This window comes from Gossypium hirsutum, chromosome D02, assembly GCF_007990345.1.
Source record: "Gossypium hirsutum isolate 1008001.06 chromosome D02, Gossypium_hirsutum_v2.1, whole genome shotgun sequence".
Taxonomy (NCBI): domain Eukaryota; kingdom Viridiplantae; phylum Streptophyta; class Magnoliopsida; order Malvales; family Malvaceae; genus Gossypium; species Gossypium hirsutum.
The window spans coordinates 8110608-8182696 of NC_053438.1; the positions used below are offsets into that span (position 1 = coordinate 8110608).

The 72089-nt window shown below is 32.9% G+C and overlaps 6 protein-coding genes and 1 long non-coding RNA gene across 9 annotated transcripts in view; 5 read left to right on the forward strand and 2 right to left on the reverse strand.

The window, feature by feature from the left end:
- The first annotated feature begins 18440 nt into the window (after positions 1–18440).
- On the forward strand, positions 18441–20502 carry LOC107910576 (probable N-acetyltransferase HLS1-like). Its single transcript, XM_016838453.2, has 3 exons — positions 18441–18758; positions 19023–19156; positions 19472–20502. Exons 1-3 carry the CDS (start codon positions 18573–18575, stop codon positions 20349–20351), a joined length of 1200 nt encoding a protein of 399 aa, XP_016693942.1. The 5' UTR covers positions 18441–18572; the 3' UTR covers positions 20352–20502.
- Positions 20503–22379: 1877 nt separating this feature from the next.
- LOC107910574 (sucrose transport protein SUC8) lies at positions 22380–24854 on the reverse strand. Its single transcript, XM_016838452.2, has 4 exons — positions 23462–24854; positions 22944–23007; positions 22802–22845; positions 22380–22692 (listed from the first exon to the last, which is right to left on the reverse strand). The coding sequence occupies exons 1-4, from the start codon at positions 24668–24670 to the stop codon at positions 22513–22515; spliced, it is 1497 nt and encodes a 498-aa protein (XP_016693941.2). The 5' UTR covers positions 24671–24854; the 3' UTR covers positions 22380–22512.
- A 4936-nt stretch (positions 24855–29790) lies between these two features.
- LOC107908376 (receptor-like protein kinase ANXUR2) lies at positions 29791–32919 on the reverse strand. Its single transcript, XM_016835554.2, has one exon. The coding sequence runs from the start codon at positions 32720–32722 to the stop codon at positions 30173–30175; it is 2550 nt and encodes an 849-aa protein (XP_016691043.2). The 5' UTR covers positions 32723–32919; the 3' UTR covers positions 29791–30172.
- Positions 32920–40600: 7681 nt separating this feature from the next.
- Positions 40601–41477, forward strand: LOC107910573 (E3 ubiquitin-protein ligase AIP2). The gene has a single exon (XM_016838451.2). It carries the CDS (start codon positions 40661–40663, stop codon positions 41333–41335), a length of 675 nt encoding a protein of 224 aa, XP_016693940.1. The 5' UTR covers positions 40601–40660; the 3' UTR covers positions 41336–41477.
- A 7432-nt stretch (positions 41478–48909) lies between these two features.
- LOC107910572 (dual specificity protein kinase shkD) lies at positions 48910–54061 on the forward strand. 3 transcript variants are annotated; one of them, XM_016838450.2, is made up of 14 exons: positions 48910–49040; positions 49125–49529; positions 49637–50054; positions 50140–50734; positions 50921–50961; positions 51364–51432; positions 51568–51668; positions 51811–51889; positions 52063–52161; positions 52524–52592; positions 52692–52741; positions 52874–52955; positions 53147–53241; positions 53572–54061. In XM_016838450.2, exons 2-14 carry the CDS (start codon positions 49141–49143, stop codon positions 53696–53698), a joined length of 2214 nt encoding a protein of 737 aa, XP_016693939.2. In that variant the 5' UTR covers positions 48910–49040; positions 49125–49140; the 3' UTR covers positions 53699–54061. The 3 variants fall into 3 exon arrangements, 1 of the variants encoding a protein (XP_016693939.2); XR_001687675.2 differs by having other exon boundaries at positions 48919–49529; positions 53136–53241; positions 53572–53719; XR_005910103.1 differs by having other exon boundaries at positions 48919–49529; positions 53106–53241; positions 53572–53614.
- A 1936-nt stretch (positions 54062–55997) lies between these two features.
- On the forward strand, positions 55998–56872 carry LOC107908375 (uncharacterized). The gene is made up of 2 exons (XR_001687000.1): positions 55998–56134; positions 56499–56872. It is a non-coding gene; the product is annotated as an uncharacterized lncRNA (long non-coding RNA).
- Positions 56873–69480: 12608 nt separating this feature from the next.
- The window catches only part of LOC107908051 (serine/threonine-protein kinase STY46), a 5238-nt gene continuing 2629 nt past the window's right edge, over positions 69481–72089 (forward strand). Inside the window, exons 1-5 of the mRNA XM_041088219.1 lie at positions 69481–70060; positions 70253–70670; positions 70756–71348; positions 71533–71575; positions 71977–72045. Of these exons, the coding sequence (XP_040944153.1) occupies positions 69663–70060; positions 70253–70670; positions 70756–71348; positions 71533–71575; positions 71977–72045 (1521 nt within the window). The 5' untranslated portion in view covers positions 69481–69662. The remainder of the gene's footprint in view (positions 70061–70252; positions 70671–70755; positions 71349–71532; positions 71576–71976; positions 72046–72089) is intronic.

Sequence of the window (72089 nt, forward strand, 5' to 3'; positions counted from 1 at the left end):
TTTATTCTGAGTATGATCCTGCTAATTTGAGCTATTAATGATCTTTTATCTCATAGGGACTAAATTTGAGGCAAAAGCAAAATTAAGGGCCAAAAGTGTGAATTTAGAGATAAAATGGGCCAATGTGCGACACAAAGAAAAGTTGGTGCCAAAAGTGCAAGCATAGAGGACACAAGGGTTGAAATGTAAAAAGAAGAGATTTTATTCTATCAAACTCTATTTTAATTATATTAGGATAATTAATATTAAGATAATTATTAAGGATTATCTAATTTTAGGATTTTATTTTATTTATCTTTATTTATCTTCAATTAAATGTATTTATCTTTTGAGAGTTTAAGTAGGATTAGACTATCTCCCCTAGCACTATAAATAGGGGGTGAAGTAACTCAAAAGGGATCCCATCTTTTTTTTCTGTAAACATTCTCTCCCCAAAAGTCTAGGCTTTTGTTCTTCTCATATTTTCTTTCAATAAAATCTCTATTTTTATTTTATTTATTTTCTTTTCTACCCCAACCATGAGCCACTAAACTCATCTAGCCAAAGGTTATCGAAAATCCCCAAAAGGGTTCATGAGGTTTAGAATTCGTACTTAGCCTTCTCAACTAGTATTCATCGTTTCTCTGCACTACGAGGCTGACGCTTCCGTCCATGTCCCTTAAGAAGTAAGCTTTTCAACGTATGCAAAGGCGGCCACTTTGTATGTTTTGGGAAGGTTGCACAATCGGTTCGTTAGCTTACTGCGTCAGAGGCTGGCGAGCCCAATAGACAAAATGGCGTGGGATTCGCCATTGAGAAGCGTTGATCTAGCATAAGACGATCCCACAGAAGCGATTGTTGGCTAGAGTCAGGTTCCACCAAATCATAAGTCTAAATCCTTGGAGCTGGTGGTCGTAGGCGTCCTCTTCCACTATAACTGGCTTATTCGGTTTGGGAAGGATTATCTAAAAGCCGAGGATTGAACCCAAGGCAGAATGAGATAACTGGAGGCTGGAATCTCCCATAAGAATTTTTTTTCTCTCAACTCTATTTTTAATTTATCAAATTTTCGATTCAATATTCTTAATTCTGTTTTTATTTTATTTTTCGTTTCTAGATCCAAACCTTTAATTCTGTTATTTTCTTATTTTTTTCAGGAACGCAGGTTTTCTTGGGCAAGATTTTTCCTAGGATTTCACAGAACAAGATATTGTGCAAATCCAGTCCCTGAGGATTTGACCCTACTTCCCTTTTACTATTCTTTTTCATTATTTATTAGGGATAGGATATTTTTGGTGCTTTCAACGACCGCATCATTATGTTTGATTTTTAAGTGAAATATTGTTTATTAGTTCATTGTGCATGTTTCATGTCATTTTTATGTTTAATTATCTTTTTAGTTAATTATACTTTATTTTTTAAATATTTTGATAATTGAGATTTAATTAGGTGTTTTGGACTTAAACCAGGTTTATGGAAGCTTGAGGCTCAGTTTTGAAGTCTATTGAAAGTTAAAATAAGGAACCAAGATGAATGGGATGAGATGTAGCTAAAATCAAGTGACTTGGGTGAGCTTGCCACCCTTGCCCCAAGCATCATGCCCCAGCACGCTAGAACTAACCTCCCAGCACCACACACTAATGCCCTAGTACATGACTAGCGTAGCTTTGTCGATGCCCCTGCCCCATATCCCATGCGCCCCAACGTTGACTCTATCACTTTGATGAAATCCTCTGCGTTTTGACTAAGCTTTGGGGAGTTTTGGTCTTTTAAGAGTTTTATGACCTCAAGCAAGATTCTGTAACCTAGTTTAAGTTAATTAGACAGTATAAATATTATACTTTTAGAGGGAGTTAGGGCTTTTGCCAGTTCTTCTGACTCTATAGCTATCTTCTTGGTTATTGCGTTTTACTAAATCTATGTCTTTCTAAACTCCCTTTTCTAGTCGAAGGTTTATCAAAGTTTTATTCAATAAATTTTTTAGACTTATTTGTGCTTTAATCCTTATTTGTTCTTTAGTATTCACGCATCATTTGTTATAATTACAATTGTTTAGGTTTGACAAATATTTAGCCAATATTTGATAGCTTAGAACGATTACCCTGTCAATTAGAATAATTAAATTTGTAATTGTTTGATTCATCCTAGTTCTTAATGTTGTCAATAAGTTAAATCTTGAGCGTTAAGTTACGAGGTTATTTATTGGTAAGGGAAGTAATTTCAAACGAATTGCCTCTTGGTTACTGAACAGGTAAGGAAAGATTGATTGCCTAGCGTTGAGTCAACAACTAAAACTAGTTTACTAAATGCATTGAAAGATATCATTGTGTTGATGATCAAATCTATGAATCAAATAGAGATTTTACCTTTGACTAGAGTTTCTCATAATTGATTTTCCTAAAACATTTATTTATTGCTTTCTTTGTTTTAGTTTTTATTTTGAATTTAGTTTTTGTTTTTATAAAAAAAACCCTCAATTTACTTTTATTGTTTTTACTAAAAAAATAAAATTATTATCAATCTCTGTGAATACAGTCATATTTGTCGCTTTCTATTAACTTATATATTCAAGTAGGTCTCAATAGCCTAACAATTTTGGCACCATTGTCGAGGATCAAAGTTGATAATTTTATTTCTTTTGTTATTTATTATTTATTATTTTTATTTTTATTTTTATTTCTCTTTATACCATGATATTCTTGTATAGGTGAGTTCGTGTACAATCCAGAGATTGAAAAAATTGCAAGAAAATTGAGAAGGGAAACCCGAATAAATTGAAACCCCTTGTTCATTGAAATTGAATCAGATACCAAAAATGATTCGTTTTTGTCATCTAGCGAAACCAAAATTAGTGAAATCGAAGAAGTTATGGCGAATACCAAAACTTTGAGAGACTTGGTTGCACCAGAACTAAATCATCAACCACTTTGCATTCAATATCCTAAACTTAAGGTACCTTTTGAACTGAAATCTGGATCAACTCACTTACGTCCTACTTTTCATAGTTTTCAGATTGAATATCCTTACAGGCACTTGAACGAGTTCCATGTGGTATGTTCCACTATGAAATCCTAAGGCGAAATCGAAGAACATATCAAATTGAAAGCTTTTCTATTTTCATTAGCAGAGAAAGCAAAAGATTGACTCTTCTATCCACTTCCATGATATGTTAATACGTAGATCGAATTGGTAAGGTTAGTTTTAGATATTCTATCCCACTTAACGTGCTACTTCTATCAAGAAAGAGATCTGTAAGAATGAACAAAATGACATGGAAAGCCTTCATGAATATTGAGAGTGATCTAAACAATTGTGTCCAAGTTGCCCACAACATGAAATTTCAAAACAGTTGCTCATCTAATATTTTTATAAATGACCCTTCCAATGGAGTAAAAGATGATGGATGTTGCAAGTGTTGATAAGTCAAATTAAAAAGGGGTTGAAAAGTCAAAAAAAGGGAGGTGCAAGTGGCACCGAAAGAAAGAAAAAAAAAGGTGATAGGCAAGTTGTTTAAAGTTGAATGGGATAATTGCAATTTTGGTCCCTAATTTTTTAGGCCATTTGCAAGTTAGTCCCTGAACCTCAACTATAAATAGGCCTAACCATTTCTCATTTCAACCATCCCAACCAATCTTTCTCTCTTAGTTTTCTCTCTTCTCCCATTTGATAATTCTTAAGGAATTCTATTTGTTTGTAATACTTTGGAGATAGTAAAGTTATCATCTGGTGTTAGTGCCCGAGGACGTAGGTATAATTTACCGAACCTCGTTAAATCTCTTGTGTTCTTTCTTGTCCTATTTTTCTTTCAATATTTGAGGGTATAATAGTAGTATTTAATTGTGCTATTAAATTACTATAGAAGGGATATTCTGTCTAAGGAAAGACTTGGTATTTAAGAGATCCATGTGATCCACCTCTCTTCCCTGTGAATTGAACTTTGTGTGATTTTTTAGTACAATAATTTACACGCTTCCGACCCTATTGGAACAACAAGTGGTATCAAGAGCCGAAGGTTAATCGTAGTATGCTCTGTGGTTGCAGTTTGAACTGATCTTCCACATCAGAAAAGATTTCCTTAGGTATATTGAAAGATTATGGAGAAAACGGTCGGTGTAGGAGCTTCAACATCGTCCATGTGGACAAGACCGACAATTGCAAATGCAAGATTGGCCGTGGAGATCTTTGATGGCACGGGCCATTTTGGTATGTGGCAAAGTGAGGTTCTAGATGCCCTTTTTCAGCAGGGTCTAGACATTGCCATTGATGAAGAGAAACCAGATGATGTACAGGAGAAAGATTGGAAGGCGATCAATCGGTTGGCATGTGGCACAATTCGATCATGCCTTTCTCGAGAGCAGAGGTATGCTTTTTCAAATGAGACTTCTGCAAATAAGTTGTGGGTGGCACTTGAAGAAAATTTTTTGAAGAAAAACAGTCAAAATAAGCTCCACTTGAAGAAAAGACTGTTTCGCTTCACATACGTCCCAAGTACCACAATGAATGATCACATCACCAAATTTAATCAGTTAGTCACTGATTTGCTGAATATGGATGAGACATTCAAAGATGAAGATTTGGCTTTGATGCTGTTGGGGTCACTTCCTGAGGAGTTTGAGTTCCTAGAAACTACTCTACTTCATGGCAGGAGTGATATATCTCTGAGCGAAGTCTGTGCGGCCTTATACAGTTATGAACAGAGAAAGAAGGACAAACAGAAAAACTCAATCAGAGATACAGAAGCTTTAGTAGTCCGAGGTCGTTCATACACTCGGAAGAAAACTCAAAAGGGGAGATCAAAGTCAAAGTCCAGACTCGGGAAAGATGAATGTGCTTTTTGTCATGAGAAAGGCCACTGGAAGAAAAATTGTCCAAAGCTGAAGAATAAGGGAAAAGCTGCTGTAGATGCTTGTGTTGCTAAGCATGATACTAGTGACTCTGAACTATCACTGGTTGCATCATCATCGTCGTTCCATTCAGATGAGTGGATATTGGATTCGGGTTGTACCTATCATATGTCCCCTAACCGGGAGTGGTTCTCTGATTTAGTAGAACTAAATGGAGGAGTTGTTTATATGGGCAATGACAATGCCTGTAAAACTGTTGGGATAGGTTCAATCCAATTAAAGAATCAAGATGGATCAACCAGAGTTCTGACTGATGTTCGGTACGTGCCCAGTTTGAAGAAAAATCTCATCTCATTGGGAGCCTTGGAATCCAATGGTTCAGTTGTTACTATGAGAGATGGGATTTTGAAAGTGACATCTGGTGCACTTGTGATATTGAAGGGCATCAGGAAAAATAACTTGTATTACTACCAAGGTAGTACAGTTATTGGAGCAGTCGCTGCAGCTTCCGGTAACAAAGACTTGGACTCAATGCAGTTGTGGCATATGAAGTTGGGACATGCCAGCGAAAAATCCTTGAAAATTCTGGCAAAGCAAGGATTGTTGAAAGGTGCAAAGGCTTGCAAATTAAAATTTTGTGAGCACTATGTTCTGGGAAAGCAAAAGAGAGTGAAATTCGGCACTACTATCCATAATACAAAAGGTATTTTGGAATATATTCACTCAGATGTGTGGGGGCCTTCCAAAACACCTTCGTTGGGAGGAAAACACTACTTTGTTACTTTTGTTGATGACTTTTCCAGAAGAGTTTGGGTGTATACCATGAAAACTAAAGATGAAGTGCTTGGAGTTTTTCTTAAATGGAAAACTATGATCGAAAACCAGACTGGCAAGAAAATCAAGCGGCTTAGGACGGACAATGGAGGGGAATATAAAAGTGATCCGTTCTTCGATGTGTGCCAAGAGTATGGTATTGTTCGACACTTCACAGTTAGGGATACACCACAGCAGAATGGATTGGCAGAGCGTATGAATCGAACATTGCTGGAGAAAGTTCGATGTATGTTGTCCAATGCTGGGTTGGGCAAGCAATTTTGGGCTGAGGCTGTGACATACGCTGGCCATCTTGTTAATTGTTTGCCATCATCTGCATTAGAAAGAAAAACTCCTATGGAGGTATGGTCTGGAAAACCGGCTACAGATTATGATTCCTTACATGTGTTTGGATCCACTGCATATTACCATGTGAAGGAGTCAAAGTTAGATCCGAGGGCAAAGAAAGCTCTCTTTATGGGAATCACTTCTGGAGTGAAGGGATTTCGTCTTTGGTGCTTAAGCACAAAGAAAATGATCTGTAGCAGAGATGTTATCTTTGATGAATCTACCACATTGAAAAATTTAGCAGATAAAGATATTCAGACGAGCAATACTCCACAGCAGGTGGAGTGTACTCTAAAACAGGTGGAGTTTGAGCAGATGAGGATTTGCCCAGTTAATAAGTCTAATTCTCCAGCCACAATGGAGGAATTAGAGGTTGAAGAGGTTCTGACCCAAGAACCACTAAGTACACCAGAACCAGTTGCAGTTGCAAGGCCACGGAGAGAAATTTGTAAACCTGCTCGATTTACTGATATGGTGGCCTACGCCCTTCCCGTTGTTGATGATATTCCTATCACTTATCAAGAAGCAATGCAAAGCTTAGAAAGTGATAAATGGAAAAGCGCCATGGATGAAGAAATGTAGTCTCTCCGGAAGAACAATACTTGGGAGTTGGCGCAATTACCGAAAGGTAAAAGGGCAATCGGATGCAAGTGGGTATTCGCAAAGAAAGATGGATCTCCTAGCAAGAAGGATATTCGCTACAAGGCAAGATTGGTAGCTAAAGGCTACGCTCAGAAGGAGGGAATTGACTACAATGATGTATTTTCCCCTGTTGTGAAGCATTCCTCCATTAGAATTTTGTTGGCCTTGGTAGCACAGTTGAATTTGGAGCTAGCTCAACTTGATGTTAAGACGGCTTTCTTGTATGGTGAGTTAGAAGATGAGATCTATATGACTCAGCCCGAAGGATACACAGATGCTGGTGGTAGAAATTGGGTTTGTAAGCTGAACAAATCGCTATATGGATTGAAGCAATCCCCGAGGTAGTGGTACAAGTGATTTGATAGCTTTATGAGAAGGCAGAAGTACACAAGAAGCAAATATGACAATTGTGTATATTTGTAGAAGCTGCATGACGGATCTTTCATTTATCTACTCTTGTATGTTAATGATATGTTAATCGCTTCAAAGAGCCAAAATGAGATAGATAAGCTGAAGGCTCAGTTGAATCAAGAGTTCGAGATGAAAGATCTAGGTGAGGCCAAGAAGATTCTCGGCATGGAGATAAGTAGAGATAGACCGAGAGGCAAGCTCTGTTTAAATCAGAAGCAATATCTGGAAAAGGTATTACAATGTTTTGGTGTAAATGAAAACACAAAACTTGTAAGTACCCCACTTGCTTCTCATTTGAAACTTAGTGCTCAATTATCTCCGAAGACTGAAGATGAAAAAGAATATATGGCGAAAGTCCCATATGCTAATGCAGTTGGGAGTTTGATGTATGCGATGGTGTGTACGAGGCCTGACATTTCACAAGCTGTTGGAGTTGTGAGCAGGTATATGCATGATCCTGGAAAAGGACATTGGCAAGCTGTGAAATGGATTCTACGGTATCTTCGAAAAACTGTAGATGTTGGTTTAATTTTTGAACAGGATGAAGCACTTGGTCAGTTTGTAGTTGGATATGTTGATTCCGACTTTGCTGGTGATTTAGATAAACGTCGTTCAACTACGGGGTATCTGTTTACTCTTGCGAAAGCCCCAGTGAGTTGGAAGTCTACCTTACAGTCTACAGTAGCTGTGTCTACTACAGAGGCAGAATATATGGCAGTTACAGAAGCTGTTAAGGAGGCTATTTGGCTTAATGGATTATTGAAAGACTTGGGAGTTGTTCAAAGTCACATTAGTCTATATTGTGATAGTCAGAGTGCTATTCATTTAGCGAAAAATCAAGTCTATCATTCAAGAACCAAGCATATCGACGTAAGATATCACTTTGTGCGGGAAGTCTTTGAAAAAGGAAAAATTCTACTTCAGAAGATTCCGACAGCAGATAATCCCGCAGATATGATGACCAAGGTGGTAACAACAATCAAGTTTAATCATTGTTTGAACTTGATTAACATCCTGAGAATTTGAGCACCTTTAGGTGTATGGCGCTCGAGAGCGCATTTGGAGGCACTACAAAAGATAGCTTTATCGAATTTGGGGAGTTGAAGGAAGTGTGTGAAGATGTGATTATCCTAATCAAATCTTCAAGGTGGAGATTGTTGATAAGTCAAATTAAAAAGAGGTTGAAAAGTCAAAAAAAGGGAGGTGCAAGTGGCACCGAAAGAAAGAAAAAAAAAGGTGATAGGCAAGTTGTTTAAAGTTGAATGGGATAATTGCAATTTTGGTCCCTAATTTTTTAGGCCATTTGCAAGTTAGTCCCTGAACCTCAACTATAAATAGGCCTAACCATTTCTCATTTCAACCATCCCAACCAATCTTTCTCTCTTAGTTTTCTCTCTTCTCCCATTTGATAATTCTTAAGGAATTCTATTTGTTTGTAATACTTTGGAGATAGTAAAGTTATCATCTGGTGTTAGTGCCCGAGGACGTAGGTATAATTTACCGAACCTCGTTAAATCTCTTGTGTTCTTTCTTGTCCTATTTTTCTTTCAATATTTGAGGGTATAATAGTAGTATTTAATTGTGCTATTAAATTACTATAGAAGGGATATTCTGTCTAAGGAAAGACTTGGTATTTAAGAGATCCATGTGATCCACCTCTCTTCCCTGGGAATTGAACTTTGTGTGATTTTTTAGTACAATAATTTACACGCTTCCGACCCTATTGGAACAACAGCAAGTAGTGGTGCTTTAGTGAACAAAACCCACCACAAGGTTGGGGAGTTAATTTCGATCGTGGTTGTCAATTTACAACAATTCGGGTTCCAACAAGAAATATCATAAATTCATCTTCTATTGAAAATCGTTTGGATGAACTAACTTCTCTTATCTATTAGATGGTTGTAGGAAATATCCAACAAGCTAAGGCGCGCGACATATGCGTTAATTATTACCACTAAACTGATTCATGCCCTACACTTTTTGAAGATACAAATGAACATGCTAATGTAGGTGGAGGATTTCTTGGACCCCCTCAAAAGTGATATGACCCTTACTCGAATACTTACAATTTTGGATGGCAGGATCACTCGAATTTGGGTTATGGACAAAGGCAACAAATTTTCCAATATAAACTACCCATACTAACGTAACCGTCGTCTTCAAAACAAGGTATGTCTCTTGAGGATATAGTCACATCTCTTGCTAATACAGTTGAAAATACGATTAAGCATTGAGAACCTAGAAAAAAAGCTGTAGAACATAGAGAATCAACTCAAAACCATATTGAGTAGGTTGGAATTTCATGGTAAGTTGCCTTCTCAAACTATTGTCAATCTAAAACAAAATATTAGTGCTATTACTTTGAGAAGTCACAAGGAACTTGAGGAACCTAAACTAGTTGAAAAGATTTGAGCTTTGAAGAAGAAGTTGAAAAAGAAGTGGCTACCTAAAAATAACTACATGTCCAACCAAGTAAAGTAGAACTCAAACCATTGACGATACCACTGCTTTTTCTAGAAAGACTTGCAAGTATTAAAAAGGTGAAAGAGGACGAAGTATCCTAGAGACTTTTTGCAAGGTTGAGGTAAATATTCCTTTATTAGATGTTATACAAATACCTCACTATCTAAATTTCTTAAGACACTGTGCATCAATAAGAGGAAGCTTAAAGGTAATGAGAAAATAAGCATGGGGGATAATGTCTCCATCGTGCTACAAAAGAATTTACGTCTTAAATGTAAGGACCCAAGTACTTATCTATTCCATGCAAGATAGGTAATGTCAAAATTGAGAAAGCTATGTGTGACTTAAGAGCGTCTATGTCATTGTCTATTAACTCATCTTTAAAAGTATGTCCTTTGCATGAAACTGATGTAATTATCCAACTTACTGATAGGTCTGTGGTCTAACTAGAAAGATTGTTAAGAGGATTTCTTATACAAGTTGAAAGTAGGTCTTTTTTGAAATTCTAAGGCTTTCTAAGAATTTTTAACCCTGGCTCTTGAATTTTTTTGAAATATTAATCTAAAAATGGATGGAGGAAGACATGAGTGTAGGAAATCATATGTTTCAAGCTAAAAGTCTTTTTCAAGAAGTCAGTCAAAGGACATAAAGTGTTATTGTGGTTAGGGGTGAGTATTCGATCGAGTTGAATCGAGTTAAAAATTTTCGAGTTAGCCGAGTTAACGAATCCTATTTTAACAACCGAACTCAATTTGAATTTTTTTTCGAATTGAATCGAATCGAGTAAAAAAAATTCGAGTCAAGTCGAGTCGAGTTAACAAATCTTATTATTTATACTCAATGTTGCATTTACATGGACCGATTATTTCACTAGTAGACAAAGTATAAAATTATTTAACTACATAAACAATATAATGGTTTTGCCTTTTAACTTAATGGGTAAACATTTATCAAAACAACGCAGTTTTACCTTTTAACTTACTGATTTTGACTTTTAACTTTAAAAAAGGTAAACATTATCAAAACGACGTAGTTTTGCCTTTTCTTATTCGGATTTTCAGATTAACTCGAATTGTGTAATTCATATTCAAGTTAAATAAAAAAACTTAATTTTTTATTCGAGTTGATCCGAATAACTTGATTAACTCAAATAACTCGAACTATTTAATTCAAAATTTAATTTTTTATCAAATTTTTCGAATCAAATCGGACTTTGCTCACCCCTAATTATAGTGTTGAATGAGAGAGGGCTTTCAAAATATGGTTCAAGAGAAAGGGGAAAGATTTTTATTTATTTATTTTGATAATACACAAAATATGAGTGTGACATAAGAAAGATATTACACAAATTAATATATCAAAATTAAGAATAACAATAGCTAATGTGAATTCGAAATTTGAGGAATTTCGTATGCTTTTACAAATTCAAATATTATAAGCACAATGTATAGTGAATTTTTGAGGTATTTATTATCAAATTTGTTTTAATATTTAGATTGTAAAATCACATATATAAATCCAAATATGTTATCGACTTTATTTCTTTTTACAGATTCAAATATTATAATTATAATCTATAGTGAATTTTCGAGGATATTAAACTTCGTATATTTATTATCAAATTCATCTTAGTTTTTAACTTATACAATCATATAAAAATCTTAATATATCGTCGACTTTATTTTTAAAATTTTATTTTGATTTACTAAATATAAATATTTAACATATTCCTCCATATTCGTTTTGGAGTATAGAGGCTAAATATTTTTGGGTTCATGATAGCCCCTCCAACAATGTTGAGTTCAAACTTGAATCCCTTTGTAAGTAATATTTTTTAAGTCAGATCGGTGGTCAAATTATCTAGGTCACTGATTCACCAGTCCAACCAGTTCAATTGATCCAATTAAAAATTTATTAAAAATTTTAAAAGTTCCAATTCAATCGGCTCAACTTTTAGTTTAATTAATTTTTAGTTGGTTCAACCATTGGTTCAATCAAATTTTAGTTGATTCATATCGATTTTCGATCTAACCGATTCAAAAATATCTTCCAGGCCGATACTTCGACCAACGAACACAATTTAATCCAATTCAAATAACATTGCTTATAAGTGTAATACACCAAGTGTGTTTAGATGGATTTAATATAGTTATACATGAAGAGTTTAAAAGTGTCTACTCCTCTACTTCTTCCCATTACTTGTCGCCGTCGGTATGAAAAAAATATTGTAAGGGTTTAATTAATATTAAAAATTGTGTGTGAATTCTCATAAGAATCACGGACTGATATTCAATAGTTTTCCATATATTATGGTGAAAAGCTGCAAGGAAATGTTTGGATTTTGTAACGGAGGTTAAAGGACAAAAGAAAGGGCAATGATAAACTGCAAGACTACTTTTCAAAGAACTGCTCTGGGGATGTGATTTATCATTGATGATGGATTCATAACATATATATATCCTAGCTAGCTAGCTAGTTAGTAGTTAGGGCGCCTGCAGGCTAAGGCTTTCACATGGGATTCTCATATAGAATTCAGAGGAGTTCAGGTTCTGTTAAAATAGGGCAACAGCGGCGAATCAGAGAATATATAGCAACTGCATAAACAACAAACTGAATAACAACAACGTTTTAGTGACTCGGATTTTAGCATTGTGGTTCCAATCTTTAACCCACAATCTAGTTTGGAACCTTCAACCACAAAGCAATCATTTTCAGTTCAAGAAAAAGCTGTTGTTGGCTTCATGCCTTGCAGGATACAGTAATTTTAGCCTACCCTTTCCTTATACTTTACACTAATGTAGTATTCGAAGATATATATAATATATGTCTTTGACCAAAAAATCATTATATATGTTGGAAACTTATAGCATTTTTGTATCAGATTGTGGATAACTATTTTATATTCTTCTTTTATGTCAGCTTCAAGTATGTAAAGACCGCTATTTCTGAACCCAAAACTAAAAGGAAAATTGCAGTCAACTGATTGGATCTTTCTGCAGGGCATTAACCATTAGACATATACACCGCTGGATGAAAATTAAATTATAATTAATTTTAAGAGCTAAAATATAATTTTATTATATATTAATTTATAATTAATCATTTCTTAAAGGAGTTCCCATTGGTCTAAATTCCCCCACATAATGTGTGAGAGGGAGAGCAATCGATACACAAGGGCGGCACCAATAAAAGTCGAGTGCAACAATATGGTTAAAAAGAGAAATTATAAATTCTACAAGATTTATTACCGTTATAAACTAATACAGTTACAATGCATTCTACTATAGTACTATAGTACTAAGATTTTGCAGCCACTATAGTTGCAATAGTGATTCCAATATAATACCCAATATAGTTACCATAGTGATTCCAATACGGTATTAAAATTTTACAAATGATTACTGATTCCAATATAGTGCACTTGACAACTCACCGTTATAGTGATTCCAATATAATGCAAATTAAGATTTTGCAAATATAATACAGGGCATTTAGCCACCAAAATATTATGTGTTTTGTAATCTTTCTGAAGTTATAACCTTTTTGAAGTAACACTTATCTGTTTGATTGTCAGTAAAATATTTTCCGTAAAATGATTTTTGGAAAATGTTTTACTTTTTTGTAAAATGATTTACTGGAAAATATTTTCTGGTGTTTGATTGAATCTGTGTAAAATATTTTCTGCTGTTTGACAGATTCCCTGAAAATATTTTCTGAAAAAGTTGTTTTTACATATATTAATATATATTAATAAATTTTTATATTTTAAATTATTTTTACATATATTGCAATGATTTATTTATAATAATACTCAATTATTAAGCTACAATATTAATCGTTATAAATTGAAAAAAACTAATACCAAATAAATTATTTGTAATTGTGTTAAAAAAACAAGTATTGAATAATTAAAAAAATAAGTTACTGGAAAATCGATAAACAGAAGAAGTTTTCTACCGGAAATGAAGGAAGGAATGAAGGAGGCGATAGAGAGGAGAGCACGGAAAATGTCTTACGGAAATTGAAAGGGTAAGACATTTTCCCTAAATTGTAACCCATTTTCCCTTGTTTTGGAGTTCATTTTCTAAATGGAAAATGTTTTCCGCCAATCAAACGCTGGAAAAGCTGGAAATGATTTTCCGGAAAATCAATATTTTTGAAACGGCACTCTATGACTTTTCTAAAATAACACTTAGTGTTATGACTATTTTGAAGTTATGACTTTTCTGAAATGACTTAATCATCTTTTCACGGTGTTTATATATGCCTTTGATTCAAAGTGTAAAAATATACAATACAAATTTTATTTTATATTTCTCGAGTGATTTTTGGGATTATTCTATTTTAAAGGTGCAATTATTTAATTCAAAATCTGAGTGTAAAAATATACCTACAAACTTATGATTTTTGATATTATTTAATTTATATGTGCAATTATTTTATCAAAAAAAGTTGTATTGTATATTGAAAATATTATTTCTTAATCGTAATGTATGTCGAAAATATTATATTTTCTTGTTCAATACATGACGAGGAAATAACTATTTTTAAGAAAATGGTATAGAAACGTCTCCCTTTCAATATTTTTGGATTCAAATTCTTTTATACATAATAATAATTTGAAGTGACTTATTTATATATGTGAGGCTATTATTAATAAACATGTTAATATTTTATATATGCACTAAATTATATTATATTCTATGTAAATATTTTATATATAAAATATATAAATTAATTAAATATATTTTTATTTTAAATATATATTTATAAATATTATTTTATATTATTATCAATTAAAGACACATGCATTATTTTATAATCATAATTAATATTAACATATGCCCACATTAAATTATTTAAAATTACTTATTAACTAATTGATTATTAGATTTAAAATTTGAACAGATCTCTATAATTTTTAAGATTAAATTTATATTTAAATAAATTCGTGCATTACGTATATACATATATTTATATCGAGATATCATGATAAAGGAAATATAATGATAAAAAACTCGTGCATCAATATTCTTTTACTATTTTGTTAGTCTTTTGTTTTAAAAATTTTAGTTGATGTTTTGCTTTAAAAGAAATACAGTGATAAATTTAATTTTTAATGTTTATATTTTTTAATTTAATTTTTTATTTTTTAAATAATTAAATTTGATTATTGGCATTTTAAAATAAATAAAATTGTTCTTTTTAATAGAAATATTAATTAAAACATTAATTTTTTAACAATGTTGATGTGATAACTTATGTGACACTTCATATGTACTTCATGTTGATATGATACTATTTTTATATGCCAAGTCAATAAATAATTTAAAATTTACAGAAATATTTAAAATTAAAAAAAAAGCATGAATACATATGAATTTTTATGTGAGTTGTCATGTTTAAAATTTTAATATTTTAATCAATATTTTTATTAAAAAATTAATTTAACTTTTTTTTCAAAATTAATTATCAAACTTAACTAAAAAAATAACAACCAAATTAAAGAAACTCAAACATTAAAAAAATATAATATTTTTAAAAATGGATGACGTTTCATTACATCATTCACTATAATATTAACTCTAAATTAAAACAGTTTATTTATATTTAATAATTAGAATGAAGTTAAAAGAATATATTTCTTAAATTGTAGATGACGATCATTATCTCATTTTTTTTGTTTAAAAAAAGAGAAGTACATACTATTACATAGTAATTAGTCTAGTAGTAGATAAACTATTAAAATCTTCATGCAGTACATTCAGAACAAAATTAGGAGTTGAAATCAACACTAAATGTTATTGCCCATTTTTTCTGCAGTTTGTGTATTGCATTCTCGGTCCACATGTTTTATGTTGGTATCCCAGTCACAGCTCAAAAAATCTCGAATCTCATTAACGACACGTGATTTCGACTGATGTCTCGTTGAGTTTCCCTTAATATGTATCAAATAATATTTCTTTTTTTAAGAAAGACTTTCACTAAAAATACTCCAATGAAAAATTAAGGAAACTTTATATCAAGCTATAAGTTTCCTCAAAGAGAGCGTTGTATGAAAATGTTAATGCGCTATTAAACTATTGACAATAGATACAAATAACGTGAAATTAATTATTAACCAAATCCGAATATATATATATACACAACAGCTGTAGTATATCAAGATATCAAATAATATCCTTAAAAGAATATATTTCTTAAACTAGAGTGTATATACATATATATATATATATATATGAAGATATTATATTATTATGCAATATATGATAAGTAATAGATTTAGGTGTCCTTGAAAATTTGAACGCAGGAAATTGGGGAAATGGCCAAATTTTGGTTGACGACATGTATACAAAAAACATGTGAATGATTACAAAGATTCAACGAATCACTTGATGACAATAATGTTCCTTTTTTGCGGTGCAGGCCATGTAGCTACTTCAACATTTATTGTCCTTGCTATATATCAAAACCTCTATCTCTCTCGCTCTCTCTGAAACACTGCCACCTGCACCCTTTCTTTCATTCATTCAGTAAATTATAAAGGGTAAACTACTTGATTAGTCATCTAAGTTTTAGGGTGTTTTCATTTTGGTCATAAAAAAATTTATAATTTTGTCACTCAATCTTTAAAATGTTTTCATTTTAGTCATTCAAAGGTTAAATTATTAACGACAGTTGATTGTACACTCTAAATCATATCCACATCATGTTTTAAATTTAATTAATCGATTTATAAATTTATAATGTTCCAAATTCATAGTAGAATTATTGGGACCTTAATTGTCCTGTTTCTGAAGTTTCATCTCATGTTCAAACATTCCCTTGAATTTGTTGTTGGTCACCATGTTTTTGTTATGTCTAGACAATAATTTGAACATGTCTTCAGGATATATAGCTCAAGATATATAAGTTCAAGTGTTGGCATTTTTTACTATGAATTTTTTTACTATGAATTAATGTTTAGCTATTCTAAACAGCAATGAAAGGGGAATTTTGTGCTACACCATGGAAAGAGTATTTTCTTTTATCTTTTCGATTGACTTGGAGAAAAAGAGAGGAGGGTTTGAGAAGATCGAGCATGCTTATCCTTTTACTTGGAGACCAAGCTAGATGTTTTACTTGGATGTAAAGACTTTTATGAGAGGAGATAATGAACGAGATACTTTCAGCTTTTAAATGAAAGTTCAAAATCTATCAAAACACCACTAAAAAGACTCTTGTATTATTAGCTTATGATCGACTTTTTCATTACCCAATTGAGAGTGCATTTAGACGTTCCTTATTTAGGGATTTTTATGGAGAGATATAATATGTAATGTGAGGTATTTGGGGAGAATGATTTTTAACAATTTGGGGAGAGTGGTTTATAACAATTTGGCTTCAATTTTGGGGATGCAATTATTCATTGAGGGAGGGTAGATTGGTGAATTCGAACTGCGTTAACAAATATCGTGTGCTATTTCTCTCTTTATTTATCTTTTTGACTCACATTTTGGATTTGTCTTTATTTCTCTTATTGCTTTGTTTCATGTGTTGATGTGCTTAAACGGTTCTGTCCAAATCTCTATTCAAACATCTGTCTGATCATCAAATTGAAAAAAAAGAGTAAAGCGAGGTTCTAACTAGAATATTTAATTAGGGAACTTGATAGTTTATTAATTTGATATCTTTAATTCTACTCATTGAAGATTATTTCATTTAATAAAATATAATTAATAGATTTTTTATGTGAAATTTAAACATTTTATTGAAGTAATATTTTAATTAAGATCATTTTTATTTAATAATTTATAATTAACAAGCTTGCTTATATGAAATAGCTATAATTTTACTTAAAATTTTAGATAATATGCTAATATAGATAACTAATTTAATAAAAAATTACCACGTAACTATAATTGATGCTTTTATAAGTGAAAGTTTATTATAAAGTGTTAAAATAAAAACATAAAAAATTGATTCTACTAAAAACTTAATTGTTAAAATATAATTTTTAACTCATAAATCATAGTCCCCAAAACCTAATTTAATTAATTCTTAAATATATTTTTAATTTTTAACTCTTAAGTATATTTTTTAAACTTAATTAAAAAATAAAAAAAATAAAAAAAATCAACTGGCTGAAGACAGTTTGTAAGTTTACAAACTATCAACTTACAGTTTTCCATAATTTTATATTTGATGCCAAACAAAACTTAGAATTATTTGCATTACTCCTTTATCCAAACGAAGAATAAGCAATAAATTTAATTAATGGTAAGGATTTTTCTTTTTGCTTTTAGCTTAACATGAAGTATTCGAAATTATATAATCAAAAGAAATTTAAGTTTTATAGATAATTATTAAATATGAGTTATTTGAGTTGATTTTATTAAGGATAATTGGAACCCTAAAATATAATTTTAAATTATAAAAGGAGATTAAATTAATTAATTTTAATATTATAGTAACAAATCGGCTGACACGAGAGATAACAAAAATTTCAACTTTTTATTTAATTTATTTTGATGTTTTAAATTTCAATATTGAAAAATTAAAGAAATTTTGAAATTTTGAAAAGGGGGCAAACAAGTACAATATGATAAATTTTTAATGTATTATTTTAGTTGATATCGCCTTTTCACTTTAATCATTAATCTTTTTACCCAGATCAAGATTCAAAAAAATATTTTTTGATGACAAAAATGAACATGATTTAAAAATTGAATGACTAAAATAAAAGTGTAAATATAATGTAGACATGATTTAGTCTGTACCGTCAATACTTCAGTAAAACGTGTTAAAAATTGAGACCCATTATAAAACTTAAAAGACAAGATATTATATCATGAAAAGATGCATCAAATTTTCACGCAACCTGATGATGTGGAGCTCATACAACTCACCATGCAGAGGATTGGGAAAAAAAAGGGAGTTATAAAAGATTGAAAGTGAGGGTGTTTGTGGCAGTTAGCCCATTTCAAGAAAGATCCAGTGATTACTACTGAAAACTTCTACTATATTTATATCCCACCTTATAGGCTGAAATCCAAACCATTTTTTTTTTCTTTTAGAGACAAAAGGAGAGAAATGGGTGACAGTATAGGAGATAAGGTTTTCGTTAGGGAATTTGATGATGACAGAGATATTGAAATGGTGGGGAAGCTTGAGAGAAACTGTGAAAGAGGGTCTAATAATAAGGGGACCTCCATTTTTACAAACATGATGGGTGACCCTTTGTGTAGAATTAGGTTCTATCCACTCCATCTTATGCTGGTGAGTGATGTCGACTTCCCAAAAACATATTACATAACCCTAGCTTAGCTAAGCTAAGCTGAATATTTTCTTTTTTCTTTTTGGTTTCTTCTTTATCTCTCAAGAAACAAAAAACATTTCTGTTTCTAATGGTTTGTCGATGTTCCTTGTATTTGGTTTACTTTTTTCTTTAAGGAAACCCATTGTCCCCATTGAGATCATTGTTGATGTTGATGATCTATATAGCAATTGGCGGCTGATGTGCTTGAAAAAAATGGCCTACAGGTAGCTGTGCTGCGCGAAAATGGGGAGCTTGTCGGAGTAATTCGGGGCTGCATCAAGCATGTGGGGACCAAATTTGGGGGAAAAAATATCAAGTTGGGTTGCATTTTAGGCCTTCGAGTGTCTCCAAAACATCGGTATATTCTCTCTCTCTCTCTCTCTCTCTCTCTCTCTCTCTCTCAGCTCCTTTATGATCATCTTCCCTTTAGGGCAAACCTCCCCCTCATCATCTGTCCTTAATTGAAGGCATAACACTACTTATATCTATGAAATAATTAACAAAAATTGAAGGGTTTCTTTTTCCATCTTTCCCTTCACTTTTTGAATATATTTAGAAAATTTATTCACATGAAATACATGGATATGTCAAGATTAATGATATTTTTCCCCTAAATGTATCCACCAAAACCCTTAGTTTTGGCAACTAATTAGTAGATTTAAACAAAATGTAGGCGAATGGGGATTGGATTAAAGCTTGTGAGAGCAATGGAAGAATGGTTGATAAACAATGAAGCACACTACACATTCTTAGCAACAGAAAAGAACAATGTTGCCTCTACAAATCTCTTCACTACCAAATGTAATTATAGACACTTAAGCTCATTAGTCATATTTGTTCAACCAATCAATTTTGGAATGGATCATGGGGGTGCATCACAAGATATTAAAGTAGAGAAGTTGAATATAGATCAAGCCATTTGTTTCTATGATCACAAGCTTCGAGGCAAAGACATAGATTTGGCTGACATTGATGCAATCCTCAAGGAAAAGCAAAGCCTTGGCACATGGGTATCTTACTTCAAACAAGATGAATGGATAGGTTTGCATAGTAAAGAGATGAAGAATGAAGATATTATTAGTACAAGTCCAAGCTCTTGGGCCATGTTTAGTATATGGAACTCATGTGAAGCTTACAAGATTCATATAAAAAAGTACTCTCATCCATTGAAGTTTTTTCATGAAACTTTGAGCCATGCAAGAGACAAGATCTTCCCTTGCCTTAAGATCCCAATATGTAACTCACTTGAGAAGCCATTTGGTTTCTTGTTTCTTTATGGACTCCATGGAGAAGGTGAGAAGGTGGAGGAGCTGATGAAATCTGCATGGAATTTTGCATCCAGGTTGGCTGAGAATGTGAAGGACTGCAAGGTGATTATAACTGAGTTAGGTGTCTCTGATCCTCTAATGGAACATGTTCCACATCACTCATCTATGTCCAGAATCGAAGATCAATGGTACTTGAAGAAAGTGAATGGATCCATCAACGATGAAGATGAGCTAGGCATGGTGGGAGAACTAGGAAATGTGGTGGTTGATCCTAGAGACTTTTAGGGTTCCTCACTCTTCACAAAATTAATGTAAACTGATGTTAGTTTAGTTGTGGGATTTTCCGAAAGAAAAAGAAAACAAACAAAAAAAACTTGGAAGTTTATTACAATTTGTACCTTGTTATATTAATTTAAGCCTGCCATTACTTTTCTCATTTGTATGCTGGATGAAACTTTCAAGTCGGTCAAACTTTTGGATTACATAATAATATATGTATTTGATATATTGCTCATCAATAAAAGTCTTCAATATACATATCAAGAGCTCTGAGAGAGTTTAAGCCAACTGGATGATAAAATAGTTCATTCATCTTGACCGATTAATTATACAAAGATTGATTGAAGAAATTAAATGGCTCGTCATTTCATGCAAAGATTTTGGAAATTCAATAATCAATGATTTCCTAAGTTTAGCTGTGAAAAAGATAACGATTGACTGAAAACTGTGGCTTTTGGTTTGGAAAAGTTTCCCAAATTTTAGCTTAAAGCATTTACTATTGGGATAAACGTACATGGAAAGAAAATATTCCAGATGATGAGATACGGTCAATTTATTTTTTTAAAATATATTTCAAAAAGATAGTATTATAATTTTTGTAACAATCTAATTTTTAGTGGTGTCGGAAAAAATAGTTTTGGAATCACGTTTTCATTAATCGAGTCCGTAAATATTTAAAGTATAGATGAATTGGAATTTAGATAGTTAATTTAGTCGAAATTGTGGTTAATTATGGCTCAATGACTAAATTGTAAAGTCCAATCGCTTTAGATTTTTAATTAGTAAGTGACTTGGGGACTTAAATGTGTGTTAGTGGACGGCATGATAATATGGTCATTAACTTAAGTAAAATAAGATTTGTTTAATTAAAATAAGGTTAGTTAACAATTTAATCCTATTATATAAGTGGAATTTCCGTAGGAAGAGAGATAAACTTATCCTCTCCAACCGATTCCAAGTGAACTTAGACAATCAATTAGCTAATATTTGTTTGTCACAAGTTCATTATGTATGCAAAACATGAAAGACAAAAAACACAAAATATATAATAGATAAATGTGAAATTAACTTTATTTATTTATCAATCATTTAAATACATGGAAAATTATTATATGTTTACTACAATATAGACACATTTCCCAACAATCTTCCGATAGTTTCGAATTTACCAACAATCTCTTTAACTGTATCCTTATCCTCTGTGCTATACTCCTAATTTTCAGAACTCATAACGTTAAATGTTGTACATTGTTGAGCGCTGACATGAAATTGAGTAACACCATCATAGGATGTTCTGAAGTATGATGGAAACTTCAGCCACCCTTTGAAGATAATAAATCTCTCTTGTGGACGTTGACATTGTTCTACAACAAGTAAACAATCTCATTCTAAAGAGCGAGACTTTCCATTGGGCTAAAAGTTGCTTCTAAATCTTGTATGAGCTTTACTTGGCCATAATTATTTCTTGTCTTTGTGCCAAAAAAATGTTTACAATTTACAATAACTAGAAGTGTAATGTATATCAAACTTACACCGTTACAAAAAATAAATAAATAAAGTATCAACTTGGGATTAAAAAACTCATAAGTACCAATTTGAAATAAAGTGACAAATTCAATGGCTAAATGACTATTTATACCATAATAAAATAACCATGGTAAATTCTTTGATTAGTGAAATTCTTTCAAACACTAAAACAATCTCTCAAATTAATTACAAAATAATTATCTTAAATGATATTATTTAGATAAAATAACTTTATGCTGAAATTGTAGTAAATGCGATTAGTGAAATTATATTTTCTTATTTATTTAAATTTTTTTAAGAAATAACAATAAAAGGGGCCTACCAAATTAAAGAAAAAAAAAGCAATAATTAAAAAAAATAGAAGTGTATAAATATGTGTTAAACTTAGTGAATACCAAGCCTCAAACATGCAATAAAACCAAAAAATACAAAGAAACAGGAAATAAATATGGAAGTGAAGAAAGAACGAAAGCAGAGAGATACTCATAGAAACCGAGAAACCTTGTATACTCTGTTCAATAAAACTTGTTTCATTAGAAAATTTATAATCTATATAACTAATCACTAACAGCTTAACAACTACTAACAGTTATCCAAAATAGCACAAGTTTATAGCAAACAAAAATGAAATGGTGAGCAGTCAATGGCCTCCACCCACTACAGCTCCAGAGTTGAGGGAGAGCTGATTTTTGGGATGGGGAAGCGCAAAAATTGCCAACAAAGCGCTAATGGCTGCCACAATAGAGCCTAACACAAAGGCTGGTAAGTTTCCGCCACCAAATGCTGCATCAAGCGGTCCACTAATCACTGATACAAACATCTGCCACATTTACCAAATCAATAAGAAAACACTTCATTTGTGCTACTTTGAGACAGAACTATATCAACAGCAAAATTATCCCAATAATGAAGAATATGATGCTTTTTACCTGTGGAATAACTATCGACAAGTTTAGTACTCCCAATGACAGACCTGAAGTTTTCAGATGACCATCAAAATTAGTTGGTAGCCTAAATAAAGATAGCAAATACATCAAGTATCAACCAACAACTAACAACACTATGACATACCTTGACCACCGCCGGCATCAGCGCAATATATGGATGCCAATGCGAATGGAATGCTAAATGTTACCTGCATCAACCAAACATCAAATTTATTCATTATTTTCAAGTCCAAACCCAACTAAAGAATATATTTTAATCAAAATTATAATAGAATTTTAAGGTTTTAGAAAAATTAAAACACCTTAAAAACACAAAGTTAACTATAGTATAATGCATATTTATATTATATATTATATATTATAATTCTTATTTTTATAAAATTTCTTAAAATGAATTTTTTTTAATTGTGATAGTATTCTAACATATTTTATACAATATTTATCAATTTATTCATAATTTCTCAAACCCTTAAATATGTAATATTTAAAATTTTATTTTAACAATGAAATATTTATAATAGTGAAATATTCTTTTGGCTAATTGATATTTTTCACGTTATGGTATTTATATTTATAGAAGTATTAATATGTTTTTTCTTTTCTTTTTCTAAGAGGTAAGGGAAAAAAAGAAAAGAAACTAACCGAAAGTGGAATACCCAACAATCCAAACACAGCCAAGGCAAAGCTTTTGACGTTGGTCGGTGGAGAAGTCAAGATTTGGGGTCCTTGTTTACCCCTCCAAGCCTCAGCCACCTTGGTGATCCACACGGTCCCGGCCAAGCCTGCAGCCAAAATGAAGTTGACAACCCCCCACAAGTTCTTGACTCCTCCAATCAAGCGACTAACAGGCTCCAACCCCAACGACGTAAACGCCAACACTATAGAATTTATCATCAGACCCAACGCACCAGCTCGCACTCCATCATCGTACAATTTTTGTTCACTTGAACTTCCGTTCACTTTCCCTCCGAATACCTCCACTCCCACCCAGTCAGTGTCGTACAACAAGAAGGGAAACCAGGCGATCCAATTAAGACAAGTCACGAGAAGCAATATCCACATTGGCTTTTTCAAGGTCTTGAATGCCGTCACTATCTCCCCAATGAAAGGCTCGGATGATCCTCCTTCGCCTTCGTCTAGAGATCCGTTACTCTTTAATGGAGTCTCTTTCACAGTGGTAATCGCGGTTATAGTCACCGATAGGAGAAAAACAATGTCAATGATAAAACAAGTTTTGAGGTTTGCACAGTAAACGTCACAGGCAGTTGTTGTTGTGAAAGGTAAGAGTTCGTAGAGATTGGAATAGGAACCAGCTGCATAACCTAAAACGTTCCCGATAGCCATGAAAAAAGAGAACCAACCATTGGCGATCCTCATTCTTTTATGATCACTTCCAGAAAGGTCGGCCAGAAAAGCACGACATGGACCTTGTAGCATGTTGTTAGCCACATCAAGGATCCAAAAACCTGTAACGAAGACAGCAACGGCTCTAGGCTTTGTGGGATTGTCCAGTGAATCACCAGCTCGATGGCCTATGTCTTTGGCGAAGCCAACGAAGAAAACAGCCACGGCAACTAAACAAGCTCCAGCAGCAATGAAAGGTCGGCGACGACCGATACGAGAGGTGCAATGGTCACTGAAGTAGCCTACAATGGGTTGAACGAGGAGGCCAGAGATGGGGCCACAAAGCCAAATGAAAGCAGCCCAAACGTGAGGAACACCAAGGGTTTGAACATAAGGGGTTAGTAGAGAAAGTTGCAGAGCCCATCCGAACTGAATCCCGGCGGCAATAGCCGAAACCATCACTATATTCCATATCGGCTTTGGGGGGCCGTTTCCGCCAGTCTCCATGGTGATTATTTTTCAATTCTATTAGAACAAAAGATGGATGATTTGATTTACTGAAAACTGCAACCAACACAAATATATAATCAATTAGAATGGTTTAAGGAAAAGGAAAGAACTCATAAATACATCTTTCCTGTTTCGACTATCATTTCTCTCTCATAGATTAAACCGAAAACATTGTAATGGTTGTGTCATTACTGAGCATCAAATGCAAATGCTTGAAGGTAGACAACGGAATTTGAGTGATTTATTAAAAAAGAAATGTAATTAATTTAGGTTAAATAATTAGAGTGATTTACTAGGAAAGTAGACCTGTATTTTTGCTGAGGATGAAGCTCCAACGTGTTAATACATTGGATATCATGTTACATATTTCTTGGTTCCAATAGCTAAAATCGCACTTTCCATACCTTGAGAACTTTCCTTATCTGCACTATGATTTCTACGAGATTACCAACGCTTAAAAATATAGTGAATTAGAATGGTTCTAAGAGAAGACATTAAATATTGTGACATATAAGGAAAGATATAGAAATGTAACAGGTTGGGCAAAGGAAAGAACTCATAAATATATCTTTCCCGTTTTGCCTATCAATTTATTTTATTTTATTTTTTGGTCAATGCCTATTAATTTATTTCACAGTCTATCTCTTATTTTTTGGATGTCACACAATTAATTAATAACCAACGCTTAAAAATTAATTAAAAAATACATGTGGCATCCACAATTAATTAATCTTAATTAAAAATTAAAATTGTTGCACATGTATCTCACACCAAGTAATTGATTTTTATTAAAAATTAATTATAGCGAAAAAGAAGGAGACGCGGCTAATTTTGAGTAGTTGGACGAGTGGGGGAAGGGAATTGGGGGCTAAATTTAAGATAATAGGTTTCCTTTTCTTAAAAATAATTAGGCTGCTAAAGATAGTAATAAATGGGATAATCAATTGGATTTTGGGGGTAATAAAGAAAGTACTAGCCCTAAGTCTTACCCTAGGTTCAGATATTGGCCTTTCAGAGGTAAGGAACTAGAGTTGTTAAGCAAATTATAAAGCTTTTGTTGAAAGGGTAGACATGAAAACGGAGAAGATTATTATGTTTTTTCTTCCAAATTTTATAATATATATCTTTTTAGATTTTATATAAATATGTGAAAGAAGAAAACACCTTAATAGTAGCATTTTCTTTTTTAGAAAATACAAAACATCAACCAATTACATCTTAATTTTATATCGACAGAGTTAAGTTAGCTAACAATAAACTTTTCACCGTATCTAGGAAATCGTCGTATACTTGTAAACTTGAAACTCCAGAAGTATAACATTTAGCCATATGATAGATAATTTCATTATGAATTCTTGGAATACGATGAATCATTGCTCTCTAATTCCTTCTCGGAATTTGATGTAGCAATCGTAACTATATTGAACTGCTATTTTCTTCCCCACCAAACAAAAGTAACTCCACCTGTAGTGCGCATCATCACATTCAACTTTATCTATCTAAAACCCTTCTCCCAAGCCAGAAGTAAACCTTTCAAGATTGCTCTTGCTTCTACTTTGAAAACAGAATCCTTACCAAAAGCCATCGAGAAACCACATAATAACTCGTTAGTATCTGAATCTCTAAATACACCTCCAATGGATGAAGAAAGACCGTTGGCTGAGACCGCACTATCCCTATTAAGTTTTATCCAACCCCTTTCCAGTCAAGTCTAATGCAACAACGTGAGCATAGGACTTGGCTGAAACAAACTCGAACCAGATTCTGCATAATTCCTTGCCCAAGAATGACTTGTAACCTCAAGTTTGAACACAACTATGGTTATTAGAAAAAACAAATGAGTTTCAATCTTTCCAAAGCAACCAACATATTATAGAAAACAGAGTCTGCCAAACCAAATACTCTGTACCACAATTCCCTATATATTGCATATTCCAAAGAAACTACTCGTCAAGTGGAAGAGAGAAAAAGGCATCCTGAACTTGCTTCGGAATTACCGATAACCACGCTAATCTAACAAACAGGCAATCTCGAATCACATAGAATCCCGTTTCCAACAGTTAATTGTAGCATTTTTTTACTTTGTAAAATGAAAAGAATTTTAATAATTTTTTAATTGAGTTGAATGGAGAAATCAGACATAAAAGAATAATATGGATTTGAAAAAAAAAAAAAGCAAATATTGCAATGATAGTGTTTTCATATTTAATATTATTTATAATTTTTTAAAATAAGTTAATCCTAGAATAAAACTATAAACCTCATGTATAATGGTACCTGAACCTAAATCATCAAAGACCCAATCTTAAGCAGCAGCTCAAAACTCGACAGAGGCTAAGGATGATGCTGCCTCCGGAGCGGTGCCACAAGCTGAATAAGGATGGTGGAGTGAATAATGCCACAGGAGCAGCAGTTGGTGGAGGCTTTATACGGGATTCATCGGGCTGCTGGGTTATGGGGTACAGTTGGAGTATTGGTTGCTGCTCGATGTTGCTAGCTGAGCATTGGGAGATGTATGACGGCTTGTCTGCGGCTTGGGATGCGGGTATTCGGTGCTTGGTGGTGGAATCTGATAGACGGGCTGCGATGGACCTTGTCACGAATGTTACCAGGGAGGAGATGTTGGAGTTCGTAATGGCTGTTCGTGGCCTTTTGTCTCGGTCGTGGCAGGTATCGGTGCGTCATGTTCTGCGGGGTGCAAATGCGGCAGCGGATTCTGTCACCAAGCTCGCTAGGGATCGCCCATTGGGTTTGCAGCTGGTTCGGCACCCTCCTCCATTTGTCAAACTCATGGTTGAATGGGAAGAGCAGGCCACCTATTGTCAATGACTGTTAACTTTGGTTGGCTTTTAGCCTAGGTTCATTTTTGTTTTAAAAAAAAATTTTCAATCTCAATTTTATCATTCAATCAAAATCTTTTTTTTCTATATATATTTTTTATAGATATATTTTTTTACACAAACTTTTTATTATTATTATCTACGTTTGTGGATATACAATAATAAAAACCTGATACTTTTTGAGCATGCTTGTCAAGATTCCAATTGTGCAAGGAACCGAGAAGGGCCAGTGCAAAGCATGGGTGAAGGGATTTCGGTCTGGTCCCAACTAGTTCGGGGTGGGTTAAACTCAATACTGATGGTGCTGTTTCTGTAGGTGGTGTTAAGTCCGGGCTGCTGGTTTGATTAGGAATGCGTTGGGAAATGGGAAGTTGGCTATAGCAGATTCATTGGTGTGAGCAACGTTCTTGAAGTAGAACTGCATGTTGTTTTGGATGGCTTGAAGCCTTGAAGATTGCCTGGGACAAAGGCTTTTAGCAAATATTGTTGGAATGCGATAACCTTCATATTATTAACTCCTCTTATTGGTCGAGGCAATGATGTATTTAGTAAAGTTGAGGAATTAAGTAGAAGGAACTGGGTAGTGCATGTTTCAAATATTCGAAGGATGGTAATGTGGCTAAAATAGCTCTAACAGAGACCTGGGTTGCAAGTACCTTTAGACCCTTTTTCTGTTGTTCTTGACGTGTTGAATGATGATGTTTCAGGCCTCTCTAGCTATACAAATGCTAGACACTTTTCCTTTGTATTTTGTTGGCTTCTAGCCTCCTTTTATTTTCACACACACAAAAAATGAACTATGCACATAATCACAATTGAAATAGTAAGATTATGTTAACATTTAAGGGAAGAAAATTGGAAAAATGAAAAATTGAAGGGGTAGAAAATTAGAAATATGATAAATATATTTTACTTTCATAAGTGTGCTTGGTTGGAAGGATGAAAAAAATGAAAGAAAAAATGTTTAAAAAATATATAATTTTTAATTAAAAGGCATCTCTCTCTTATTTTCAATTTGGAAAGATTGATTTTTATGTATTAGGATAAAAATGATTATCTCTCCTATTTTTTTTTCCTTTCACTTTTCTTCTCTACCAATGCACATTCAAAATTTATTTTCTTTTCACTTTTTTATTCCCTCCTTAGTCCTTCCATCCCTCCAATTTTTCACCCAACCAAACACATACTATGTACTAGAATTTTAATTCTTTCCCCCGATGCTAAAAAAGTATAAAAAGAAAAAGAAATGAAATGAAAAGGGTAAAATAATAAAGGGTAAATTGTACCATTAGTCATTAAGCTAAGGGTAAGTTTTTATTTTGGTCACTTAACTAAATAAAATTACAATTTGATAATTAATCTTTTCGAAATTATTTTTCTTGTCACCTGACTGTTAAGTAGCACATTTTTAGTTGATATAATAACAATTTTAGTGTTTTATATTTTTTTGTCTACTGAACCCTAGTTCTATATAAAAATTATAAAAAAAACTCAAAATTATTTTTAAAATAGAAAAGTTTATAGAAAAATTCTAGAAAAAAATCTCCAAATTATTGCTGTTGAAGAACTAATATGTAGGGAAATAAAGAAAATTATCCTTCACTAGAATCCAATAAAAAATTAAAAATAAAACAAAATCAAAATAAATTTTAGATTATTACATGCTTTCATAATGTTTCTTGAAACCAAATTAGTAATATTTAAGTCAAGTTTCATGCCTCTCAAAAACATTGTGATATTAAAAAGGCTTGTGAAATCGACTTTGATGTCCTTTTTCTAGCCAAAAAATTACAAAACATGTTAGAAAGTTTTCTTTGCAGATTCAGTTTAAATTTTTAATTAATTTAAATTATTTTTCAAAACCTAAAATTATATTTTGATTTTTTTATAACAAAAATTCAAGAAACAAAAGAGGTAAAAAAATAAACAACCAATAATATTGTTTGGTTTTTTTTCCTATGTTTTTAAAAAAAATGGGCATTAGATATTTCTATACATATAATATAGAGAGAAATTTTGGAGGGTTTGAAAATAATTTTCCTTCATTTTGTCTCACTTTATCCATTTCTGAAATTTTTATTTTTTTATATTAATTTTAATTTTTAGAGTTTTTAAAAAAAATTAAAAAAATTTCAATTTTTATCATTTTATATATAATCGAGGTGAAATTGATAGAAAGTATAAAATTTGAAGACTAAAATTGTTATTATACCAATTAAAAAATGTCACTTAATAGTCAAGTAATCAAAAAAATAATTTTGAAAAATTTAGTGACTAAATTGTAACTTTTCTTAAATTAAATGATAAAAAAAACTTACACTAATTGTGTAGTTACCCAATAATAAACTAGTTTACAAAATGAGCAACCTTTGATTTAAACATTTTAAAGACAGACATGGCCTATAACTGGTACGGCTTTCTAAGCCTCTATCTGTACCCAAAAAACAAAAAAAGAAAGCCATACATACATGGCCTAAAACGGCATCAAATACAAACCTTAAGAAAAGCATCTTCCTAATTTAATTCTGAGTTAGTCCGTTGTCACGACTCATCATTTTTCCTAAAGTACAAATGGAACATATGTTGGGACATGAATCCGAGTAATATAGTTGCGCAACTCTTGGAAGGTGGGAAAACTTGGATGAAAGCAGCATATGTACTATCTTCCTTTGAGATCCACAAGCTGTGAGAAAACGGCACTTCGGTTTGAATCAACGTCATCGTTAACTATCGCTTCATCAGCAGCGATGGTTGCTGTATGTGTAGCATAAGCATTATTGGCCTTGTTTTCAGCCACTAGCATCCCTCCTGGATGTTCCTCCAATTGAAGGGAAAACTCGAGATTCCACAGCACATCACCCATCGAAGGTCGATCAGTCCCATGATCCAATAAACACTTTCCTGCAATCTCAGTGAATTTCCTAAGGCACTCTGGATTAATCCTTCCCTTAAGATGGGGATCAATGATTTCATGGAGTGTTCCTTTCCTTTCGCAAATCCGAGCGTAATCGCCAAGACTAACTTGTTCCTTAGGCAAGCTCGCGTCTAGTACTGGTCTTGCACACAACACTTCGAAAAGGACTACTCCAAAGGAGTAAACATCGGATTTTTCGGTTAATTGTTGCCTACGGAAATATTCGGGGTCCAAGTAACCAAAACTACCTTTCACCATTGTACTAACATGATCTTGTTCTAGATTTGGACCGGTTTTCGATAGTCCAAAATCGGAAACTTTGGCAACCCATTTCTCATCCAATAAAATATTTGTAGTCTTAACATCTCTGTGTATGATTGTGTGCCTTGCGCCAGTGTGAAGATAGTGAAGTCCTCTTGCAGCTCCAATGCATATTTCCAATCTTTGCTTCCAAGGCAAGGGAGGTTTATTCGTCTTATACAAATGTTCCCTTAAGGTCCCATTAGCCATATAATCATAGACCAAAATCATCTCTCCACCTTCTTCGCAAAATCCGATTAATGACACTAAATGCCGGTGTCTAAGCTTCGACAGCATCTCGATTTCGGTCTGGAATTCGTGTACTCCTTGTTCCGAAGAAGGGTTTGATCTTTTGATGGCAACTTTAGTTCCTCCATCTATAGTACCCCTGTAAACATTGCCAAATCCTCCAACACCAATAACGCGTGATTCGTCGAAGTTCTTGGTGCCATGTTTTATCTCCGACAAAGAGAAATGCCTGCAGAGACCGGCAGCAAGGTTCGAAATTTGGCTACCGGGAAAGGTTTTTCCGGTTGACGATGAATGTGAACTGCCATTCGTTATCACCGAACTGAGAATTTTTCCGGTTTTCTTCTTTTTCTTTACAACAACAACAACAACAATGGCAACCACTAAAGCACAACTAGCAACCCCTCCAGCAACCCCACCAGCAATCAATGGCCCATTTCTAGCCTCTGACTCTGAGAATCGTTTACTTTCTGCTTCTGCTTCTGCATCAGTAAGCATTTGGGACGGTACCGGATTCGGACCAGCCAAATTCATATTGGAGTCGTTCATTTTGAAAATCTCCAATCCGTTAAGAAGTGCATTAAGATGCTTGGGTTTCATTGATACGGTGGGATGCAATTGCACCCACATCTCCTCGTCTCCGGGACTATCCGAAACATAGGCCGCAAAATCTTTATAAATAGGTCTCCCCTGACCTCCAACCCATGCAATTATATCACTCGGACTTTGTGCTGTTTGATTGTTAATATAAATATCAAACACTCTTTCATTGATTTTATTAACCTCATACTCACAAAAATGGAGCCTAACAACATATGTGAAATTTGCATCAACTTGAAAAATCCAAGTGAGATTATAATTTGCATTAACGCGCGCACTCGGCCCCATCGTTCTCCCCGTAGAGTACACATCCACCGGCGCAATCACTTCCGGTACGCTTTTCGAGTATTGGATGCTTAAGTTTTTATCGGCCCTGGACGTGACACCGATCCCGCTGCCAAACAAATACGGGAAATCGTCGTACCACGTTCGAGTAAGCCCGGAATCTTTGTTGGGAGGAATGAACTGTCCACCTACGTTTAACCTAAACATTGTTTGCAACGTACAGCTAGTGAGTTCCAAGTATTGATCACTAAATCCAAGGAAAATTGCAGGCTTTTGGAATATATCAGGCATAGGGACCAGTTCAATGCCATTAACGTAAGCATATGATCCCTTAGCGGGAGTGATGGTAACATTGAGATCACCCGATCCAACGGGTGTTAAACAGAATTCTCTTATAATGTAACCCTGCGTGAAAGCTTTTGCGGTGATGGCGCCGCTGAAGTTGTGGAGAAGAGTGACGCCGTTGGCCACGACGGAGAAATAGGAGGTGAAAGGGTCGAGACCGTTGTAAGTGGAGGGGTAAAAATAGAGCCTGAGCCAATGGCGGGTATTGGGTGTAACGGGAAACTTGTACGATGTTGATGATGATTTGAAAATCCTCGCCGTCATATATGGAACCACTGTTGGCAACGAAGGGTCCTGGTATTGAGCCGTGGCGGCCTCTGTATCACGGGAAGAGGTTAAAAACTTGGCGTCGGGACCCCATTTCCGACCATCGGCATCGGTGGCGGCGTCTTCTGATGCTCCACAAGAAAGGATATAGCCCTTGTGTGTTGAATCTGGATTACTTTTTGCAAGAAAATGAGTAAAAAAACAATAACAAAGAGCGAAAAGCAGGGTTTTAGAGATGGATTTCATCATGTTTGAGAGAAAAAAAATTTCAGGAAATGAGAGAGAAAGAGAGAAACAGGGTAAGAAGCAGATTTTTTTTATTTATTATTTTCTAATTCAAAACATTGATGAAATCCATAGATTAGTGGGGAAATTTTCAGGTGAAAATCAAAGAATTACGTTAAAAGAGCGAGTGGAATGAATGGTGACTAATTTAAGTATTAACATAAAATAGATGAACGCCAAATCTGCAGTACGATGAATTGAATGGCCTTTCTATAGAAGGGGGCCACTTGGCCTTTCTTTAAGCTTTTAGGCTTACCATCTCTGAAACTCCCCTTGCTTTCCACTCTATAACCGATTTTATCCCTATTCAATAACTGATGAATTCACGTTCAATTTTTTTTATTTTTATTTCTTAAAAAGTCAGATAATTTAAATTAGTATCATCCCTCAAAATATAATTTTTAGACATCAATAAAATAATGCCACGTTATCAAATTTTAAAGATATATAAATAATATTATGACATTTTCAAGTTAAATTAAATTACATAAAAACAATTAAAATTTTGGGGGAAAAAACAAATATATTGGAACTATAACTGAAAAATATCATAAAAGTTTTAAAAAAACGGAAATAAATAATTAAAAATTAAAAGAAGAGATAAAAAAATGAAATCAACAATTAAAAATAAAAAAACTGTTAGTAGGAAATTGAAAAATTATAGCCACCACTAATTGTATTATCAAATTATGTTATTTGATTAAAAATGAAAAAAGAAAAATTTGACTGCTTTGAAACTAAAATTTAAAAAAAAAATTGGTTACACAAAAATAAAAAATATTAGTTTTTAGGAAAAATGACTATTGTAAAAGAAGAAAAGATGTTTGTTTATTATTTAAAAATTAATTATTTTAGGTAATGTATTTAAAGTTAAATTAAGTTGAAGAAGATAGTAGATATAGATAATTCAAAGGGATCAAATGGAAATGATACTCTGAATCATAGAACTATAATGAAATATACGATCAACCAACATTTATCGAATTTGAAAAAGTGTCAAAAGAAATGTTTCGATCCTCTTATTTTGACTTCTTAGATTGAGAGATTCATGAATCGGGATCCTAATGCATATGGATACAAATGGTCCAATGGGAGCAAGAATTTTCCAGGAGCATTTGGAACATTTCGTTTCTGAGCAGAAGAGTCGTTTTCAATTAGTGTTGGATCAATTACGTATTAATCAATATTCGATTGATTAGTCTGAGGTTATCGACAAAAAAAATTTGTCTAAGTCACTTCGTTTCTTTTTGTCCAAGTTGCTTCTCTTTTAGTCTAACTCACTTCCTTTTTTCTTTGTGAGTTTCGGGAATATCCCCATTCATAGGTCTGAGATCCACATCTATGATTTCAAATGTCCGAATGATCAACTTTGCAATCACTTGTTAGAATCAATAGGTCTTCAAATCCTTCATTTGAAAAAATTGAAACCTTTCTTTTGGATGATCATAATACTTCTCAAAAACCGAAAGTGTATAATAAAAGAATAGGTTATAGTAAGATGATCGTAAAAACTAAAGTTTTTAGGCACCAATAAAATTTCGCCACATCATTAAATTTTAAAGACAATAAATTATTATTATACACCCATCTATATTAAACCTACTCTCCAACTCTATTTTTTTTATAAAAAAACATAAGTAATTAAAATAAAAAAAATTAAATAACATAGAAACTCTAAGAAATTTGTACAATTCTTATTAGTGAAGATTCAATAAAATATAATATTTAATTTTAAAAAAATGTAAAATAAAATATAATCATTCATTTTTGCAACATAAATATGAGATTAACGATAATTGAATTCACAATTGGAAAAATGTTATTTGATTTTCTCAATAATATGAGTTGTTATTATGAGTGAAATTGTTGATTAAAAAATTTTGTTTTAATAATATTAATTTTTTATAAATTAGGAAAAACTGTGAGATAAAAAGTTTTATAAAAAAAATTAGTTTCAAAATCATATAAACCATAAGATATAAACTTAGTTTCAAACTATTGGATAAGCACAAACAGTGGGCAGCCTTAGAGTAAGTTTATTTTGAAATTATTTAATATTTTTATTTTAATTACTTATGACTCATCCCTAAAAAAAAAGAGTTGAAGAATAGATTAAATATGAACGGGTGTACAATAATAATTTTATATCTTGAAAATTTGATGATGTGTCGAAATTTTATTGGTGCCTAAAAACTATAGTTTTTAGGATCATACTAATATAAATTATTCTCATATATAATAATACTTTGTTATTTTTAAAATTGGATAATGTGACAATATTTTAATTGTGCCTAAAAACTATGCTTTTTAGAATTATCCTGATATAAGTTATTCCCATATTTAATTGCATCTCCTTTTTCTAACATTGTGTAAGTTCAGGGAGTAAGAATAATTAAAAAATTAGAAATTGACTCGAATAGAAGTGTTAAAGACAATTTATGGAAAGTAAATTTAAAAACTATGGTTATTCGAAACCAAATTGAATTATATTCTTTATTATATAAAAATAAATATTTTATATTTAAAATAGTGAAAATGTTTTAATTTTAAAACCTTTTAGAAATATTTATGAAAAAGGATTTGAAATTTTGTCTAATAATATATTTTATCAAAGTAAATTTAAAAATATAAAATTCAAAATCAATATGAAAAAACCAAAAACAAATCAAATCAAACTGAGTTATAATAAATGGCTCAAAAAATCCAAAAAATGGAGCTAATATCCCCTAACTAATACATGCAAGAGCGCGGAATCTTGATAAAATTATGTTTTATTGACTTTTTTTTTTCAATGTATCTATTGGAGCGAGCCTAGTTACTAATCATTCGCATTCTGTAGGCCTATTAAAAGTGTAAATGTTGGCCACAAATTTTAAAACTGCTCCATGTCCAGAATAAAAATCGAACCCTTAATTACTGGTTTTGATTATTTGAAACTGTTATGGTATAAGTGAGAAATGAATGTGTATCAAATTCAATAATAAATTAGAAGTAATTCGTATTACTTGCATTAATTATGAAATTTTGGTCAATTAATTAATGATATAATAGTCATTAATTTATCATGTGTGATTTAAACGATAATATATATATTAAATTCACATAAGATTATTTTAACATTAAATTTCAAAATTTTTATGATTTTAATTAGGGATTAAAAATTTTCCAATAATCAAACTCGAGAACTTTGAGAGGATGAGTCCTATAAACTTTTGGCCACTAACGTTACATGTTTTGTCAAAATGATTTGGCCACTAACGTTACATGTTTTGTCAAAATGATTTTAATTGTATTTTTGAGTATTTTTTGGCCATCAACCTTTATTCTTTTTTCAATTTTTTTTTTACAAATTTGATGAAAGTATCGTTAAAAAAGTTAACAGGATGATGTAGAATTTCATACGTGGAATATTTTTAATGAGATGTAATTTATTACTTAGATACCCCAACAAAATAATTACATGTGAAAAATAATAAAATAAATAAATAATTCATGAAGTTAAAAATATAAACTTAATTATCTAAAAAAAGTTTCTAAATGAATGCACACATTTAGTATTTTCGGTTCAATTTATTAATTACCTCTTTGAAACCTCTTAGAAAACAAACGTAAGCATTTATTTCGAAACCTTTGTTTAGATAATTACGTTTATTTTCTTTAAATTAAGAATTATTTTTTTAATTTCATGTATGATTTATTTATTTTATTATTTTTCACATGTGATTATCTTATTGTGTTACCTAAGTAATAAATCACATCTTATTAAAAATATTCCTCACCATCCACGTTAATTTTTTTAACAGTACTTTCATCAAATCTATTAGAAAAAAAGTTTGAAAAAAAAATGTTGATGGCCAAAAAAGGCTCAAAAATACAATTAGGACCATTTTGATAATACATGTAAACGTTAATGGCCAAATTTATCATTAAGCCAAAATAGAATTTAACCATGTAAATCTTATACCTCTAATATTGATGCAAACAAATAAAATTAATATGGGTGATAATTAAAGAACCATCTAAAAATAATTATATAAAGTAGAAATTTATAGTGGCCAATAGGGGTGCTCAAAATTCGGTTAAAATCGAATTAACTGATCGAACCGATTTAATTCGATTAATCGGTTAGTTAATCCATCTAGTTTGATCAGAGGTCGGTTAAAGGTTTTTTGGAATTTCATTTAACAATTAATTCGGTTCAAAATCGGGTAATTAAATGAATTAACCGAACTTAATAAATAATATTATATATTATATGTATTAGGCTATTACTAGTTCGGTTAATTCGGTCAAATGAACATTATAAATTTATTTTTTTTATATATTTTATACTTGTTTTAACCAAAAATAAAATAAAACATATAAATTTCAGTGAATTCGGTTAACTGTCCAAATTAACCGAAATATTTTGATTCAGTTAAAATTTGTTTGAAAAAATTTTGGTTCAGTTAACAATTAAAAGATTACAAAATTCGATTAATTCAGTTAATACTAGCTCGGTTTGGTTAACCGATAGTTAACTGTTTGAACACTCCTAGTGACCAAAGCCGAGGAGTTTCTATATTTCTGAAGGTAATGATAATATGGGTGAATTTGCGCGAGTTGAGTGCAAAATGAATATGTTACTATGTGTCCGTATGTTATAAATTGCAACAACTTATTGTACACGATGTAGTTCTAAGTTTGGGCACAAACTGAAACAAATGAGAGAATAAACACGAAAAATAATTATATAGTTTAGATTTAATTTACTTATGTAGCTTTGTGTAGAGAAAAATTTTATTACTAAATTATCTATACAAGCAATAATTTAAACTCAATCTAACACATTTAAAGAAAAATAATTATCTTAAAAACCTAGAAATGGAAGAAACTCTCCCTCCGGTTGACTTTGTGGTTGGAACGAACTCTACGAGTTCGAATAATGGTGTGGGTAGGGCAACGAAGAAGGTTAGGCGACGTATGGATGAGCCTTCAGATTCGACTGTGGATGGAAATGGACAGGCCATATAGACTGAGACTGTGAATACGACAAGGATATCTTATAAAACTAAATTGATGGGTGATCCAACGAGTCACAATTCAATGATAGATTTAGAGTAAAATTTTGAATTGCAGGATGGAGATGTAACCACGGTGCTAGTGGGTGGAGTTCCATCAATTACTTTCTTCGATCATGTTCAACAATTTATAGAGCACAAAATGGCCCTAACTGTTGTGGTAAAGCTATTAGGGAAGAAGATAGGGTTTAATACATTGCTAAATAAGGTTTCTTCACTGTGGAAACCACGGGGTCGATTTCAATTGATGGATTTGGAAAACGATTTCTACCTTGTTCATTTCCAGGACAATGATGATTTTGACAGAATTTGGGTGGTCCATAAGTAATCTTTGGTCATTACCTAACGATAAGACCTTGGTCCTCAGATTTCTTGGCTGCTAACATAGAAGTAGATAATCAAATTGTTTGGATAAAATTGCTTGGTTTATCGAAAGGATACTACTCAGAATTCCTGCTTCGGGCTATAGGCAAAACAATTGGGCCAGTGATTAAAATTGATGAACATACAAATACAACAATATGAGGAAGGTTCGCTCAGTTGGCGGTGTGTGTAGATCTCAGAAAACCTTTTATTTCCAATGTTCGAATAAATGGTAAAACGCAGAGGGTCGAATACGAGTCTTCACCAAATATCTATTTTACTTATGGGTTGTATGGGCATACAACTATACTCTATTCAGGGGGAGAGACAAACATTATGGGAAACTCGACAGACACCACTGCACTAGTTACGGAGGAATCAAATCTTATTAATAAGGTTGAAAAATAATAATTTGGTCCTTGGATGTTAGTGGAATGAAAACAGAGAGAAAGGCTTAAAGGGTCTGAAATAGTGGCTAACGGTTGTCAAGACACCTGATTAAAGGGATCACGTCTCTTTATTCTGGGGGAGGGCAGAATTGATAGTGCAGCCATTAATCACGGAGTTGATTCTGTTGCTAAAAAAGGAAACAACGAGGTTACGATGGATTTGCTGAGATATGTGGAAGGGATGAGTTCGAAGGCGGCTGATGATGTCGGTGGGAATAGGAAAATTATTTCTAGGGAAAAAGGGAAAGGAGTAGCTGTAGCTAATGGACATAGGAAAAATCTACAGATATTGAGACCCAATAATAGTGGTCCAGGGCTTCATTTAAGTAAATGTGCTAATGGGTTAAATGATGGAGCAAGTTTGGTGAAATCAAGCTTTGATAGGCCGTTTGGTAATTTGAATACCCAAGCTGTAAATTTTAAGACGAACCTAGATAGAAATAAACACAAAGCCTATTGTCTTGTTATTGCACACGAATCAGGCTCTAGGAAAGAAAATGAAATGTTTCAATTTGGTGTTACGGAAAGGAGAGTATGGGAAGAGCAGTGGAGGTCACTGTAGAGGCGAAATGCACTGTAAGAAACCATCTAATATTGGGCCGACGAATCATGATCAACCTATGGTGGGAATTTCAGAGGTTATGGAAGGCATCATTCAAGCCATTGAAACTTCCTATCAACAAAACAAACCGGAGGATCTATCAAATTATTTTTTATACTATTCGCTCAGAAACGTCAACTCGAAATTATTTTTTCAGGACCAACTATAGTAAAAGCACGTCCACGTGGGCACGATTTTAGAAATTCTTCTAATAAAGCATCTTGCTTGAAGCATTTTTTTATACTATTTTCTCGGAAACGTCAACTTGAAATTATTTTTCAGGACCAACTGTAGCAAAAGCGCGTCCTCGTGGGCGCGATTTTAGAAATTCTTCTGATAAAGCATCTTAAACCCGAAACTCTAATCCCTAATCCCTTATTTGTTTAATTTTTTCTCTAAACCCTAAAAACCTTAAACCCTAACCTTAAAAACTCAAAACCTAACGGTGGAGAAACGGCAAAAACGCGTCCCCAATGGCGCGCTACGTGACAACAAAATGCATCCCTAGGGGCGCGCTTTGCCTACGTGGCAGAAAAGCACGTCCTCGTAAGCGCGCTTTGTGTCCACGTAAGCAAAGCGCACCCCCAGGGACGCGTTTTGCTAACATGTCCCCTGACATCGCGCTGACGGGGACGCGTTTTCGGGAAAAATGGCCCATTCCGGTAAATAATAAAATACCGGGCCCATTTCGGTAAATTTAAAAAAAAATGGGCCTTTAATGGTATTTTGCCCTGTGTCATAACTTAAAATTTTTTTTAAAGAAAACTGAATACTATAAAAAAGGATGTTGTAAATATCTTGGTTTTGAGGTTTTCAAAGCTTTTACAGGTGTTTTATCATTCACTCCCACTTTTTTCGGTTTTACTTTATTTTTGGTTTTTACTTTTAAAAATTATGTGACAACTTTTACTTTTCTTTAAATTTTTCATTTTAAGTTATGTCATATAATATTTCACGTGTCATTTAATGGTTAAATTAACGATTTTAATAATAAAAGAACTTGATTGATATAACATTGATAGTTTAGCTATGTAATTAGAATACTTTAAAGTTTATAGACCAAACTAATTATAATTTTTAAATAAAAAATAGAAGGATTCAATGTTTTTTACTTTTTAATTATGAGGACTAAATATCAAATATTTCTAAAGTACAGGGAGTAAAAGTGATTTTAACCAAATATTTAAGCAGGCGCAGGCTTGAGTTTGGTTTAAGAAACTGAGCGGTTTAGCCCAAATGAATGGGCTTTGTCTTCAAATGGCCGACAGCAAGAAGTTAGAAAACCGCGTAAAAGAACATCAGGATTCCGGGCCGACTTGTTTCTTATAATAATACAAATTTCCTCGTTACCCACTTTCTCAGTGTCCACTTCGCGTTCTTCCCCGCAACGCATTGATTTTTTTTTTATTATGTTTCTCTCTAATAAATAATGGCAGAGGAATTCAACAACTTCCCTCAAATGTATCTGGACATGAACATGGAAGTCCCACAACTCAAACCTTTGTCTTCTTCTTCTTCTTCCTCTTCTTCTCCTTCTTCTGCTGTGTTTGAAATTGAGGTTAAGGCCACGTTTATCATTGCCAATGAACTGTTTGAGGAAGCCGGGAGGATTCTTTCTCAAGTGATACACGAGTTTCCTTTAGACGACTTGATTAACGACGGCAACGGTGCCGTTTTAGACATGCTTAACTCTATGCGAGTTCCGGTTCAACAGTCCATGGTGGAAGAAATAGCGACCACAGCAGTTCACTTGGCGGCGGCTGCTAGGGATGCAGATGGGAAGGTTTTGAGAATGGAAGTGGAGATTGAGGCTGTTGTAAATGAAGTGCCTGACTTTGGGAGTGATGATATGGATATCGAAGATGATGATGACGATGAAGGGGTGGCGATGGAAGTGGTGGCGGGGAGTGTGAGGAAGACGGTGGTTGAAACGGCGGAAAAAGATTGTACGATTTGTTTGGAAGAATTGGCAGTGGGTGGCGAAGCGGCTCGCATGCCTTGCTCGCATGTTTTTCACGAAGCTTGCATTGTAACCTGGCTAAAGAAGAAGAAATGTTGCCCTTGTTGTCGTTTTGATTTCTCTAACTTGAAAAGTGAAGTTTAGGTGTTTTAATTTTTTAATATTAGTTTTAATTATTTTAAGAAGCTCCTGATTTTGCTTTTTCTTTGAAACAATTCCTAATGGTAGGAAATTGTTTCCGAAGTGTAATTTCATAAGTTTTATTAGAATAAAGTGATTTTGATTATGATCTTATCCATGCTAAGTTGAGTGATACTCAAATTTGAAGAAAATAATTTTAAGAGAGTTTATCTTTTAGTTAATGGGTAGATATCGTTTGATTTCAAATTTTATTAAAATTTAATGTGATTATTGAATATTGAGAGATGTTAGAAAAACATATATTAAAATTACGTTTTTGTCACATAATTTTTCAAAATTATTTATGTAATAGTCACTAACGTTGTCGAGTTGTTACATTTTGATAGAACTGCTTGAACCGGATTGGTCGCTCGAATCGAGAACTGGTCAGGAGAATGATCCTAAACCTTAAATTCCAAAAAAAAAGATAGAAATGATAGCTTTCTTATTTTTGTGTATAATAAATCTAGATAAATGGATGTCAAGATTGTTAACAATAAAAAATAATAGAGTTTAAGTAAAGTAGAAGAGATGAGAGTAGAGGTGTTCATGGGCCGGGCCGGGCTGGGTTCGGGCCGGGCCCATAAAAAATTTCGGCTCGGGTCCTAGGCCCCGACCCGAAATATGGGCCTAAAATTTTGCCCAGGCCCGGCCCGGGAAAAAATCATAAGCTCGAGCCGGCCCGGCCCAGCCCATTTTTTTAATAAAATACCAAAAATTTATTTTAAAAATTAAAAAAATTAAAAAAAGTATTTTAAAAATATTTTGAAAATATTTTAAAATTAAAAAAATTAAAAAAAAAAGTATTTTTAAAATATTTTAAAATTTAAAAATTATTTTTAAAATATTTTAAAATTAAAAAAATTAAAAAAAAAGTATTTTTAAAATATTTTAAAATTTAAAAATTATTTTTAAAATATTTTAAAATTAAAAAAATAAAAAAATAAATATATTTATTATATCGGGCCGGGCCCGGGCAAAAAAAGGTTGTGCCCGAGGCCCGGCCCATTTTCTAAATGGGCCTCATTTTTTTGCCTAAGCCCATATTTCGGGCCTATATTTTTACCCAAACCCTCCCATATTTCGGGCGGGCCGTCGGGCCGGGCCGCCTGGCCCATGAGCACCTCTAGATGAGAGTAAGTGAAAATCTTCGCATCAACTTTATTCAGAAAGGAAGCCTATAAATAGGCAGTACATATAACAGATGAAAGCTAAAAATTAGCAACTAGAAGAGAAAATTGGAACTGCAACTTAATAACTAGGGAAGTGATTGCATGAATAACAACTTCCTAAGGATTATGATATTAATAATAGACTAAAACAACTGACATTATTAATTTTACTTAACATTCCCTCCCTTAAACTAAAAGTTTTTGAAACATAGATAACTTCAAAGGTTTGGTCATTATATCGGTAATTTGATGTTCACTTTTGCAGTAGAAAAAATCTATTGTTCCATCCTTTGTGAGACCCCTTAAGAAATGAAACTTCACATCTATGTGCTTGCTTCTTCCGTGTAGAATGAGATTTTTTGAAAGTTTAATGGTTGAGTTGTTGTCGCAATAGATTGCAATAGCTCCTTCCTTTTTGAACTGCAAATCTTCAAGAATTTTTTTTAACCAAACCAATTGACACGCACATGAAGTTGGTGCAACGAACTCAGTTGCAGTTGTTGACAAAATAACAATAGGTTGCTTTTTAGATGAAAATGAAACAGCTTCGGAACCAAGCATAAAGACGTAACCTGAAGTGCTTTTTTTGTCAACCGTGTCGCCTGCACAATCTCTGTTAGTAAACCCAACAAAATCTGACTTCATCGCGTTCTTGTAAAATAGTTCATATTCTTTTGTTCCGTGCAAGTATCGAAAAATTCTTTTGGCAGCGACGATATGCATCTCTATTGGATTCTCCATGTATCTACTGACCAAACTCAAAGAGTGCATAATCTCGGGCCTTGTTGTAGTTAAATACATCAAACTACCAACAATTTGCTTATAGAAAGTGTTGTCCACCTTTTTCCCTTCCTAATCTTTATTTAACTTCAAACCAAACTCAACTGGTAACTAAATTGCATTCATTCATTTGAAACCTAATCAAAACATCTTGTACATACTTTCTTTGTGAAATAAAAATTCCAACTGGAGATTGCACCACTTCAATTCCAAGAAAATAATGCATCTTTCCAAGATCGGCCATGTCAAACTCAAGCATCATAGACTGATTAACTTTCTCAAACATGGTGACATTATTTTCGGTATAAATCAAATCATCAACCTATAGGCATACAATAAGCATATTTCCATCTTCTCCAATCTTAACAAACAGAGTATGCTCATACGAACATTTTTGAAATCCGTCATGTAAGAAATAGGTTTCGATTCGACTATACCAAGTGCGATGAGCTTGTTTTAGCCTGTATAGTGCCGTTTTCAATTTATAAACTTTATTTTCACATTCGAGCTTCACATAATTAGGGGTTGATTGATGAATACCTTTTCTTGAAGATCACCATGCAAGAATGCTGATTTCACTGAAAAATGGACCAAGAATGCAATGCTTTCACCAATCTAATTATATTGTGCCGAGCTACTGGAGTGAAGACTTCCTTGTAATCAACACTAAACTTTTGCTTCAGATTTTTCATGTAAATAATATACTTAAGTTTTTCTACTAAAATCATCAATGGACGATATAAAATATCGTTTACCTCTATTTGACATTGGATTGATGGGTCCACACAAGTCTGAATGCACAAGTTCCAACGCCTTCCTCTCTCTCTATGATTTTCCTTTTTGGAATGTTTCCTAATGTTGTGTATCAATGACATATTCTTCACATACTTGAGAAGGAATCTGAATTTTTGAGATGCTTGTCACCATATTTTTCTGCTGTAACGTTTTGAGCCCATCAAAGTTGAGATGCCCTTAGGGGAAATGCCATAACCAAGCCTCATCCTTCACTTTTGTTAAAAAACATGAATGAGTGAGACTTTAGAGATAAAATAGAAACATTCAATTTGATGTCATGTTCACCTGAGTGATTAAGCACAATTTCTCATCTTGAATTCTGCATACTCCATTTTTAATGAAGACTTCGTACCCCTTCTCTTGCAACTGACCCACACTAAGTAAGTTGGTCTTCAATTCTGGAATGAAGAGAACATTAGAAATAGTGTGGATAATTTCTCCTTTGGTTTGGAGAGTGATTTTTCCTTTTCCCATGACAAATATCGTGGAGCTGTTACTAAACTTGATAGTGTTGCGAAAAGATTCATCTAGTTCGAAAAAAATTCTCTTATCTCTACACATGTTGCTACAGCCAGTGTCTAGATACTACAAGTTTTGTTGTGTTTATTCATTCATATGACACACCATCAAAAGAGACACCTCTTCCTCTTATTTTGCAAAATTAGTTGATTCTTCCCTATTTTGCTTATTTAAATTAGTTCGACATTCTAACTAATAATGACCATACTTGTGACACCTATAACATTCAACTTTTGACTTGTTTGCTGACCTTAGACAATGAGTTGTTGAGTTATGACCTCTTGGTTTCCATCATCTTCCTTAAAATTGACTTTCTCTCCTTTTTACTTCTATCTTTACCTCCTTTAAACATCGAGTGATTACCTGTTGAAGCTTTCAAAGCTTGCTCCCCATTGTCTTGCTGCTTGATCTTTTGTTCATGTATTAGTAAAGAGCTTTGCAGCTCATCAATTGAAAGGTCATCAATATCCTTGGATTCCTCAATTGCATAGACAACAAAATTGAATTTCGGTGTCAAGGATTTGAGTATCTTTTCAATTATGATGATATACATCGTACATCTGCATCTTGTTGACGATTGCCATGACTCATGAGAAATAAATTGCAATTGACTCACCAGACTTCATCTTAAGGTTTTCAAACTCTGTACAAAGTGTTTGAAGTTGTTCATTCTTTTCTTTTGTTGAGGCTTCATAATTTTTCTTCTTCGAATCCTAGATCTTCTTAGAGGTGTCTTTGCAAAGAATGGTCTCCAAGATTGAACGATCAATAGCTTGAAACAAATAATTTTTAGCCTTCAAATCCTTCAATTTCATTCCTTGGATTTCTGTCCTTTGTACGTTTATCATTGTTGCTGTTAATTATGGTACTCCATCCGAGACAACTTGCCAATATTCTTTTAATCTCAGGAAATTCTCCATTAGCATTCGCCAATGATCATAATGACCATCAAAGCGAGGAATCACTGGTTGTACAAAGCTGTCAAAGGCCATTGCTATTAAACGAAACCAAGCTCTGATACCACTGTTAACAGTAAAGAATAGCAGAGTTTCAAGTAAAGTAGAAGAGATGAGAAGAAGTGGAAATATTCACATCAACTTTATTCAGAAAGGAAATCTATAAATAAGCAGTACATATAACAGATGAAAGCTAAAAATTAGCAACTAAAAGAGAAAATCGGAACTGCAACCTAATAACTAGGGAAGTGATTGCATGAATAACAACTTCTTAAGGATTAGGATATTAACAATAGACTAGAACAACTGACATTATTAATTTTACTTAACAAAGATTTAGATGAATCTAGATGTTGTCTAAATTTATTTTAGACATGCATTTTTTTGTGATTTTATATTTTTAATAATTTCAAAAATAATAATATAAAAAACTTGATTTTTTATTTCACATGCACAATTAATATGGACAAACAAATGTTCTGATTTAGATGAATCTAGACATCATCCATTTGTCTAGATTCATTTTGGATGTGCATTTTTTTAGTAATTTTATATTTTTATAATAATAATAATAATAATAATAATAATAATAATAATAATACAAAAAAAAAACTTGATATTTTGAGAAACACTTCCATAATTTTTAGAATTTTTTAGAATTTCATGTTTTAATTTCTAAGAGTACAACATATTTTCTATTAGATACTAGATAAACGGATGGCAACAACTGTGTTGCTCCTAAAAGATCCCACCTTGATGTCCAAAGAGGATCATCGCTGAATATTGAGAGGAAGCGTGCGTTCATTTGTACAATGTAATATTGCCGATTCGACTTTTTAAAATTTTATGATTTGTTTTAAAAACATATAATTATAATTTTAAAATTTCTTTTATAATTTTAGCAAATAAATTACCAATTTTAAGAATTTTTATATTTTTATATTTGATTTTTTTAGATAATTGTTAAAAATATTTAAATGTATTAAAAATGATATTTTAGTTATAATTTAAGAGTAAAATTAGTTATTAACCCATCGAGATAACGTATCATAATATCATTTTATTAAGGGAGTAACAAATGAATAACCAAAATGCAAGAACTCGATAACGCGACTAGTATGTAACTTTTGAAAGTTGCATATCAAAAATGTAATTTTAATCAAAATTTAGTGACAATTCATGTAGTTTACAAAATTTTTATTACTTAAATGAGTTTGTTCATGCTTTTTTTTGCTATCATTCTTAAACTACTCCTAACTCTCCCGGATCATTAAATTGGAGGATATATTAAATTTATTTATATTTTACACATCACATTTCAAATAAATAAAGATGGTTAATTTATTTTATTTGAAAAATCTAATTGTTAAATATAGATTCACTATTATATAAATATTAAAGCCAAGAAACAAGTAAGCTTAAATTAATATATAATTATTAAAATTAACAATTTAATACAAAATTATAAATGATGAGTTGAAAAGATTAGTTATACTAAGAAAAGTGCTTTAAGAATTTAACCTTAAAGAGTTGAAAATTGAGTCAATGGTTGATTTATGATGCATACCTTAGAATCTATATAATTATATATAAAGTCACGTGTAACACTATGGTTCATTTTTTTTTATAAATAATAGTTAAATTTAAAATTTTTAAATTTTTAAAATTTAATTTATATATTTTAATTTTTAATATAATTTAGTTTTTATATTTTTATAATATTTTTAATTAATTTAAACAGTTAATAAATTTAACATTTTAATTAAAATGTTACATGATTATATATAATTTAAATGTTCATATTAGAGATTAACAGTGGTTTTCAATTTATTTTAGATTTACCTTACTTTTCTTTTTCTCACATTATAAAGAAAATGGTTAAATTTTAGTTTGGCCCATGCACTATATTAAAATTTGAGATTTAATCTATATATTTTTATTTTTTACATCATTTGATTTCTCTACTTTTATAACGTGATTAGTTAGTCTAAATAATTAATATTGTTAACTATTTAAATCAAAATCTTAAGGCAAAGTTTTCTTAAAAACATTATTCCAATAGGAAAAAATTAGTTTTTATCATGACGAGTTTAAATGTGTGTTATTAAGAAAAAAACCTAATCAATATTTTCAACGTTATTTTATTATTATATAAGTACCGAGTGAAATTTCTTTAATTTCAAAATGTCACATTAGAGAGTTTAATAAAATAAATTTAATGGTGATAACAACTTAACTTAAATTTTTAGATTCAAACCGTAGAAAGAATAAACTTTTAAAAGTAAAAATTGAGAAACTAAGTTCTCAAAATACAAAATATATATAAATTTAGATTAAATTTTAATATTCAAAAGTTTTACTTTATAATTTAACAAAAATAAATAATCAAACTATTTCTTAAAAAATAGTGTGTGTTTTTAAAAAGTAAATTTAAAGCTATCAATCTCAACCTTAAAGTTAACCCACCAACTTATTTACTAAAAAATATAGAAGAAATAAAGAAATCATGTGAATAAACCAATATTTAAAAAAAATGATAGGAATAAGCGGTTTTTATAAACCGGCCAAAAAGTGGTGCCCGTGACTCGGCCTGTTCTCTAAATGGGCCTAGTTTTTTTGTTTAAACTCATATTTTGAACCTATATTTTTACCCAAACCCTCTCATATTTTAGACGAATAGTCAGACTGGGCCGCCCGGCCATGGACACCTCTACTCCCTCCCAAACTGTCTTCAATTAAGCCCCCTAAATTAGCAACAAAAGGCATCTGAATTTAGCGAATTTAAACTTGGAAGTATCCAAAAAACCGAGGGTTTTCAAGCCTTTTAACTCTAAGCGGAAAAGTGAAAGCCGAAATCCTGACTAAAACAAGGAGAAAACACCCCACAAATTAGAACGTGTAATAAACGCGCCACATGAATTGGACCGTAACGTAAAAACCCATCGTTTTCACTAGCTTTATACTAACCACGTGAGGTAATAACGCGTGAAAGCTCACCCATGATCTTTGCTGTATTTAAGCATTTGGTCAAAAGAGAGTTTAACTTTGACTTATCTACGTATTTATTATCTAAAGGCTTACGCATTTCAAATTAATTCAGAAATTATAAAAAAAATCTATTTTTTATAAAATAATAAGTATTATTTTTATAAATACCAAATATTATTATTGAGAATTTTGTATTTTATGTAAAAATTTAGAACAATGCAAAAATTATATGTAAATTATATTTAACACAACTTCATTTTTAAAAAAATATTATTATAAAATATTTAAAAGAAATTGTATATTAATCTTTTACAGGAACAGGTGTCGGACACCAACTTAATTAGGAAATTAAAAAAAGAAAAAGAAAGAAAGAAACCGCCAACAGGAAGCAAAAGGAAACGGGTGGAGTTTTCTGAGTTTTGGCTTCCTTAACAGAGGAGAGTTTCGCAGTGGAAGAAGGTGATAAAAAAACCTTTGAATTTTAATTTATTTAATTGTCAAAGCTTTGAAGCTTCGCGTGTTTTTCAAATTGATTGTGTAAAGGAAGGGAAAGCAAACAATGGAAACGCCGCAAGGGGAGGAGCTCTTGAGGAAGATCCAAGAACTGCAAGTAGGACATGCGCATCTCATGCGAGAAATGTCAAGGTTAAAACAATCCGGTGGTGAGTCAATTCACGATTCAACTCGTCGAGGATCCAGCCGTACTTCCCCTCAATGGCCGTTATTTCTCGGGGACGCGTTGGCTGCTGCCGGTTCTGGTTCTGTTCGACTTCCGTCGCAAATAGAGAGCGGGAGCTGCGGCACCTCAAATGGCGACGGAGAAAGAACAAGAACCGGGAATTCATGGACAGCGGCGGCTAATTTGACTAACAGTCAGTATTTAAATATTTTACAGTCTATGGGACAATCTGTTTATATATATGATCTTGGAGGCCGTGTATTCTATTGGTAAGTTTAAACTTTAAATAGGGTTACTTTCTTTCCTTTCTTCTTTTTTTCAGTTGCAATGTTCGTGATTTTTTTTCTTAAAATTTTGTGTGTGTGTGTTTTTGCAGGAACCGAGCTGCTGAAAAACTTTTTGGTTATTCAGAAGCAGAAGCTTTAGGACAAGATATTATTAAGCTTGTTTGTCAACCTAAGTATTTCAGGATTGCAGCTAATATAGTTCATCTGGTTACTGCTGGGGAGAGTTGGGCTGGGCTGTTTCCTATTAAGAATAGAATAGGGGAGAATATTTCTGTAGTTACAACTGTTACTCCTTTTTATGATGAAATTGGTTCTGTGGTGGGAATCACCTGTGTGACCTGTGATTCGCGGCCTTTTCAAGAAACCAAGTTTGAATTTTCAGCTGAAAGGCAACCGAAAGGAAATTCTTCAGCATTTATCCGGTCTAAAAACGCCATCTCGGTTAAACTTGGTCTTGATCCTCAGCAGCCTCTGCAAGCTGCAATTGTATCAAAAATATCAAATTTGGTATTAGTTTCTTAATTCTTTATATATGCTTATTTTTGGTTTCTTTTGTTTTGATTTGGGCTGATTCACGAGTTAACCAAAGCAGGCGTCCAAGGTGAGCAACAAAGTGAAATCCAGAATTAGGACAGGCGAGAATCGTGTTGATCCTTATGATCATAACGAAGACGCAACTTCCAGTGGAGTCTGTACACCTAAGGGAGATATGCGGCCACCCACCCATGGTGTACTTTATCCTTTTCATAACGAGTCCACTGTAATGAACTCTATAGATTTTGGTGATGAGAATGAAGGAAAACCTGGAGTCCAAAAATTTACGACCTTTATAGCTCTGACAGGGATATCTTTGCCTTGGAAAGGGAACAGTCAAGAAGAATCAGAGGCCAAGACTACTCATTCCATAAGGCCTTGTGAGGGTAATGATCAAGAGAATGAAACATTTCTGCTAAAGGGCCCATATTTGGGTACAAAACCTGAAGACCATATTAATGAGCACGACAGACCTATCAACAATGACGCATTAGGTTCTTCATCATCTTCTGCTAATGTTAACAGCACAAGCAGTACCAGCAGCTCGGGGAGTACTGGTGGTAGTCCTGTTAATAGAGTTCATATGGACACTGACTGTGTAGATTATGAAATATTGTGGGAAGAGTTGACGATCGGGGAGCAAATTGGGCAAGGTAATTTCCTTCAACTAACAGCAACTGGGAGACATGAAGGAATTATGAACTTGTTTATAACTGGAGCCATTACTTTATGTTAAAACTCTCCACTGATTCTACTTCATTCTTACTTGATGTCGTGGGTAATATCATGGTCTGTACTTACTTATTTAAGTACTTAATTCTCCTTTGCTTTCCTTGTAGGTTCTTGTGGAACAGTATATCATGGTCTGTGGTATGCCTCAGTATGTTCTCTTACTCCTTTCACTGCCTTATTTTTTGGGAGGATGAATAAACACATTATTGATGGTACTATATGGTGTTGAGTTCGTATAAATTGGAAAATTGGTGACATACCCATCAGCCAATTGTTCTATATGGTGTTGAGTATTATAGGTTCATCACCTACATTGATCCTTAAGTCTAATATAGACAGTGCAATATGAAAAATCCGGAGTTCATTTCGGGATCTTATGCCATACTTGCAGTCCATTCCGGTTAATGGAAGGCATGATGTCATTGCTATACATGAGCTGTTTTACTCGTTAGTTATTTATATTGGTTTTACATAGAAATGGTAGGAAGCATGAAAAAAATGTAAATCACCTTACTATTTGTGGAAATCAACCATTTTCATGTTATCGCAGGATGTTGCTGTCAAGGTATTCCCGAACCTGGAATATTCAGATAATGTCATACATTCTTTTAGACAGGAGGTGTGCATTATTGTAAAATTACATTTAAATTGCTTTGCAGTCGCCAACTGGCTAAGATAACTGCATTTGTTATCGTTTTGAGTTTCTTTCTTCCTCTTCTAATTCTGCTCTGACTATTTCCCTTCTGCTTTGAAGGTTTCTCTGATGAAAAGACTGCGGCATCCAAATGTTCTGCTGTTTATGGGAGCTGTCACTTCACCTCAACGTCTCTGCATTGTTACTGAATTCCTTCAACGGTTCGATCTCCACCTTTTGAAATTCCTTTTTGGCATTTATGGAACATTAACATTGCATATCTATTGTTCTTTGAAACAGTAGATTTGTTGGTTTAATTTACTTCATCGTTAATGAATGCTTATTTATATTTTATCGATGTAGTGGGAGTTTGTTCCGATTGCTACAGAGGAATGCTGCAAAATTAGAGAGGAAACGGCGTGTTCATATGGCTCTGGATATTGTGAGTCTCAAGTAGTTTTGGGTTCTCATTTTTTTGCAACTTCGTGATGTTCCTCAGGTTGTGGTGGCGTGTAGTGCCATCATACCCCAATCTGTATTTTTTTAATCTATTCTTGTTTGCACCGCTGGAGTGCCCTGCCCTCATTAATTCATCTTATTGTTTGAACTGCTAAGGCACGAGGCATGAATTATCTTCACCATTGCAATCCGACTATCGTTCATCGTGATCTGAAGTCTTCAAATCTCCTAGTTGATAAGAATTGGACTGTGAAGGTTTGCTTTATTTATGTGCATCTGTTTTAATTGGAATTGGGGTGAAGCTAGAAATATTTTTAGGGGCCCGAAATTAAATTATATATTTTTACCATATTATAAATGTAATTTCATTCTTTTAATAGCTTATATCTTTATCATTTTTAAAGGACTAAATTAAATTTTATCATTTTTTAAGTTAAAAGTGTAATTTTACTACTATTAATTTAAAATTTTATAAATCATAAAAAGCCTAAATGAAAATTTTTTAAGGGGATTTGGGCCTCTGCAGCCCCTGGCTCCGACCCAGATTGGAAATATAGTTTCAGTTTTGCCTCAGGTTTCGAAGATACTTGTTTTAGGGCTACCTTTCATTTGACCAGGTTGGCGATTTTGGTTTGTCACGTCTCAAGCATGCAACGTTTCTCACTACTAAGACTGGGAAAGGAACGGTATTGAGTGAAACTTGTAGTTCATCAATAATATTAATCTAAGTCTAAATCATTGTGAGAGCATGCATAACTTAATAGTTTGGTTGAATTTTCTTGTAGCCTCAATGGATGGCGCCAGAAGTTCTTCGCAATGAACCCTCCGATGAGAAGTATGTTGCAAATGACTCTTCTCCTCTCTTTTTCACTTCACACAACATATCCCCATCCCAGAGCCCAATCGCGTTCACCATTTTTATTCACTACTGACCTTGTATTTCTTGTTCTTTCTGGGAAACACATAGGTCCGATATTTATAGTTTTGGAGTCATATTATGGGAACTTGCTACTGGGAAGATACCTTGGGAGAATCTCAACTCAATGCAGGTATAGTTCTCAACTTTTGATTTTAAAAAATGCAATATATTTGCATGCGAAGAGTCTATGATCATCAATCCATCTGCATCTCTTCTAAAGAGGAGATCCTATGTTGGATCCCATCTTTGAGTCGTATTTTCACTTTATAAAGTCTTGTAGCTCTGCATATATGGACAACAGTGTGTTTAGGATACTTGTAGGTGATTGGAACTGTCGGGTTCATGAACCAACGACTTGAGATTCCGAAGGATTTAGATCCACTGTGGGCTTCGATAATAGAGAGTTGCTGGCTCAGGTGGGTTATCTCCTCGTAACGTTTTCATGTTTGGTTTCTTTTTTTTTAGATCCGAGCTGTAGCATACAGGTACATAAGTTAATTCAATATTATGAACCACAGACCATTACAAGCCTCAAGCATCGCGTGATATTTTAATCAAATTACGTACAATAAGATATGATGACCTAATTATTTAAGAACCATTTACATAATTGACTTTGGTAGTAGTTTAGTTATAATTTTGATCCGATTGTCTTCAGGATTAAAAGCAAACTTTGTTTCTCCTGTAGTCATTGTAATTTTCAATTGTGATATTACCTGTGAAACTATAACTTTTTCCGAAACCAGTGATCCTCGAAGTCGGCCAACGTTTCTGGAACTGATGGACAAGCTTAGGGAGCTTCAAAGACGATGCGCCATCCAACTTCAGCAAGCCCGTAACTCGGCTGGAGACTGCTCTCAAAAGGGATCATGAATCAAATCCAAGTGTTTTTGGATTCATTTCTTCCCTCGGCAAAAGCTATCGATTGGTTGAAGCATGGGCAGAATTGACACATAGACTTGCGACATTGGCGTTGAAAATCTCAGGCTGGACAAAGATGAAAAGGAGACGGTACTTACCCCCTGTGAGCAACCCCGAGTTTCATGGTGATTGGATTGGTTGTTAGTGAATGTCGGTTGTTCTTTTTCATGTCAGCCTGGATTTGTTTTTTTATATTATTTGATTCGCAGGGAATGTTAATAAAGGCATATTATATATGTCGGAACTATTTTTAATTTGAAAAACAAAAAATTTAGTTGTCGACTTAAAAATGAAAATTGGGGAGTTCGCCACCAATCTTTTATTGAGGTGTGATCGGATCACTTTGAAAATAATTTTAGGTCTGTGAATTTTGAGAAAATAAGTTCAGGAGTCGGTTACGCACGAAGAAGGGTTGGCACCCTCGTGACGCCCAAAATTGGTACCGAATTGATTGTTTAATGTCTTAATGTCAAAATTTAGAAAGATTTTAAAATACGATCCTTTTAACTTTGAATAAGTTGAATAATAAAACACTCTTATTTCAAGGAAATAAAAAAGTCACACCCAGTGAGTTAGGGCACAACATTTTTAATCTTCAAAATTAAGTTTATCTTTTAACTTTAAAAACCCATGCATTCGAGAAGGATATTTGATTATTCGGGTCAAATGAGAAAATCAAAACCCAGTAAGTTAAGGTTCGATTTCACAAAAGTCCTAAACATCGAATATTGCCTTTATTTATTTGTTAGAAAAAATCCTCGTCTCGAGAAAGCAACATGTCATATCCAATGCGTTACGACACAATGTGTCGAATCCCCGAGAATGGGTTTTTATTTGAAATTTGTATGTTTAAAAATTCGATTATTTAGATTCGACGAGGAAAATTGGAACTCAATACGTTAGGGCTCAATTCTCTCGAGGATTCCAAACTTCGAGTGTTTTGAAGATTTTTGAATAAATTCGTATTGATACTTAAATGACATTAAACATAGTCTTTTAAACGAATAAAACGATGAAATAATAATGTAGAACACGAAATGGTATTCGTGAATTAAGATGCACGCTAATGAACAACAAAGAATCAATAGATATGAGCAAACAATATAATACACGTAAGCAATTATCTCACATCACATATTACAAATACTAACATTAAAAGCAAATGAATTATAAGGAATATCAAGCAAATCAATACAAACAAAGTATAATAAGTTTAAAGTAAAATAATAAAAAAAACATGCAAGGGAGAAGATTCAAAATTATCAATGTACAATAAATTCTATGCATAAAATTTCGTCATAATAATGTATATATACGAGTTTGCAATAGATTTAAAGGAAAGTAAAAGAAATACTAGACAAAAAAATGTAATAACGAAACGAATTTAAAGCAAATACATAAGAAAAATACATAATATACCAAATAATATACATACATAATAATATATAAAAAGGTTGAAACAAGTGAAATATGAAGTAGGGTTTTTTTAAAGAAAATAATTATATACATGAGAATAAGTAAAAATAGAATAATATGGGATGAATAATATATCATAAATGGTATATAAATAATATTAAATTTACATAAGAATATATAGAATAATACATAATAAATTTGAAGAATGATACATGAAAACTTAAAATAATTATATGATAAATTTAAAATAATATGTGATAAATTTAAACAACATTCATAAAGGATTTAAAATAATATTAAGCACAAATATAAAAATAAAGTTAGATTTAAAAATTAAATATATCAAAAAATAATGAAATATAAATACTTAAATGAGTTAAAAAAAACAAATTAAATCAAGCTAATAAGGATTAAATTGGTTTTAGAACAAAATCAAAAAGAAAAAAGCGAAAATAAATAAAATTGAAGGACAAAAATGCAGTGCGCGAATAACATGGGGGACTAATTGGGAAATATTCCCCGTCCTCCCAAAACGCGGCACTTCGAACGGACTGAAATGACACAAAAATAAAATATCCAGCCGAATCTAAAAGAATAAAAAAACTTGATTTTGATACGCTATAAAACACAAGGGACCAAGTGCGTAAATATACCCTTCACCGCAAAAACACGCGAATCCCTAAGGTATTGGGTCGGGTCGGCAGGTATGGACCAATACGGTGTCGTTTTGGAGCCACTGATCAGACTCCAAACGGCGTCGTTTCATGCATCATGGAAGGGCCAAAACCCTAATATGGCAGCCACCTCTTCACCTTTTTTAAAACGAAAAGAAAAAGATAAGTAAAGGGAAAATAAAAAAAAGGGAGAATGCTCTCCTCTCTGCGCCGCTTTGCGCATTGAGGGCGTTCAGACAGCTTTCGAACCTAGCCCGTTCTCCGACGACGGCGAAGAGGGCTAAGATCGCGCGACCAGGTACGTCCCTCCCTTCCTTTCTATTATTTCTCTCCTCAACTAACCACTAATGAGCATGAAACTAAAAAAAAGGAAGAAAATGAACGGGCAACCAACAAAGAATAAACAAAAAAACTAGAGAATCACCTTTTCTTTGAAATTTTTCTGAGTTTTTTTTGATTTCTTAAAAACTGCCCCTTTACAGCGTTTGTATTGGGTTCTTTTTATAACCCGAATTACAGAATATTAAAAGAAAATAAAAAATCCTCTCCCGAATCCCCCTTTTTTTCTTATTTTCTCTATTTTTCTCTAATTTGCTCTCGATTTCTGCCCGTATTTTTTGTTTGCTTGTGCTCTGTTGCTTGTTTGTGTGCATTCGTTGCAGGTGTACGGAGGCGCAGACGTGGCACATACGTGGGAGAGGCATGCTCGTGCGGAGGTGACAGAGGCTAGGGCAGGAACGGCTACACGCGCGCAGGCGCAACACGCGCAAGGAGAAGGCCTGGTGATTGCGACGCTAGTTGGGGTTGATGCTAGGGTTTCCCCTTCTGTTGGGTTAGTCGAGCCAGGGTATTGGGCTTAGGTTTAGGTTTAGGCTAATGGGGTTTGTACTGGGCCATAGCGGATTAGCAATTTGGGCTAGACATTGGGTTAAAATAATTTGGGCCACATTTGGCCCATGTGTTTGGACTGTGGACTTTGATTATATTTGTTTTTTCATTTGGTTTACTTTAGTAGCGGGCCGGGAAAATTTTGGGCATTACAATATATATTGTGAATCATCCTCTTCTATATTTGAATTTGTAGTGAGCACTGTTGGGGATGAACCCGGTTAAGCAATGAACAAATAAAATAATGAAAAAAATTGAAAAGATCGAACACAAATATTTTACGTGAAAAAATCACTCTAAAGAGGGTAAAAATCACGGCTAAAGATAATTTCACTAAAACGAAAAAAACGAAGAGTATAAAAGATGAAAATAAAACTAAACTCTAAAATCAAAAATAAGAACACTCAAAACGTAAACATAAAATTCTCTAAAAGCTTGTAAAAGTTAATACCCAAATGTGCAATGAGGTTATCTTTCTAGGGTGGAAAAAAGGTCTATTTGTATGCCAAATTTGTAGGTCGACTAATTTTAAAATAGCCTACATTAATCAAAGTTTAAGTGGGAAACTAAAAACAGAGTTTAACTAAGAGAAGAAAAGCTGAAAAATAGGAGGCATAACTCCACAAATCTCTACATTGACTCGTATTTCCACAACGCCTTCTTTGCCAAAGCCCGTGGTCCATGGGCTTATCTCGAATTATGCAGGATATGAATTAAGTCGAAGTTTTTCTTAGAAGCTGGAAGACTTCTAGTCTTCGACTTGTGCATTGCCAAATTAAAACTAACTCGGATCTGATTTCCACAAACATAATGCCCTATCTTTCCAAAACTTGCATCCAAAAGAGAACCTCTCTTCTACGAAAAGGTCATATATTTTTCCCTCCTATGACCAAGTTGTCTTCGCTTCAAACGAGTAGACTTCGACTCCTTAACAGATGAGGGATGTCTTATTTCACTAGTAATCATTAATCCTTCCAAAACATAAAGATTGCAAATCTTTTTACCTTTCATCAAAACGAGAGCCCTATAGGATACGTAATGTCACTTGACTTAATGTTAATTTTATAACCCTTTGAGTCCAAATTTCCCAAGGAGATGAGATTTTTTTTAAGTCAGACATATGCTTAACATCTGATAGTGTCTTAATTGTCTCGTCATGCATCATGATCTGAACAGTACCAAATCCCGATCTTATTGGGTGAACCATTTCTCATGCACACAACTCTACCTTCAACTGAATTATATGTGGAGAACCAGTCTCTGTTGGGACACATGTGTAAAGAACACCATGAATCCAGGATCCACTCAGACGTAATCTCGGAGTTTTCACTTATTAACACCAACAAGAATCATTACCTTTGTCATTGACCAAATTAGCACCAACTAAATATTCCTCGATGCTCTCAGCAACCCTTTTTATTTCGCAATTTGTAACAATCTGCCTTAACGTGACCTAACTTCTTACAATAACGACATCTCTTGTATCGCTTTGTTAATGCTACCAAAACCAATGCTTCCCTATCTGACTTGCTATCCAAACTAAATTCATTGTCGAGTTTGTCTTTACTTAACAGATGACTCTTCACATCCTCAAATGAGAGATTATCTCTATTATAAATTAGGGTCTCATTGAATGTATAAAAATGGTAAAGAGCAGAATAATAGCATAGTCTGATCTTCATCATCCATCTGAACCTCAACATTTTTTAAATCATTCAAAAGAAGCTTTTTTTATAAAAATAACCCGAATTTTTTATTAATTGTAAAAATGACCCACTTTTTTTTATTATGTACATAAATGACCTGAAATGAATAGTGAAAGTTGGTAGAGCCAAAGAGATTGGCGCCACCCACTTGCCACGTCAACCAATCATTAGTTTCTAGAATTAAAAAATCAATTTTTTGGGTGAAGCCAATCTATTTGGCATGACCTATATAAATATCACTCTAATACCAATATTTCTGAATATTTCGAGGGCCAAAGAATAAATAATAGTGATGGAGCCAAATAGATTAGCGTCACAACCTTTATTATGTCAGAATTTTTTTTAGTGATTTTTATTTTTATTTTAAAACTAAAATGATTATTTTATTTGGTGGAGCCATAGAGAATGGCGTGACCACCATGCTGCCATTTTCTTGAGCTTTTTTTAAATTATTTTTAATAAAAAATGATTTTTTTTTTATTTTGGCAAAGCTATTCTCTTTACCCATAATGATGAAGATTTTGATCATGACGTTGAAGATTTTAATGACCTTGATCTTGGTGAGGTTCCGGACAATATCGGTGATGAAAGCCCAGAAGAGGTTGAAGATGTTCACGCCTCTTCTTTAGAGAACCCGAGTCGTGGTATTATTTTACGGAATGATCTTGGGTAAAAATATAAGTAAAGAGAATGACTCCACCAAAATGAAAAATTCATTTTTATGGTGGTCATACCATTCTCAATGGCACCACCAAAGTGGTCAGGCCAAATATAATGGCTCCACTAAAATAAAATTTTTATTTTTTATTAATTTTTTTTATAAAAAAAAACCTCAAAAAAATTAATGGTAGCATGGTGAACATGCCATTCTCTATGGCTCCACCAAGTAAAACAATAATTTCAGTTTTAAAATAAAAATAAAAATCACTATAAAAAAATTTTGACATAATGAAGTTGGTGGTGCCAATCTATTTGGCTCCATGGTGTGTCGTTGAAAGCACCAAAAATATCCTATCCCTAAATAACGAAAAGAAATAGTATAGGGGAGTAGGGTCAAATCCTCAAGGACTAGATCGCCATAGCTCCTTGTTTCTCAAAATCCCGGGCACAGTCGTGCCCAAGAAAAACAACTGACCTGGGAAAAAAATAAAACATAATTAAAAATGTGGATGAGTCGAAACTAAATAGATCAAAATTGTAATTATGATAAGGAATAGAGTTGAGAAAAAGGGGTTTTCTAATTGAGGGATTGCAGCCAACGGTTATCTCGATCCTCATTTGGTTCAATCATAGGTTTTTAGGTAATCCTTCTCATGACTGAATAAACCAATTATACTGGAAGAAGACACCTACGACCACCAGCTCCACTTAAGTTATAGTCTTATGATCTAGAGGAAACTGACTCTATCCAACCATCACTTTTGTGGGACCATCTTACACTAGATCATCGTTTCTCAATTGCAAATGTCACGCCAGTTCGTCTCTTGGGCTCAACAACCTCTGACGCAGTAAGTTACCCAACTGACTATGCAACCTTCCCAAAACATATAAAGCTACCGTTCATTGCACAAGTTGAAAAGATTACTTTTGGAAGGATATGGACTAAAGCGTCAGTCCCATAATGCAGAGAAATGATGGATACTCGTTGAAAATGGCTAAGTGCGGGTTTTAAGCCTCATGAACTCTTTTGGAGGAGTCTTGATAACCTTTGGCTAGATGAGTTTAGCTGCTCATCCTTTTCGGGAAAAGAAACGCAAGTTTAGTGGAATGAAATTTTATTTGAAAATGAACAAAAAAAGCTAAGAGCATTAGGGGGAAGGAGTTTTTTACAAAAGTGATGAGTGAATATTCATATCACTCCATCCTCTTATTTATAGTACATGAAAAAATCTAGTTTGTTCCTATTTAAACTCTAGATGATATTGTTTAAAAGATATAATTTGAAATTAAATCTAAACAATATCATAATAATCCAAACAATAATCCTAAAAATAATATTAAATTTTAAATAAAGTCTTATGTTAATAAATCTCTTCTTTGAAATTTTGTCCCAAGTCTTCCACACTTTGAATTTTCCGCACCACTTTTTCCTTATTTCGCATGTTGACCCGTTTTGTCTTTAAATTCACGCTTTTTGCCCCTAAATTTCTTTTGCCTTCAATGTAGTCCCTACAAGATCAAAAACCATAAACAACCCAAATTAGTCGAATCGTACTCAAAATATATATGTAATTAACACATAAAAGTATGTCATTTTAAAGTATTATCACTCCACCACTATTATTTATTCTCTAGCCCCCCGAAATATTCATAAATATCAGTACTAGAGTGTTATTTATACAGGTCACGCCAAATAAATTGGCTCCACCTAAAAATATTGATTTTTTAATTCTAGTAGCCAATGATTGGCTGGCATGGCAAGTGGGTGGCACTAAGCTCTTTGGCTCTACCAACTTTCACTATTCATTTCAAGTAATTTACGTACATAATAAAAAAAGTGGGTCATTTTTTTAATTAATAAAAAATTTTGATTTATTTTTATAAAAAAAAGTCTTCAAAGAGTAATAAATTGATTGATGTGATCTCTAAGGTGCTCACTTCCGTACATGCGGAACATGTATAGACGTTGTTTCAACATTAATTGATTAGCTAGAGACTTTATCGCATAGAGGACTTCTAATGTTTTCCATAAGGTGAATGTTGTTTTTTTCCATCAAAACCTCTTGCAACACATTATTTATTAGACATAATTGAATTATGGATAAAGCTTTTTATCTAACTTATCCTATTCTGATTTATCCATGTCTGCAAGCTTCTTCTCTTTATGGACCTTCTGAGGATCGCTCTAAATTAGAATTATCGTCATTCAAACATGTCACAGATTGAAATTTGTGATCCCATCGAACTTATTAATATCAAACCTTGTTGCTTCCATCTTTGAACGGGTTAATTGAAAAATCAAACTAGCTATAATACAAATTTATTGGTGATAAACTCGGTTAAGCAACGAACAAGTAAAATAACAAATATAATTGAAAAGATCGAATACAAATATTTTACGTGGAAAAATCCCACCGAAGAAGATAAGAACCACGAGCAAAGATAATTTCACTAAAACGGAAAAAATGAATAGTACAAAAGATGGAGATAAAACTAAACCCCGAAATAAGAACCTTTAAAACGTAAACATAAAATTCTCTGAAAGCTTGTAAACATAAAAAAGGTCTATTTATAAGCTAAATTTGTAGGTCAACTAATATTAAAATAACATATACTAATCGAAGTTTAAATAGAAAACTAAAAATAGAGTTTAACTAAGAGAAGAAAAGTCGCAAAATACGAGGCATAATTCCACAAGCAGCAACTAAAGAGTATGAGAAATCAGAAAACTCGAAACATTCTAAATAACTAGGTTTTGAATCTTTCATGTTTCAACAAGTTAAAGCAGTATCCATTATGTCCTTCTAACGCTAGGTTCTAATGGGAAAACAATAAGCATAGCCATAGGCACCATTAAAATTGAGTTTAAGCGATTTGAAGGTAATTGTGTCTGTCATATGGTCTTCATCTTACAAAGAGTTTTGTAAAAATTTTTGAGAAATATCAGTTTATTTCACTGATAAACCACAAATCTGAAAATAGAAAACTCATAGAAAAGAGAAAAGAAAACAAGAGAAAGAGAGAGACAATTTTCACAATACTCAATTCATGCCTTCTCTTTATTACAACCATTGGTTAAAAAGAAAAGGAAAAAAGAATAACGACTCCAAATTCGGTTATTGTCAAAGATGACTTGAATCAAAACACCCCATTTTACTAAAGCTTTTATACACCCACTAAAGCTTTTATATGCCCTACTTTACTTGGTACTTGTAACACCCCTAACCTGCTTCCATTGTCGGATTAGACTTACAAAGTGTTACTATACAAAACGGAACATTCTATATCAAAACAGAAGCAATTATACAAATTAAATACTATCCTCAACTAACCATATTTAAATATAACAAAACCGTTAATACGACCCTTAAATCGAGCCTACAAGGCCCTAAAAACAATTTAGGATCAATCCAAGATCAGTTTGAAACAAAAAAAAATTTAAAATCCTAACAATTTTAAGAAACAGGGGTCACATGACCGTAAGTCCAGGCCGTGTGACATAGCCCAGACCGTGTGGACATTCGAAGTCAGGTAACACGGCCGTGTCCCAATCCGTATGTTCACTCATATGAGTATTCAAACTATGGGCACACAGCCGTGTCACAAGTCATGTGCCAGCCCATGTGTGCATTCGATGTTGGGTCACACAACCGTGTCATTGGCCGTGTGAAACTTGCACCTAAAATAATAATGACTTGGACATCAAGTAACTCAATTACCATAACTTAAACCTCTTCAAAACTCAATTAAAAAAGCTCAAAACATGTCAAAGTATTCAACCTAAGTATCTAACCAATGTGCCCTCATTGACACCACAATTCAATTACTAAATCAATGTCACATTTCAAACCATAGTATGTGCACTCAAAGTACTCAATCGTCATTAGCATTTCATACAAAAACACCACTCCCATCAATCCATATTTTAAATTGTCATAACACATTCTTATATAAAACTTATACCACATATACTAACAAATGCCATACATACATATATACTAACCAAAACATATTCAAAAGTACTCAAAATCTATATCAAGAAAAGCATCATTCAAGTTTAACAAATTACCAACATAAGTTCAATTCACCTACTACATGTCATATAACCTAAGTTAAACATTCAAAAACTACCACAAGATTTCCAGATAGTGTGATTCTTTAAGTCAATCCAATCACATGTTTCTACAAGAACGTATTTACAAGAAAACAATAAAAGACACAAGTAAGCTTATTTAAGCTTAGTAAGTTCCATGGATTAAAAACAATTAACTTACCGACTAAACTTATCTAATACAAAATACAAAAAAGTCATAAATCATAATCATGTCGTCCATAATCAAATCACAATGAGTTTAAACTTAATTACAAATGGAACAATCAAATCAATTACATTATACCATTGAAAATAAACCTGATGAACATTATAATATGCTCGGATACATGGTTAATCTTCCAAACACACCAAAACGCTTAAATGAGCTAACCATCCGAGAACACACCTAGGCACCAAGTGCCAAGCTCGTAGGCTAACATCCTTCTGAAACACACCTCGGCACTGAGTGCCAAGCCCAAAGGCTTTATATCCGCCCCCGAAACACACCTAAATCACTGTAATATAACGCGATAGTTCGCAACAAATGCTGAACTTCGGTATATTCAGTAAACAAAAATAAAATAGAATCATCATCTTAACATCAATCAATCTCGTACATTGTGCAATATAACCTATTGGCATGCCAATCGTATCCTATCCGACGTTTAACAGTTCACTTAGTTATCGAATAACAACATTCAATATGAATTTTGTCTCAAATAAACTCACTTACTACAATTCAACACTTTTAAGTCATTTAGCAATTCCATTTCATAATTAATTAAATGTTTAAATTATACTAAAATTAAACCGTACGAACTTACCAGAGTCAAATTACAGAACAACAAAAGTTCAAGGACTATTCATCAACTTTCCCTTTTCCCCAGTTATCAACTTGTTCTTGATATGTAAAATGATTTATTTCAATTATCAACTTTAATTTCGTATAATATACACTTTAGTACATATTTCAATCTATTTACAACTTTTCATTTTTTCCCCAATCAATTACACTTTATTCAATATGGTCCTTAAGACCAAAACAAATATATTTCTCACAGTTAACTTTTAACCCATGGAACCTAATCTTTAACCACTCTAAAACAACCTTAAAATTCAGAATTTTTCAAGAAAAACCATGTCCATTTTAGTTTATTTTCAATTTAATCATTAAACATGAAAATCAATAAAAAAATCACTTTACAAACTAGTTCAATATTATCATCAAGTTTCATGCTCAAGAACAACATCAAAAATACTTCAAAAACATCAATGGTAATTTTTCTAAAGTTTGACAACTTTACAAATTAGCCCCTAAACTATCTAGATATCAATACAACAATCACAAAAACATAAAAATCATTAAAACTGGGTGAAAATAACATACCATGCAAGATCTTCACCACTATTGAAATTCAAGTAGGTTTAGTATAAAGCTTACCTCATTTGTCAAGAATTTCTTCATTTTTTCTTCATTTCCATGCATTTCTTATCTTCACCACTTTCCTTACTTTTTCTTCTCATTTTCTCCATTTTCATCTATTATTTTCTTGCTTCTAAATTGATGAACATAATCTCTAGAATCTCTACTTTACCTTATCTCTTTAATATCTAAGGAAATTTTTAAAAAATTTCGGTAAAAAGGTAGGTTTTCACGACAAAGGACTAAATTATAAAAAAAAACTTCTTTTCTCACCCTTTCACTCACGTTGGAAGGATGATAAATTTCCTTCATCCTTTCTTTCTTTTTATACTACCATTTTCTAAATAAAATATTAATAAATACCTAATTAAAATATTAATAAGATAATATTTAACTAATTAATTAATTAAAAATACCACCAAAATATCATCATCATCATCATTACATTCTAGAATTCTTCCTCGTGTTAATTGACCATTTTGCCCTTTATGATCTTTCAAAATTCCATCCTTGAATCATCACTTAATTTGGTAAAATTACGATTTAATCCCTCATAATTCTTCACCTATTCAAATTGGTCTCTGCATGCCAATTCCATATAATAGTAAATTGGGTTGTTTTCACTTTTGGTCCTTCAAATTTCTCATTTTTACACTTCAATCCTCTAAATTTTGAATATATACACTTGAGCCAAAAACTTTTCACATATTTATGATTTAGTCCTTACTTTAAATCAATATATTAAAGCCTACTTCTTAATTATTATTTTTTAATACTTCTCAATATTCTCTTTTATCATCTTTATATTATTTTCTCATTTTACCGAAAATCAATTATACATTATTCAATTTATTACTAGTTTTATTATATATCAATTTTAGGGATGTTACATTTATACTTGTTCTATAGAACTTTTTACATATTTACAATTTAGTTCATTTCTTAATTTAATACATCATGGCATGCTTTTTGATTTAAATCTCTTTTGATAACTTGAAACTTTCTTTTTCTTTTATCTTATACCTTATTTTGCTAAGATTTTATCTCATATTATTTACAACCAATGGGGTTTTGGAGGATGTTACAAAATAAGAGAAAGAGAGAGAAAAGGGAGAGACGATTTTCACAATACTCAATTCATGCATTCTCTTTGTTACAACAATTTGTTAAAAAGAAAAGAAAGAAAGAGAAAAAAACAACAACAGCTCTAAAGTTGGTTACTATCAAAGCTGACTTGGATCAAAACGCCCTATTTCACTAAAGTTTCTATACACCCACTAAAGCTTTTATACGCCCCATTTCACTTGGTACTACTACGCATCATTTTTAATTTAGTTTTTAACTAATAACATTCACATACTTGGGCCAAGTTTTAGTGAAGCAAGGATCAAATAGCAGTAATGACGTCACCTTTGTGCTCATGAAATGTTCTTTCTGCAACCTTTTTGTTGAACTTTTCTCAATGCAAAAGATCAAAGCATTAACATATTTGGCATATCACAGAGAGATATTTAAGAGACATAAGAAGAAGAAGAAGAAGAAGAAGAAGCCAATTGATAGGTTGCGCGTGTACGCGTTAAAAAAACAAATTTATATAACAAATTTGAAAGCCCAGTTTTACTTCAAGCATACAGTGCCAATTGTAATATTTATAATTCTGACGGAACACGAAGCATTTCAAAGGGTCGAAACCAAAGGAAAAGGCGATTGAGAAATAACTAGCATATCTAATAGACTCTAAACGGCTACTAATGGGATTTTATAGTATGACAATTCATAACAAGATGAGTTTGTAAGAAAATTAAATATTCTATTCTAAGGACTAAATTGCAAGAAATGTAAAAATAAAGGGCTATTCAACAAATAACTAATAAGGGTTGGTTGACTTCAATGTGATTCACTGAGTCCCGGACAAGGGATATAAATCGCGTAAATTATCAAGTGGCTCCATTTTATCTTCTGATATCAATTTCATTGACTTAGACGAAATAGGTCAAATTTATCTTCCGATCTCACCGCTAATCCAAGACTAATGAACGGGTGCACGACAAGATTATCTTTCGGTCTCACTTTATCTTGATATTCCCTTAGGGGTGTCACTACCTAAGTTCTTAGTTCTATTCGATTTAGTCCAATTTATTATGATTTAGTCATTTGTCCAAAAGTTTTAGTTTACCCACGTCTCCATCAACCAACCTCCTTTGAGGCTTAGCTACTCATGCTCAAAGTAAAAGAAATAAACATAAAAATGTAAAACAAGGCAGCCATGAAAGTAAAGCTTAAGAAAAATGTAAAAACTAATATTTTTATGCAAGTAAACTTAAATAGCATGAACCAAAAGCATTTAATAGGAAAATCTAAAGTAAGAAACATTAAAGGAATAAGGTTTAATAGATTGAAAGTAAAATAAACTGAAATACATTAAACTTAAGCTTAAAAGGTCTTGAAAGCAACTAAAAATGCAAATAAACCTTAGCTATAGTAATAGCTAACTTAACTAATACTAAGAATAACAAGAACAAGAAGTATATCCAGAAAAATAAACTATAATCTAAGATAGAAGAAGAGAAAAAAAACCCTAGAAAAGTGCAGAGAAAAACTAAAGAAAACCTAGAGAAAACTAAACCAAAAACTAAGCTAATATGTGTCTCTCTCTTCCTTAGTAATTTTTGGTTGTTTTGAAATGTATTCTGATGACTTTTCATTGTAAAAAAATGCCCGTACACGGGCCTTGTGTGATTAGTGGACCAGGTAGACAAAGACTACCCTTTTTGTCCAAGTTTGTCCCCTTGACGAAGGTGACATCACGATACCCAGAAGAGGATATCGGGATATATCGGGCAGTGTTGAGCCCTGGGGCCTTCCTTAAAAGGTGGATATTGTGATACCCAAAGAGGATAATGCGATACCACTGAAGGGAGTCTTCATTCTCCTCTACTGTTGGAGGTATCGTGATATCTGTACCTTGGAATTATGATACCCTTTGCCTTGGTGTTGTTCTCGCTCATTTTCAACCTCCAACATGCCCCTAATCACTCAAACACACATTAGGCCGCCAATGGTGCTATCGACCAATTTGGGTTACAAAATAGACAAAAACAAGACATTTTCACTTATTAATAAAAAATACGAAAATAGTTTAAAACTAAGCTAAAGACGCTATTTTGCTCGAGAAAAAGCTCCTTAAGTGTGTCGGGAAAAGCCTAATTTGCCACATCGATTTGTAACAGATTACCAAACTCTAGTTTGTTTGCGATGATGTCCACATTCGCCACGTTAATCTTTACAACTAATTCTTTCTCTCTGTATGGAATAGAATTATAGCGTACGGTTCAAATAAAGCACAAAATCAAATATATAGGACGTTTATTTGATGTAGTGCGTGAAAAATTTTATGTCTACAAACAAGATTCAAAGAATTAATTTAGGTGCTAAATGTTAGTACAAATCAAATGTGAAACACTTTTAAATTGTTTGATGATTAAGCACAAAATAACTTAAAAAACTATTTAAAAAAATTTTAAGTATAAACATTGCATCAATCAAGTTATTTCATTAACTTAATCTTCAATTTAGGTGCTAAATGTTAGTACAAATCAAATGTGAAACATTTGTAAAACATGCTGAATTAAATTGTAAACATGTGTGTATCTATTATATAAACAACTTAAATCTAACAATTTTTAAAAAATAAAAATAAATAGAATCATTTAAAGGTAGAAGAGCCAGTTTTGTTTACAAAAAAAAAACCTCTCGTTTGTGTGATGCATGTACACGTATTTACAATTTGTGTTGGTACTTAATAACTAAGCTAATGGCAAGGTTGATATTTTAAAGACTTTTGAAGTTTGGATACCAATTTAAAAATGAGGAATATAATTAGCTTAAATTTGGATAACCAAGCGAGAGAAATTAAAAGTGAGTTTTGAGAATGAAAAATTAGGACATTAAGGCTTCCTTTGGTTTGCTTCAGTACATCAGTGAGGTGCAGTTGAGGGTGCCAATCTCACTGCCATGGTGTTTGGAAAAGCAGATCAGTCTAGTGAGAATTCAATTCCACCGCACTGGACAGCTAAATTTCTGCTGGAGGTTTCAGCAGCAATTGAAACCCTTGGGTGTTGTTGGTATTTTTAAGAGACAAAAATATCATTACTTTTATTTATTATTTTACCATTTTATCCTTGAAAGTTAAACTAATTTCTTTCCCAAATTTGATCCAAGTATAATGTTACTATTTATGAAAATAATATTTATCATTGTTATAAAAAAATATTTAACTATAAAAAATAAAAATAATTATCATTTTTTCTAATAAATAATTTAAATTAATTATATAAATCATTAAAATACTGGAAGATACATTTTAATATTTTATTAAATGAATTTATAAATTCACATATTTTAATAATTTTAAAAAAGTAAAATAATTTAAAAAACTTCTATTATATATCAATTCTAATATGATATCCTTAATAGTCATTTTTTATTCTTACCTCACCGCTACAGCTGAGTTTGAATCCACACACACTCCACCTTGTTTCTAATCTCACCGTTACAGTAACTAATCTCACCGCCACCGCTATTTTTAACATCACCAAAGGTAAACACACCGCCCATCCAAACTAGCCCTAAATCTTACATTTCAATATGGCCTACAAATTATTATGCTGCAAGAAGCTAATATTGATCAATCTCATTGGCATGCTTATGTCATTCCACGCTATTTAAAAAAAATATCATTATAATAATATTAAAAATAATTAAAAAATTATATTTAAAAAATAATGTTATACAAAGACGGGTGTCGGACATGTGTCACCAAACAGTTTAAATTCATTTGATAATTATGAAATTAAAAATAAAAAAAGGAAACCGCCAAAAGGAAGAAAAAGGAAATGGGTGGAGTTTTCTGAGTTTTGGCTTCCTTAACAGAGGAGAGTTTTGAAGTGGAAGAAGGTGATGAAAAAAATATTTGAATTTAATTTATTTAATTGTCAAAGCTTTGAAGCTTCGCTTGTTTTTCAAACTGATTGTGTAAAGGAAGGGAAAGCAAACAATGAAAACGCCGCTAGGGGAGGAGCTCTTGAGGAAGATCCAAGAACTGGAAGTAGGACATGCGTATCTCATGCGAGAAATGTCAGGTTTAAGACAATCCAGCGGTGAGTCAATTCATGACTCAACTCGTCGAGGATCCCGCCGTACTTCCCCTCAACGGCCGTTATTTCTCGGGGACGCGGCGGCTGCTGCCGGTTCTGGTTCTGTTCGACTTCCGTTACGAATAGAGAGCGGGAGCTGCGGCACCACAAATGGAGGCGGTGGCGACGCAGGAAGAACAAGAACCGGGAATTCACGGACAGCTGCCGCTAATTTGACTAACAGTCAGTATTTAAATATTTTACAGTCTATGGGACAATCTGTTTATATATATGATCTTAGAGGCCGTGTATTCTTTTGGTAAGTTTGAACTTTGAATAGGGTTTCTTTCTTTCTTTCTTCTTCTTCTTCTTCTTTTTCTTTTTCAGTTGCAATGTTCGTGATTTATTTTTCTAGATTAACGATATGATTTGATCTTGTTTCTTAATATACAAGGTAAGGATTATCATCCCTGTAGAGTTATTTTTCTTAAAATTGCGTGTTTTATTGCAGGAACAGAGGTGCTGAAAAACTTTATGGTTATTTAGAAGCAGAAGCTTTAGGACAAAATATTATTAAGCTTGTTTGTCATCCTAAGGATTTCGGGTTTGCAGTAAATATAGTTCAACGGGTTATTATTGGGGAGAGTTGGACTGGACTGTTTCCTATTAAGAATAGACTAGGGGAGAATATTTCTGTAGTTGCAACTGTTACTCCTTTTTATGATGAAGATGGTTCTGTGGTGGGAATCACTTCTGTGACCTGTGATTCACGGCCTTTTCAAGAAACCAAGTTTGAATTTTCAGCTGAAAGGCAACCGAAAGGAAATTCTTCAGCCTTTACCCGGTCTAAAAACACCATCTCGGTTAAACTTGGTCTTGATCCTCAGCAGCCTCTGCAAGCTGCAATTGTATCAAAAATATCAAATTTGGTATTAGTTTCTTAATTCTTTATATATGATTATGTTTGGTTTCTTTTGTTTTGATTTGGGCTGATTCACGAGTTAACCAAAGCAGGCGTCCAAGGTGAGCAACAAAGTGAAATCCAGAATTAGGACAGGCGAGAATCGTGTTGATGCTTATGATCATAAAGAAGACGCAACTTACAGTGGAGTCTGTACACCGAAGGGAGATATGTGGCCACCCTCCCATGATGTACTTCATCCTTTTGATAACGTGTCCACTGTAATGAACTCTATAGATTTTGGTGATGAGAATGAAGGAAAACCTGCAATCCAAAAATTTACGACCTTTATAGCTAAGACAGGGATATCTTTGCCTTGGAAAGGGAACAGTCAAGAAGAATCAGAGGCCAAGACTACTCATTCCATAAGGCCTTGTGAGGGTAATGATCAACAGAATGAAACATTTCTGCTAAAGGGCCCATATTTGGGTAAAAAACTTGAAGACCATATTAATGAGCATGACAGCCCTATCAACAATGAGGCATCAGGTTTTTCATCATCTTCTGCTAATGTTAACAGCACAAGCAGTACCAGAAGCTCGGGGAGTACTGGTGGTAGTCCTGTTAATATAGTTCATATGGACACTGATTGTGTAGATAATGAAATCTTGTGGGAAGAGTTGACGATAGGAGACAAATTGGGCAAGGTAATTTCCTTCAATTAACAGCAACTGGGAGACATGAAGGAATTATGAACTTGTTTATAACTAGAGCCGTTACTTTATGTTAAAACTCTCTACTGATTCTACTTCATTCTTACTTGATGTCGTGGGTAATACCACAGTATGAATTATTTAAGTACGTACTTAATTCTCCTTTGCTTTCCTTGTAGGTTCTTGTGGAACAGTATATCATGGTCTGTGGTATGCATCAGTATGTTCTCTTACTCCTTTCACAGCCTTTCTTTTGGGAAGATGAATAAACACATTATTGATGGTACTATATGGTGTTGAGTTCGTATAAATTGGAAAATTGGTGACAAACCCATCAGCCAATTGTTCTATATGGTGTTGAGTATTATAGGTTCATCGCCTACGTTGATACCTAAGTCTAATATAGACAGTGCAATATGAAAAATCCGGAGTTCATTTCAGGATCTTATGCCATACTTGCAGTCCATTCCGGTTAATGGAAGGCATGATGTCATTGCTATACATGAGCTGTTTTACTCGTTAGTTATTTATATTGGTTTTACATAGAAATGGTAGGAAGCATGAAAAAAATGTAAATCACCTTACTATTTGTGGAAATCAACCATTTTCATGTTATCACAGGATGTTGCTGTCAAGGTGTTCCCGAACCTGGAATATTCAGATGATGTCATACATTCTTTTAGACAGGAGGTGTGCATTATTGTAAAATTACATTTAAATTGCTTTGCAGTCGC

Excerpts from the sequence above, each read along its gene's own strand:
- LOC107908376 (XM_016835554.2), bottom strand. The coding sequence starts at position 32,722 with ATGATGAAATCCATCTCTAAAACCCTGCTTTTCGCTCTTTGTTATTGT.
- LOC107910574 (XM_016838452.2), bottom strand. The coding sequence starts at position 24,670 with ATGGAGACTGGCGGAAACGGCCCCCCAAAGCCGATATGGAATATAGTG. Across the intron at positions 22,846-22,943 it reads TGATGCCGGCGGTGGTCAAG|GTCTGTCATTGGGAGTACTA; the intron begins GTATGTCATAGT and ends TGAAAACTTCAG. Across the intron at positions 22,693-22,801 it reads TGTCGATAGTTATTCCACAG|ATGTTTGTATCAGTGATTAG; the intron begins GTAAAAAGCATC and ends TAAATGTGGCAG.
- LOC107910572 (XM_016838450.2), top strand. The coding sequence starts at position 49,141 with ATGGAAACGCCGCAAGGGGAGGAGCTCTTGAGGAAGATCCAAGAACTG. Across the intron at positions 52,593-52,691 it reads CTAAGACTGGGAAAGGAACG|CCTCAATGGATGGCGCCAGA; the intron begins GTATTGAGTGAA and ends ATTTTCTTGTAG. Across the intron at positions 52,956-53,146 it reads AGAATCTCAACTCAATGCAG|GTGATTGGAACTGTCGGGTT; the intron begins GTATAGTTCTCA and ends GGATACTTGTAG.
- LOC107910576 (XM_016838453.2), top strand. The coding sequence starts at position 18,573 with ATGGGTGACAGTATAGGAGATAAGGTTTTCGTTAGGGAATTTGATGAT. Across the intron at positions 18,759-19,022 it reads ATCCACTCCATCTTATGCTG|GTAGCTGTGCTGCGCGAAAA; the intron begins GTGAGTGATGTC and ends AATGGCCTACAG. Across the intron at positions 19,157-19,471 it reads CGAGTGTCTCCAAAACATCG|GCGAATGGGGATTGGATTAA; the intron begins GTATATTCTCTC and ends AACAAAATGTAG.
- LOC107910573 (XM_016838451.2), top strand. The coding sequence starts at position 40,661 with ATGGCAGAGGAATTCAACAACTTCCCTCAAATGTATCTGGACATGAAC.